This window comes from Schistocerca americana, chromosome 5 (genome assembly GCF_021461395.2).
Source record: "Schistocerca americana isolate TAMUIC-IGC-003095 chromosome 5, iqSchAmer2.1, whole genome shotgun sequence".
NCBI lineage: Eukaryota > Metazoa > Arthropoda > Insecta > Orthoptera > Acrididae > Schistocerca > Schistocerca americana.
The window spans coordinates 9,212,766-9,284,854 of NC_060123.1; positions in this window are offsets into that span (position 1 = coordinate 9,212,766).

Genomic DNA, 72,089 nt, shown 5'->3' on the forward strand with positions numbered 1-72,089 from the left:
TCTAGGACATTTCCTTCTAAATCGAGTAACGTTTCTATGGAAACGACAGGATTTTCTTTTGCGATACGAGTATCTCCTTCTCGATGCACTATTCCTTCTTTATTGCATCCCTAGCTCCCTCACATTGACGAATTAACACAGAAATTGAGTCGCTATGAAATACAATGGGGTTCTATGACTTCTCCTTCTAAAATCGAGTAACGTTTCTATGGAAACGACAGGATTTTCTTTTGGGATACGACAATCTCATTTCCGATCCACTAATCCTTCTTTACTGCAAGCCTCACTCCCACACATTGACGATTTCACACGAAAATTGCGTCGCTATGAAATACCATGTGTTCTAAGACATTTCCTTCTAAATCGAGTAACGTTTGTATGGAAACGACAGATTTTCTTTTGGATACGACAGTCACATTTCCGATCCACTAATCCTTCTTTACTGCATCTCTCACACCCACACATTGACGAATTCACACGGAAATTGCGTCGCTATGAAATACTATGTGTTCTAAGACATTTCCTTCTAAATCTAGTAACGTTTTCATGGAAACGACAGGATTTTCTTTTGGGATACGACAATCACATTTCCGATCCACTAATCCTTCTTTACTGCATCCCTCACTCCCACGCATTGACGAATTAAGACAGCAATTGCGTCGCAATGAAATACTATGGGTTCTATGACTTCTCCTTCTAAATCGAGTATTGTTTCTATGGAAACGACAGGATTTTCTTTTGCGGTACGAGTATCTCCTTCACGATGCACTATTCCTTCTTTATTGCATCCCTAGCTCCCTCACATTGACGAATTAACACAGAAATTGCGTCGCTATGAAATACTATGGGTTCCACGACTTCTCCTTCTAAATCGAGTAACGTTTCTATGGGAACGACAGGATTTTCCTTTGGGATACGACAATCTCATTTCCGATCCACTAATCCTTCTTTACTGCATCCCTCACTCCCACACATTGACGAATTCACACGGAAATTGCGTCGCTATGAAATATAATGTGTTCTAAGACATTTCCTTCTAAATCGAGTAACGTTTCTATGGAAACGACAGGATTTTCTTTTGGGATACGACAATCTCATTTCCCATCCACTAATCCTTCTTTACTGCATCCCTCACTCCCACTCATTGACGAATTCACACGGAAATGGCGTCGCTATGAAATACTATGGGTTCTATGGCTTCTCCTTCTAATTCGAGTAACGTTTCTATGGAAACGACAGGATTTTCTTTTGGGATACGACAATCACAATTCCGATCCACTAATCCTTCTTTACTGCATCCCTCACTCCCACACATTGTCAATTTAACACAGCAATTGCGTCGCAATGAAATACTATGGGTTCTATGGCTTCTCCTTCTAAATCGAGTAACGTTTCTATGGAAACGACAGGATTTTCCTTTGGGATACGACAATCTCATTTCCGATCCACTAATCCTTCTTTACAGCATCCCTCACTCCCACACATTGACGAATTCACACGGAAATCGCATCGCTATGAAATACTATGTGTTCAAAGACATTTCTTTCTACATCGAGTAACGTTTCTATGGAATCGACAGGATATTTCTTTTGGGATACGACAATCTCATTTCCGATCCACTAATCCATCTTTACTGTATCCCTCACTCCCACTCATTGACGAATTCACACGGAAATTGCGTCGCTATGAAATACTATGTCTTCTAAGACATTTCCTCCTAAATCGAGTAACGTTTCTATGGAAACGACAGGATTTTATTTTGCGATACGAGTATCTCCTTCTCGATGCACTATTCCTTCTTTATTGCATTCCTAGCTCCCTCACATTGACGAATTAACACAGATATTGCGTCGATATGAAATACTATGGGTTCTATGACTTCTCCTTCTAAATCGAGTAAAGTTACTATGGAAACGACAGGATTTTCTTTTGGGATACGACAATCTCATTTCCGATACACTAATCCTTCTTTACTGCATCCCACACTCCCACACATTGACGAATTCACACGGAGATTGCATCGTTATGAAATACTATGGGTTCTATGACTTCTCCTTCTAAATCGAGTAACGTTTCCATGGAAACGACAGGATTTTCTTTTGGGATACGACAATCTCATTTCCGATTCACTAATCCTTCTTTACTGCATCCCTCACTCCCACACATTGACGAATTCACACGGAAGTTGCGTCTCTATGAAATGCTATGTGTTCTAAGACGATTCCTTCTAAATCGAGTATCGTTTCTATGGAAACGACAATATTTTCTTTTGCGATACGAGTACCTCCTTCTCGATGCACTATTCCTTCTTTATTGCATCCTAGCTCCCTCACATTGACGAATTAACACAGAAATAGCGTCGCTATGAAATACTATGGGTTCTATGACTTCTCCTTCTAAATCGAGTAACGTTTCTATGGAAACGACAGGATTTTCTTTTGGGATACGACAATCTCATTTCCGATCCACTAATCCTTCTTTACAGCATCCCTCACTCCCACACATTGACGAATTCACACGGAATTTGCGTCGTTATGAAATACTATGGGTTCTATGACTTCTCCTTCTAAATTGAGTATCGTTTCTATGGAAACGACTGGCATTTCTTTGCGGTACGAGTATCTCCTTCTCGATGCACTATTACTTCTTTATTGCATCCCTAGCTCCCTCACATTGACGAATTAACACAGAAATTGCGTCGCTATGAAATACTATGTGTTCTATGACTTCTCCTTCTAAATCGAGTAACGTTTCTATCGAATCGACAGGATTTTCATTTGGGATACGACAATCTCATTTCCGATCTACTAATCCTTCTTTACTGCATCCCTCACTCCCACACATTGACGAATTCACGCGGAAATTGCGTCGCTATGAAATACTGTGTGTTCTAAGACATTTCCTCCTAAATCGAGTAACGTTTCTATGGAGACGACAGGATTTTCTTTTGGGATACGACAATCTCATTTCAGATACACTAATCCTTCTTTACTGTGTCCCTCACTCCCACCCATTGACGAATTCACACGGAAATTGAGTCGCTATGAAATAGTATGGGTTCTATTACTTCTCCTTCTAAATCGAGGAACGTTACTAAGGAAACGACAGGATTTTCTTTTGGGATATGACAAACTCATTTTCGATCCACTAACCCTTCTTTACAGCATCCCTAACTCCCACTACTTGACGAATTCAGACGGAAATTGCGTCGCAATGTAATACTATGGGTTCTATGGCTTCTCCTTCTAAATCGAGTAACGTTTCTATGGAAACGACAGGATTTTCCTTTGGGATACGACAATCTCATTTCCGATCCACTAATCCTTATTTACAGCATCCCTCACTCCCACACATTGACGAATTCACACGGAAATTGCGTCGCTATGAAATACTATGTGTTCTAACGCATTTCCTTGTAAATCGAGTAACGTTTCTATGGAAACGACAAGATTTTCTTTTGGAATACGACAATCTAATTTCCGATTCACTAATCCTTCTTTACTGCATCCCTCACTCCCACAAACTGACGAATTCACACGGAAATTGCGTCACTATGAAATTCTATGTCTTCTAAGACATTTCCTTCTAAATCGAATAACGTTTCTATGGAAACGACAGGATTTTCTTTTGCGATACGAGTTTCTCCTTCTCGATGCACTATTCCTTCTTTATTGCATCCCTAGCTCCCTCACATTGACGAATTAACACAGAAATTGCGTCGCTATGAAAAACTATGGGTTCTATGAGTTATCCTTCTAAATCGAGTAACGTTTCTATGGAAACGACAGGGTTCTCTTTTGGGATAAGACAATCTCATTTCCGATCCACTAATCCTTCTTTACTGCATCCCTCACTCCCACACATTGACGAATTCACACGGAAATTGCGTCGCTATGAAATACTATGTGTTCTAAGACATTTCCTTCCAAATCGAGTAACGTTTCTATGGAAACGACAGGATTTTCTTTTGGGATACGACAATCTCATTTCCGATCCATTAATCCTTCTTTACTGCATCCCTCACTCATACACATTGACGAATTAACACGGAAATTGCGTCGGCAATGAAATACTATGTGTTCTAAGACATTTCCTTCTAAATCGAGTAACGTTTCTATGGAAACGACAGGATTTTCTTTTATGATACGACAATCTCATTTCCGATCCACTAATCCTTCTTTACTGCATCCCTCACTCCCACACATTGACGAATTCACACGGAAATTGCGTCGCTATGAAATACTATGTGTTCTAAGACATTTCCTTCTAAATCGAAATAACGTTTCTATGGAAACGACAGGATTTTCTTTTGGGATACGACAATCTCATTTCCGATCAACTAATCCTTCTTTACTGCATCCCTCACTCCCACACACTGATGAATTCACACGGAAATTGCGTCGCTATGAAATACTATGTGTTCTAAGACATTTCCTTCCAAATCGAGTAACGTTTCTATGGAAACGACAGGATTTTCTTTTGGGATACGACAATCTCATTTCCGATCCATTAATCCTTCTTTACTGCATCTCTCACTCCCACGCATTGACGAATTAAGACAGCAATTGCGTCGCAATGAAATACTATGGGTTCTATGACTTCTCCTTCTAAATCGAGTATTGTTTCTATGGAAACGACAGGATTTTCTTTTGCGGTACGAGTATCTCCTTCACGATGCACTATTCCTTCTTTATTGCATCCCTAGCTCCCTCACATTGACGAATTAACACAGAAATTGCGTCGCTATGAAATACTATGGGTTCTATGACTTCTCCTTCTAAATCGAGTAACGTTTCTATGGGAACGACAGGATTTTCCTTTGGGATACGACAATCTCATTTCCGATTCACTAATCCTTCTTTACTGCATCCCTCACTCCCACACATTGACGAATTCACACGGAAATTGCGTCGCTATGAAATACAATGTGTTCTAAGACATTTCCTTCTAAATCGAGTAACGTTTCTATGGAAACGACAGGATTTTCTTTTGGGATACGACAATCTCATTTCCCATCCACTAATCCTTCTTTACTGCATCCCTCACTCCCACTCATTGACGAATTCACACGGAAATGGCGTCGCTATGAAATACTATGGGTTCTATGGCTTCTCCTTCTAATTCGAGTAACGTTTCTATGGAAACGACAGGATTTTCTTTTGGGATACGACAATCACAATTCCGATCCACTAATCCTTCTTTACTGCATCCCTCACTCCCACACATTGTCAATTTAACACAGCAATTGCGTCGCAATGAAATACTATGGGTTCTATGGCTTCTCCTTCTAAATCGAGTAACGTTTCTATGGAAACGACAGGATTTTCCTTGGGATACGACAATCTCATTTCCGATCCACTAATCCTTCTTTACAGCATCTCTCACACCCACACATTGACGAATTCACACGGAAATTGCGTCGCTATGAAATACTATGTGTTCTAAGACATTTCCTTCTAAATCGAGTAACGTTTCTATGGAAACGACAGTATTTTCTTTTGGGATACGACAATCACATTTCCGATCCACTAATCCTTCTTTATTGCATCCCTCACTCCCACACATTGACGAATTCACACGGAAATTGCGTCGCTATGAAATACTATGGGTTCTATGACATCTCCTTCTAAATCGAGTAACGTTTCTATGTAAACGACAGGATTTTCTTTTGGGATACGACAATCTCAATTCCGATCCACTAAACCTTTTTTACTGCATCCCTCACTCACACACATTGACGAATTCACACGGAAATTGCGTCGCTATGAAATACTATGGGTTCTATGACTTCTCCCTCTAAATCGAGTAACGTTTCTATGGAAACGACAGCATTTTCTTTTGGGATACGACAATCTCATTTCCGATCCACTAATCCTTCTCTACTGCATCCCTCACTCCCACTCATTGACGAATTCACAAGGAAATTGCGTCGCTATCAAATACTCTGTGTTCTAAGACATTTCCTTCTAAATCTAGTAACGTTTCCATGGAAACGACAGGATTTTCTTTTGGGATACGACAATCTCATTTCCAATCCACTAATCCATCTTTACTGCATCCCTCACTCCCACTCATTGACGAATTCACACGGAAATTGCGTCGCTACGAAATACTATGTGTTCTAAGACAATTCCTTCTAAATCGAGTAACGTTTTCATGGAAACGACAGGATTTTCTTTTGGGATACGACAATCACATTTCCGATCCACTAATCCTTCTTTACTTCATCCCTCACTCCCACGCACTGACGAATTAAGACAGCAATTGCGTCGCAATGAAATACTATGGGTTCTATGACTTCTCCTTCTAAATCGAGTATTGTTTCTATGCAAACGACAGGATTTTCTTTTGCGGTACGAGTATCTCCTTCACGATGCACTATTCCTTCTTTATTGCATCCCTAGCTCCCTCACATTGACGAATTAACACAGAAATTGCGTCGCTATGAAATACTATGGGTTCTATGACTTCTCCTTCTAAATCGAGTAACGTTTCTATGGGAACGACAGGATTTTCCTTTGGGATACGACAATCTCATTTCCGATCCACTAATCCTTCTTTACTGCATCCCTCACTCCCACACATTGACGAATTCACACGGAAATTGCGTCGCTATGAAATACAATGTGTTCTAAGACATTTCCTTCTAAATCGAGTAACGTTTCTATGGAAACGACAGGATTTTCTTTTGGGATACGACAATCTCATTTCCCATCCACTAATCCTTCTTTACTGCATCCCTCACTCCCACTCATTGACGAATTCACACGGAAATGGCGTCGCTATGAAATACTATGCGTTCTATGGCTTCTCCTTCTAATTCGAGTAACGTTTCTATGGAAACGACAGGATTTTCTTTTGGGACACGACAATCACAATTCCGATCCACTAATCCTTCTTTACTGCATCCCTCACTCCCACACATTGTCAATTTAACACAGCAATTGCGTCGCAATGAAATACTATGGGTTCTATGGCTTCTCCTTCTAAATCGAGTATCGTTTCTATGGAAACCACTGGCTTTTCTTTTGCGATACGAGTATCTCCTTCTCGATGCACTATTCCCTCTTTAATGCATTTCTAGCTCCCTCACATTGACGAATTAACACAGAAATTGCGTCGCTATGAAATACTATGGGTTTTATGACTTCTCCTTCTAAATCAAGTAACGTTTCTATGGAAACGACAGGATTTTCTCTTGGGAAACGACAGTCTCATTTCCGATCCACTATTCCTACTTTACTGCATCCCTCACTCCCACACATTGACGAATTCACACGGAAATTGCGCCGCTATGAAATACAATGCGTTCTAAAACATTTCCTTCTAAATCGAGTAACTTTTCTATGGAAACGACAGGGTTTTCTTTCGGGATACGACAATCTCATTTCCGATCCACTAATCCTTCTTTACTGCATCCCTCACTCCCACTCATTGACGAATTCACACGGAAATTGCGTCGCTATGAAATACTATGGGTTCTATGACTTCTCCTTCTAAATCGAGTAACGTTTCCATGGAACGACAGGATTTTCTTTTGGGATACGACAATCTCATGTCCAATCCACTAATCCTTCTTTACTGCATCCCTCACTCCCACAAATTGGCGAATTCACACGGAAATTGCGTCGCTATGAAATACTATGTGTTCTAAGACATTTCCTTTTAAATAGAGTAACGTTTCTATGAAAACGACAGGATATTTCTTTTGGGATACGACAATCTCATTTCCGATCCACTAATCCTTCTTTACTGCATCCCTCACTCGCACACATCGACGAATTCACACGGAAGAGTCGTCGCTATGAAATACTATGTGTTCTAAGACGTTTCCTTCTAAATCGAGTATCGTTTCTATGGAAACGACTGGCTTTTCTTTTGCGATACGAGTATCTCCTTCACGATGCACTATTTCTTCTTTATTGCATCCCTAGCTCCCTCACATTGACGAATTAACACAGAAATTGTGTCGCTATGAAATACTATGGGTTCTATGACTTCTCCTTCTAAATCGTGTAACGTTTCTATGGAAACGACAGGATTTTCCTTTGGGATACGACAATCTCATTTCCGATCCACTAATCCTTCTTTACAGCATCCCTCACTCCCACACATTGACGAATTCACACGGAAATTGCGTCGCTATGAAATACTATGTGTTCTAAGACATTTCCTTCTAAATCGAGTAACGTTTCTATGGAAACGTCAGGATTTTCTTTTAAAATACGACAATCTAATTTCCGATCCACTAATCCTTCTTTACTGCAACCCTCACTCCCACACATTGACGAATTAAGACAGCAATTGCGTCGCAATGAAATACTATGGGTTCTATGACTTCTCCTTCTAAATCGAGTATCGTTTCTATGGAAACGACAGGATTTTATTTTGCGGTACGAGAATCTCCTTCACGATGCACTATTCCTTCTTTATTGCATCCCTAGCTGCCTCACATTGACGAATTAACACAGAAATTGTGTCGCTATGAAATACTATGGGTTCTATGACTTCTCCTTCTAAATCGAGTAACGTTTCTATGGAAACGACAGGATTTTCTTTTGGGATACGACAATCTCATTTCCGATCCACTAATCCTTCTCTACTGCATCCCCCACTCCCACTCATTGACGAATTCACAAGGAAATTGCGTCGCTATCACATACTATGTGTTCTAAGACATTTCCTTCTAAATCTAGTAACGTTTCCATGGAAACGACAGGATTTTCCTTTGGGATACGACAATCTCATTTCCAATCCACTAATCCTTCTCTACTGCATCCCTCACTCCCACTCATTGACGAATTCACAAGGAAATTGCGTCGCTATCAAATACTATGTGTTCTATGACATTTCCTTCTAAATCTAGTAACGTTTCCATGGAAACGACAGGATTTTCTTTTGGGATACGACAATCTCATTTCCAATCCACTAATCCATCTTTACTGCATCCCTCACTCCCACTCATTGACGAATTCACACGGAAATTGCGTCGCTACGAAATACTATGTGTTCTAAGACAATTCCTTCTAAATCGAGTAACGTTTTCATGGAAACGACAGGATTTTCTTTTGGGATACGACAATCACATTTCCGATCCACTAATCCTTCTTTACTGCATCCCTCACTCCCACACATTGACGAATTAAGACAGCAATTGCGTCGCAATGAAATACTATGAGTTCTATGACTTCTCCTTCTAAATCGAGTATTGTTTCTATGGAAACGACAGGATTTTCTTTTGCGGTACGAGTATCTCCTTCACGATGCACTATTCCTTCTTTATTGCATCCCTAGCTCCCTCACATTGACGAATTAACACAGAAATTGCGTCGCTATGAAATACTATGGGTTCTATGACTTCTCCTTCTAAATCGAGTAACGTTTCTATGGGAACGACAGGATTTTCCTTTGGGATACGACAATCTCATTTCCGATCCACTAATCCTTCTTTACTGCATCCCTCAATCCCACACATTGACGAATTCACACGGAAATTGCGTCGCTATGAAATACAATGTGTTCTAAGACATTTCCTTCTAAATCGAGTAACGTTTCTATGGAAACGACAGGATTTTCTTTTGGGACACGACAATCTCATTTCCCATCCACTAATCCTTCTTTACTGCATCCCTCACTCCCACTCATTGACGAATTCACACGGAAATGGCGTCGCTATGAAATACTATGGGTTCTATGGCTTCTCCTTCTAATTCGAGTAACGTTTCTATGGAAACGACAGGATTTTCTTTTGGGACACGACAATCACAATTCCGATTAACTAATCCTTCTTTACTGCATCCCTCACTCCCACACATTGTCAATTTAACACAGCAATTGCGTCGCAATGAAATACTATGGGTTCTATGGCTTCTCCTTCTAAATCGAGTATCGTTTCTATGGAAACCACTGGCTTTTCTTTTGCGATACGAGTATCTCCTTCTCGATGCACTATTCCCTCTTTAATGCATTTCTAGCTCCCTCACATTGACGAATTAACACAGAAATTGCGTCGCTATGAAATACTATGGGTTTTATGACTTCTCCTTCTAAATCAAGTAACGTTTCTATGGAAACGACAGGATTTTCTCTTGGGAAACGACAGTCTCATTTCCGATCCACTATTCCTACTTTACTGCATCCCTCACTCCCACACATTGACGAATTCACACGGAAATTGCGCCGCTATGAAATACAATGCATTCTAAAACATTTCCTTCTAAATCGAGTAACTTTTCTATGGAAACGACAGGGTTTTCTTTCGGGATACGACAATCTCATTTCCGATCCACTAATCCTTCTTTACTGCATCCCTCACTCCCACTCATTGACGAATTCACACGGAAATTGCGTCGCTATGAAATACAATGGGTTCTATGACTTCTCCTTCTAAATCGAGTAACGTTTCCATGGAACGACAGGATTTTCTTTTGGGATACGACAATCTCATGTCCAATCCACTAATCCTTCTTTACTGCATCCCTCACTCCCACACATTGGCGAATTCACACGGAAATTGCGTCGCTATGAAATACTATGTGTTCTAAGACATTTCCTTTTAAATAGAGTAACGTTTCTATGGAAACGACAGGATGTTTCTTTTGGGATACGACAATCTCATTTCCGATCCACTAATCCTTCTTTACTGCATCCCTCACTCCCACACATCGACGAATTCACACGGAAGAGTCGTCGCTATGAAATACTATGTGTTCTAAGACGTTTCCTTCTAAATCGAGTATCGTTTCTATGGAAACGACTGGCTTTTCTTTTGCGATACGAGTATCTCCTTTACGATGCACTATTCCTTCTTTATTGCATCCCTAGCTCCCTCACGTTGACGAATTAACACAGAAATTGTGTCGCTATGAAATACTATGGGTTCTATGACTTCTCCTTCTAATTCGTGTAACGTTTCTATGGAAACGACAGGATTTTCCTTTGGGATACGACAATCTCATTTCCGATCCACTAATCCTTCTTTACAGCATCCCTCACTCCCACACATTGACGAATTCACACGGAAATTGCGTCGCTATGAAATACTATGTGTTCTAAGACATTTCCTTCTAAATCGAGTAACGTTTCTATGGAAACGACAGGATTTTCTTTTAAAATACGACAATCTAATTTCCGATCCACTAATCCTTCTTTACTGCAACCCTCACTCCCACACATTGACGAATTAAGACAGCAATTGCGTCGCAATGAAATACTATGGGTTCTATGACTTCTCCTTCTAAATCGAGTATCGTTTCTATGGAAACGACAGGTTTTTCTTTTGCGGTACGAGAATCTCTTTCACGATGCACTATTCCTTCTTTATTGCATCCCTAGCTGCCTCACATTGACGAATTAACACAGAAATTGTGTCGCTATGAAATACTATGGGTTCTATGACTTCTCCTTCTAAATCGAGTAACGTTTCTATGGAAACGACAGGATTTTCTTTTGGGATACGACAATCTCATTTCCGATCCACTAATCCTTCTCTAGTGCATCCCCCACTCCCACTCATTGACGAATTCACAAGGAAATTGCGTCGCTATCACATACTATGTGTTCTAAGACATTTCCTTCTAAATCTAGTAACGTTTCCATGGAAACTACAGGATTTTCTTTTGGGATACGACAATCTCTATTCCAATCCACTAATCCTTCTTTACTGCATCCCTCACTCCCACACATTGACGAATTAAGACAGCAATTGCGTCGCAATGAAATACTATGGGTTCTATGACTTCTCCTTCTAAATCGAGTATTGTTTCTATGGAAACGACAGGATTTTCTTTTGCGGTACGAGTATCTCCTTCACGATGCACTATTCCTTCTTTATTGCATCCCTAGCTCCCTCACATTGACGAATTAACACAGAAATTGCGTCGCTATGAAATACTATGGGTTCTATGTCTTCTCCTTCTAAATCGAGTAACGTTTCTATGGGAACGACAGGATTTTCCTTTGGGATACGACAATCTCATTTCCGATCCACTAATCCTTCTTTACTGCATCCCTCAATCCCACACATTGACGAATTCACACGGAAATTGCGTCGCTATGAAATACAATGTGTTCTAAGACATTTCCTTCTAAATCGAGTAACGTTTCTATGGAAACGACAGGATTTTCTTTTGGGATACGACAATCTCATTTCCGATCCACTAATCCTTCTTTACTGCATCCCTCACTCCCACTCATTGACGAATTCACACGGAAATGGCGTCGCTATGAAATACTATGGGTTCTATGGCTTCTCCTTCTAATTCGAGTAACGTTTCTATGGAAACGACAGGATTTTCTTTTGGCATACGACAATCACAAGTCCGATCCACTAATCCTTCTTTACTGCATCCCTCACTCCCACACATTGACAATTTAACACAGCAATTGCGTCGCAATGAAATACTATGGGTTCTTTGGCTTCTCCTTCTAAATCGAGTATCGTTTCTATGGAAACCACTGGCTTTTCTTTTGCGATACGAGTATCTTCTTCTCGATGCACTATTCCCTCTTTAATGCATTTCTAGCTCCCTCACATTGACGAATTAACACAGAAATTGCGTCGCTATGAAATACTATGGGTTTTATGACTTCTAATTCTAAATCAAGTAACGTTTCTATGGAAACGACAGGATTTTCTCTTGGGAAACGACAGTCTCATTTCCGATCCACTATTCCTACTTTACTGCATCCCTCACTCCCACACATTGACGAATTCACACGGAAATTGCGCCGCTATGAAATACAATGCGTTCTAAAACATTTCCTTCCAAATCGAGTAACTTTTCTATGGAAACGACAGGGTTTTCTTTCGGGATACGACAATCTCATTTCCGATCCACTAATCCTTCTTTACTGCATCCCTCACTCCCACTCATTGACGAATTCACACGGAAATTGCGTCGCTATGAAATACAATGGGTTCTATGACTTCTCCTTCTAAATCGAGTAACGTTTCCATGGAACGACAGGATTTTCTTTTGGGATACGACAATCTCATGTCCAATCCACTAATCCTTCTTTACTGCATCCCTCACTCCCACACATTGGCGAATTCACACGGAAATTGCGTCGCTATGAAATACTATGTGTTCTAAGACATTTCCTTTTAAATAGAGTAACGTTTCTATGGAAACGACAGGATGTTTCTTTTGGGATACGACAATCTCATTTCCGATCCACTAATCCTTCTTTACTGCATCCCTCACTCCCACACATCGACGAATTCACACGGAAGAGTCGTCGCTATGAAATACTATGTGTTCTAAGACGTTTCCTTCTAAATCGAGTATCGTTTCTATGGAAACGACTGGCTTTTCTTTTGCGATACGAGTATCTCCTTTACGATGCACTATTCCTTCTTTATTGCATCCCTAGCTCCCTCACATTGACGAATTAACACAGAAATTGTGTCGCTATGAAATACTATGGGTTCTATGACTTCTCCTTCTAATTCGTGTAACGTTTCTATGGAAACGACAGGATTTTCCTTTGGGATACGACAATCTCATTTCCGATCCACTAATCCTTCTTTACCGCATCCCTCACTCCCACACATTGACGAATTCACACGGAAATTGCGTCGCTATGAAATACTATGTGTTCTAAGACATTTCCTTCTAAATCGAGTAACGTTTCTATGGAAACGACAGGATTTTCTTTTAAAATACGACAATCTAATTTCCGATCCACTAATCCTTCTTTACTGCATCCCTCACTCCCACACATTGACGAATTAAGACAGCAATTGCGTCGCAATGAAATACTATGGGTTCTATGACTTCTCCTTCTAAATCGAGTATCGTTTCTATGGAAACGACAGGATTTTCTTTTGCGGTACGAGAATCTCCTTCACGATGCACTATTCCTTCTTTATTGCATCCCTAGCTGCCTCACATTGACGAATTAACACAGAAATTGTGTCGCTATGAAATACTATGGGTTCTATGACATCTCCTTCTAAATCGAGTAACGTTTCTATGGAAACGACAGGATTTTCTTTTGGGATACGACAATCTCATTTCCGATCCACTAATCCTTCTCTACTGCATCCCCCACTCCCACTCACTGACGAATTCACAAGGAAATTGCGTCGCTATCACATACTATGTGTTCTAAGACATTTCCTTCTAAATCTAGTAACGTTTCCATGGAAACGACAGGATTTTCTTTTGGGATACGACAATCTCATTTCCAATCCACTAATCCTTCTTTACTGCATCCCTCACTCCCACTCATTGACGAATTCACACGGAAATTGCGTCGCTATGAAGTACTATGTGTTCTAAGACATTTCCTTCTAAATCGAGTAACGTTTTCATGGAAACGACAGGATTATCTTTTGGGATACGACAATCACAATTCCGATCCACTAATCCTTCTTTACTGCATCCCTCACTCCCACACATTGACGAATTAAGACAGCAATTCCGTCGCAATGAAATACTATGGGTTCTATGACTTCTCCTTCTAAATCGAGTATCGTTTCTATGGAAACGACAGGATTTTCTTTTGCGGTACGAGTATCTCCTTCACGATGCACTATTCCTTCTTTATTGCATCCCTAGCTCCTTCACATTGACGAATTAACACAGAAATTGCGTCGCTATGAAATACTATGGGTTCTATGACTTCTCCTTCTAAATCGAGTAACGTTTCTATGGAAACGACAGGATTTTCCTTTGGGATACGACAATCTCATTTCCGATCCACTAATCCTTCTTTACTACATCCCTCACTCCCACACATTGACGAATTCACACGGAAATTGCGTCGCAATGAAATACAATGTGTTCTAAGACATTTCCTTCTAAATCGAGTAACGTTTCTATGGAAACGACAGGATTTTCTTTTGGGATACGACAATCTCATTTCCGATCCACTAATCCTTCTTTACTGCATCCCTCACTCCCACTCATTGACGAATTCACACGGAAATGGCGTCGCTATGAAATACTATGGGTTCTATGGTTCCTCCTTCTAAATCGAGTAACGTTTCTATGGGAACGACAGGATTTTCTTTTGGGATACGACAATCACAATTCCGATCCACTAATCCTTCTTTACTGCATCCCTCACTCCCACACATTGACAATTTAACACAGCAATTGCGTCGCAATGAAATACTTTGGGTTCTATGACTTCTCCTTCTAAATCGAGTATCGTTTCTATGGAAACGACTTGCTTTTCATTTGCGATACGAGTATCTCCTCCTCGATGCACTATTCCTTCTTTAATGCATCCCTAGCTCCCTCACATTGACGAATTAACACAGAAATTGCGTCGCTATGAAATACTATGGGTTTTATGACTTCTCCTTCTAAATCAAGTAACGTTTCTATGGAAACGACAGTATTTTCTCTTGGGAAACGACAGTCTCATTTCCGATCCACTATTCCTTCTTTACTGCATCCCTCACTCCCACACATTGACGAATTCACACGGAAATTGCGTCGCTATGAAATACAATGCGATCTAAGACATTTCCTTCTAAATCGAGTAACTTTTCTATGGAAACGACAGGGTTTTCTTTCGGGATACGACAATCTCATTTCCGGTCCACTAATCCTTCTTTATTGCATCCCTCACTCCCAGTCATTGACGAATTCACACGGAAATTGCGTCGCTATGAAATACTATGGGTTCTATGACTTCTCCTTCTAAATCGAGTAACGTTTCCATGGAACGACAGGATTTTCTTTTGGGATACGACAATCTCATGTCCGATCCACTAATCCTTCTTTACTGCATCCCTCACTCCCACACATTGACGAATTCACACGGAAATTGCGTCGCTATGAAATACTATGTGTTCTAAGACATTTCCTTCTAAATCGAGTAACGTTTCTATGGAAACGACAGGATATTTCTTTTGGGATACGACAATCTCATTTCCGATCCACTAATCCTTCTTTACTGTATCCCTCACTCCCACTCATTGACGAATTCGCACGGAAATTGCGTCGCTATGAAATACTATGGGTTCTATGAATTCTAATTCTAAATCGTGTAACGTTTCTATGGAAACGACAGGATTTTCTTTTGCGATACGACAATCTCATTTCCGATCCACTAATCCTTCTTTACTGCATCCCTCACTCCCACACATTGACGAATTCACACGGAAGAGTCGTCGCTATGAAATACTATGTGTTCTAAGGCGTTTCCTTCTAAATCGAGTAACGTTTCTATGGAAACGACAGGATTTTCTCTTGCGATACGAGTATCACCTACTCGATGCGCTATTCCTTCTTTATTGCATTCCTAGCTCCCTCACATTGACGAATTAACACAGAAATTGCGTCGCTATGAAATACTATGGGTTCTATGACTTCTCCTTCTAAATCGTGTAACGTTTCTATGGAAACGACAGGATTTTCCTTTGGGATACGACAATCTCATTTCCGATCCACTAATCCTTCTTTACAGCATCTCTCACTCCCACACATTGACGAATTCACACGGATATTGCGTCGCTATGAAATACTATGTGTTCTAAGACATTTCCTTCTAAATCGAGTAACATTTCTATGGAAACGACAGGATTTTCTTTTGGAATACGACAATCAAATTTCCGATCCACTAATCCTTCTTTATTGCATCCCTCATTCCCACACATTGACGAATTCACACGGAAAATGCGTCGCTATGAAATACTATGTCTTCTAAGACATTTCCTTCTAAATCGAGTAACGTTTCTATGGAAACAACAGGAATTTCTTTTGCGATACGAGTATCTCCTTCTCGAAGCACTATTCCTTCTTTATTGCATCCCTAGCTCCCTCACACTGACGAATTAACACAGAAATTGCGTCACTATGAAATACTATGGGTTCTATGACTTCTCCTTCTTTATCGAGTAACGTTTCTATGGAAACGACAGGATTCTCTTTTGGGATACGACAATCTCATTTCCGACCCACTAATCCTTCTTTACTGCATCCCTCACTCCCACACATTGACGAATTCACACGGAAATTGCGTCGCTATGAAATACTATGTGTTTAAGACATTTCCTTCTAAATCGAGTAACGTTTCTATGGAAACGACAGGATTTTCTTTTGCGATACGAGTATCTCCTTCTCGATGCACTATTCCTTCTTTATTGCATCCCTAGCTCCCTCACATTGATGAATTAACACAGAAATTGAGTCGCTATGAAATACTATGGGTTCTATGACTTCTCCTTCTAAATCGAGTAACGTTTCCATGTAAACGACAGGATTTTTTTTGGGATACGACAATCTCATTTCCGATCCACTAATCCTTCTTTACTGCATTCCTCACCCCCACACATTGACGAATTCACACGGAAATTGCGTCGCTATGAAATATTATGGGTTCTAGGACATTTCCTTCTAAATCGTGTAACGTTTCTATGGAAACGACAGGATTTTCTTTTGGGATACGACTATCTCATTTCCGACCCACTAATCCTTCTTTACTGCATTCCTCACTCCCACACATTGACGAATTCACACGGAAATTGCGTCGCTATGAAAAACTATGTGTTCTAAGACATTTCCTTCTAAATCGAATAACGTTTCTATAGAAACGAACGGATTTTCTTTTGGGATACGACAATCTCATTTCCGATCCACTAATCCTTCTTTACTGCATTCCTCACCCCCACACATTGACGAATTCACACGGAAATTGCGTCGCTATGAAATATTATGTGTTCTAGGACATTTCCTTCTAAATCGTGTAACGTTTCTATGAAACGACAGGATTTTCTTTTGCGATACGAGTATCTCCTTCTCGATGCACTATTCCTTCTTTATTGCATCCCTAGCTCCCTCACATTGATGATTTAACACAGAAATTGAGTCGCTATGAAATACTATGGGTTCTATGACTTCTCCTTCTAAATCGAGTAACGTTTCCATGTAAACGACAGGATTTTTTTTGGGATACGACAATCTCATTTCCGATCCACTAATCCTTCTTTATTGCATCTCTCACTCCCACACATTGACGAATTCACACGGAAATTGCGTCGCTGTGAAATACTATGTGTTCTAAGACATTTCCTTCTAAATCGAGTAACGTTTCTATGGAAACGACAGGATTTTCTTTTGGGATACGACAATCACATTTCCGATCCACTAATCCTTCTTTACTGCATCCCTCACTCCCACGCATTGACGAATTCACACGGAAATATCGTCGCTATGAAATACTATGTCTTCTAAGACATTTCCTTCAAAATCGAGTAACGTTTCTATGGAAACGACAGGATTTTCTTTTGGGACACGACAATCACATTTGCGATCCACTAATCCTTCTTTACTGCATCCCTCACTCCCACACATTGACGAATTCACACGGAAATTGCGTCGCTATGAAATACTATGGGTTCTATGACTTCTCCTTCTAAATCGAGTAAAGTTTCTATGGAAACGACAGGATTTTCTTTTGGGATACGACAATCTCATTTCCGATCCACTAATCCTTCTTTACTGCATCCCTCACTCACACACATTGACGAATTCACACGGAAATTGCGTCGCTTTGAAATACTATGGGTTCTACGACTTCTCCTTCTAAATCGAGTAACGTTTCAATGGAAACGACAGGATTTTCTTTTGGGATACGACAATCTCATTTCCGATCCACTAATCCTTCTCTACTGCATCCCTCACTCCCACTCATTGACGAATTCACAAGGAAATTGCGTCGCTATCAAATACTATGTGTTCTAAGACATTTCGTTCTAAATCGAGTAACGTTTCTATGGAAACGACAGGATTTTCTTTTGGGATACGACAATCTCATTTCCAATCCACTAAACCTTCTTTACTGCATCCCTCACTCCCACTCATTGACGAATTCACACGGAAATTGCGTCGCTATGAAATACTATGTGTTCTAAGACATTCCCTTCAAAATCGAGTAACGTTTTTATGGAAACGACAGGATTTTCTTTTGGGATACGACAATCACATTTCCGATCCACTAATCCTTCTTTACTGCATCCCTCTCTCCCACACATTGACGAATTAAGACAGCAATTGCGTCGCAATGAAATACTATGGGTTCTATGACTGCTCCTTCTAAATCGAGTATCGTTTCTATGGAAACGACTGGATTTTCTTTTGCGGTACGAGTATCTCCTTCTCGATGCACTTCTTTATTGCATCCCTAGCTCCCTCACATTGACGAATTAACACAGAAATAGCGTCGCTATGAAATACTATGGGTTCTATGACTTCTCCTTCTAAATCGGGTAACGTTTCTATGGAAACGACAGGATTTTCCTTTGGGATACGACAATCTCATTTCCGATCCACTAATCCTTCTTTACTGCATCCCTCACTCCCACACATTGACGAATTCACACGGAAATTGCGTCGCTATGAAGTAAGTAACGTTTCTATGGAAACGACAGGATTTTCTTTTGGGATAGGACAATCTCATTTCCGATCCATTAATCCTTCTTTACTGCATCCCTCACTCCCACTCATTGACGAATTCACACGGAAATTGCGTCGCGATGAAATACTATGGGTTCTATGGCTTCTCCTTCTAAATCGAGTAACGTTTCTATGGAAACGACAGGATTTTCTTTTGGGATACGACAATCACAATTCCGATCCACTAATCCTTCTTTACTGCATCCCTCACTCCCACACATTGACGATTTCACACGGAAATTGCGTCGCTATGAAATACCATGTGTTCTAAGACATTTCCTTCTAAATCGAGTAATGTTTCTTTGGACTCGACAGGATTTTCTTTTGGAATACGACAAACACATTTCCGATCCACTAATCCTTCCTTGCTGCATCTCTCACTCCCACACATAGACGAATTCCCACGGAAATTGCGTCGCTATGAAATACTACGTGTTCTAAGACATTTCCTTCTAAATCGAGAAACGTTTCTATGGAAACGACAGGATTTTCTTTTGGGATACGACAATCACATTTCCGATCCACTAATCCTTCTTTACTGCATCCCTCACTCCCACACATTGACGAATTCACACGGAAATATCGTCGCTATGAAATACTATGTCTTCTAAGACATTTCCGTCTAAATAAAGTAACGTTTCTATGGAAACGACAGGATTTTCTTTTGGGATACGACAATCTCATTTCCGATCCACTAATCCTTCTTTACTGTATACCTCACTCCAACTCATTGACGAATTCACACGGAAATTGCGTCGCTATGAAATACTATGGGTTCTATGACTTCTCCTTCTAAATCGAGTAACGTTTCTATGGAAACGACAGGATTTACTTTTGGGATACGACAATCTCATTTCCGATCCACTAATCCTTCTTTACTGCATCCCTCACTCCCACTCATTGACGAATTCACACGGAAATTGCGTCGCTATGAAATACTATGGGTTCTATGGCTTCTCCTTCTAAATCGAGTAACGTTTCCATGGAACGACAGGATTTTCTTTTGGGATACGACAATCTCATGTCCGATCCACTAATCCTTCTTTACTGCATCCCTCACTCCCACACATTGACGAATTCACACGGAAATTGCGTCGCTATGAAATACTGGGTGTTCTAAGACATTTCCTTCTAAATCGAGTAACGTTTCTATGGAAACGACAGGATATTTCTTTTGGGATACGACAATCTCATTTCCGATCCACTAATCCTTCTTTACTGTATCCCTCACCCCCACTCATTGACGAATTCGCACGGAAATTGCGTCGCTATGAAATACTATGGGTTCTATGAATTCTAATTCTAAATCGTGTAACGTTTCTATGGAAACGACAGGATTTTCTTTTGCGATACGACAATCTCATTTCCGATCCACTAATCCTTCTTTACTGCATCCCTCACTCTCACACATTGACGAATTCACACGGAAGAGCCGTCGCTATGAAATACTATGTGTTCTAAGACGTTTCCTTCTAAATCGAGTAACGTTTCTATGGAAACGACAGGATTTTCTCTTGCGATACGAGTATCTCCTACTCGATGCGCTATTCCTTCATTATTGCATTCCTAGCTCCCTCACATTGACGAATTAACACAGAAATTGCGTCGCTATGAAATACTATGTGTTCTATGACTTCTCCTTCTAAATCGTGTAACGTTTCTATGGAAACGACAGGATTTTCCTTTGGGATACGACAATCTCATTTCCGATCCACTAATCCTTCTTTACAGCATCTCTCACTCCCACACATTGACGAATTCACACGGAAATTGCGTCGCTATGAAATACTATGTGTTCTAAGACATTTCCTTCTAAATTGAGTAACGTTTCTATGGAAACGACAGGATTTTCTTTTGGAATACGACAATCAAATTTCCGATCCACTAATCCTTCTTTACTGCATCCCTCACTCCCACACATTGACGAATTCACACGGAAAATGCGTCGCTATGAAATACTATGTCTTCTAAGACATTTCCTTCTAAATCGAGTAACGTTTCTATGGAAACAATAGGAATTTCTTTTGCGATACGAGTATCTCCTTCTCGATGCACTATTCCTTCTTTATTGCATCCCTAGCTCCCTCACATTGACGAATTAACACAGAAATTGCGTCGCTATGAAATACTATGGGTTCTATGACTTCTCCTTCTTTATCGAGTAACGTTTCTATGGAAACGACAGGATTCTCTTTTGGGATACGACAATCTCATTTCCGACCCACTAATCCTTCTTTACTGCATCCCTCACTCCCACACATTGACGAATTCACACGGAAATTGCGTCGCTATGAAATACTATGTGTTTAAGACATTTCCTTCTAAATCGAGTAACGTTTCTATGGAAACGACAGGATTTTCTTTTGGGATACGACAATCTCATTTCCGATCCATTAATCCTTCTTTACTGCATCCCTCACTCCCACACATTGACGAATTCACAAGGATATTGCGTCGCAATGAAATACTATGTGTTCTAAGACATTTCCATCTAAATCGAGTAACGTTTCTATGGAAACGACAGGATTTTCTTTTGGGATACGACAATCTCATTTCCGACCCACTAATCCTTCTTTACTGCATTCCTCACTCCTACACATTGACGAATTCACACGGAAATTGCGTCGCTTTGAAAAACTATGTGTTCTAAGACATTTCCTTCTAAATCGAATAACGTTTCTATAGAAACGAACGGATTTTCTTTTGGGATACGACAGTCTCATTTCCGATCCACTAATCCTTCTTTACTGCATCCCTCACCCCCACACATTGACGAATTCACACGGAAATTGCGTCGCTATGAAATATTATGTGTTCTAGGACATTTCCTTCTAAATCGTGTAACGTTTCTATGGAAACGACAGGATTTTCTTTTGCGATACGAGTATCTCCTTCTCGATGCACTATTCCTTCTTTATTGCATCCCTAGCTCCCTCACATTGACGAATTAACACAGAAATTGAGTCGCTATGAAATACTATGGGTTCTATGACTTCTCCTTCTAAATCGAGTAACGATTCTATGTAAACGACAGGATTTTTTTTGGGATACGACAATCTCATTTCCGATCCACTAATCCTTCTTTACTGTATCTCTCACTCCCACACATTGACGAATTCACACGGAAATTGCGTCGCTGTGAAATACTATGTGTTCTAAGACATTTCCTTCTAAATCGAGTAACGTTTCTATGGATACGACAGGATTTTCTTTTGGGGTACGACAATCACATTTCCGATCCACTAATCCTTCTTTACTGCATCCCTCACTCCCACACATTGACGAATTCACACGGAAATATCGTCGCTATGAAATACTATGTCTTCTAAGACATTTCCTTCTAAATCGAGTAACGTTTCTATGGAAACGACAGGATTTTCTTTTGGGATACGACAATCACATTTCCGATCCACTAATCCTTCTTTACTGCATCCCTCACTCCCACACATTGACGAATTCACACGGAAATTGCGTCGCTATGAAATACTATGGGTTCTATGACTTCTCCTTCTAAATCGAGTAAAGTTTCTATGGAAACGACAGGATTTTCTTTTGGGATACGACAATCTCATTTCCGATCCACTAATCCTTCCTTACTGCATCCCTCACTCACACACATTGACGAATTCACACGGAAATTGCGTCGCTTTGAAATACTATGGGTTCTACGACTTCTCCTTCTAAATCGAGTAACGTTTCTATGGAAACGACAGGATTTTCTTTTGGGATACGACAATCTCATTTCCGATCCACTAATCCTTCTTTACTGCATCCCTCACTCACACACATTGACGAATTCACACGGAAATTGCGTCGCTTTGAAATACTATGGGTTCTACGACTTCTCCTTCTAAATCGAGTAACGTTTCTATGGAAACGACAGGATTTTCTTTTGGGTTACGACAATCTCATTTCCGATCCACTAATCCTTCTCTACTGCATCCCTCACTCCCACTCATTGACGAATTCACAAGGAAATTGCGTCGCTATCAAATACTATGTGTTCTAAGACATTTCGTTCTAAATCGAGTAACGTTTCTATGGAAACGACAGGATTTTCTTTTGGGATACGACAATCACATTTCCGATCCACTAATCCTTCTTTACTGCATCCCTCTCTCCCACACATTGACGAATTAAGACAGCAATTGCGTCGCAATGAAATACTATGGGTTCTATGACTGCTCCTTCTAAATCGAGTATCGTTTCTATGGAAACGACTGGATTTTCTTTTGCGGTGCGAGTATCTCCTTCTCGATGCACTATTCCTTCTTTAATGCATCCCTAGCTCCCTCACATTGACGAATTAACACAGAAATTGCGTCGCTATGAAATACTATGGGTTCTATGACTTCTCCTTCTAAATCGAGTAACGTTTCTATGGAAACGACAGGATTTTCTTTTGGGATACGACAATCTCATTTCCGATTGACTAATCCCTCTTTACTGCATCCCTCACTCCCACACATTGACGATTTCACACGGAAATTGCGTCGCTATGAAATACCATGTGTTCTAAGACATTTCCTTCTAAATCGAGTAACGTTTCTATGGACACGACAGGATTTTCTTTTGGAATACGACAAACACATTTCCGATCCACTAATCCTTCCTTACTGCATCTCTCACTCCCACACATAGACGAATTCTCACGGAAATTGCGTCGCTATGAAATACTATGGGTTCTACGACTTCTCCTTCTAAATCGAGTAACGTTTCTATGGAAACGACAGGATTTTCTTTTGGGATACGACAATCTCATTTCCGATCCACTAATCCTTCTTTACTGCATCCCTCACTCACACACATTGACGAATTCACACGGAAATTGCGTCGCTTTGAAATACTATGGGTTCTACGACTTCTCCTTCTAAATCGAGTAACGTTTCTATGGAAACGACAGGATTTTCTTTTGGGATACGACAATCTCATTTCCGATCCACTAATCCTTCTCTACTGCATCCCTCACTCCCACTCATTGACGAATTCACAAGGAAATTGCGTCGCTATCAAATACTATGTGTTCTAAGACATTTCGTTCTAAATCGAGTAACGTTTCTATGGAAACGACAGGATTTTCTTTTGGGATACGACAATCACATTTCCGATCCACTAATCCTTCTTTACTGCATCCCTCTCTCCCACACATTGACGAATTAAGACAGCAATTGCGTCGCAATGAAATACTATGGGTTCTATGACTGCTCCTTCTAAATCGAGTATCGTTTCTATGGAAACGACTGGATTTTCTTCTGCGGTGCGAACATCTCCTTCTCGATGCACTATTCCTTCTTTAATGCATCCCTAGCTCCCTCACATTGACGAATTAACACAGAAATTGCGTCGCTATGAAATACTATGGGTTCTATGACTTCTCCTGCTAAATCGAGTAACGTTTCTATGGAAACGACAGGATTTTCTTTTGGGATACGACAATCTCATTTCCGATCCACTAATCCTTCTTTACTGCATCCCTCACTCCCACACATTGACGATTTCACACGGAAATTGCGTCGCTATGAAATACCATGTGTTCTAAGACATTTCCTTCTAAATCGAGTAACGTTTCTATGGACACGACAGGATTTTCTTTTGGAATACGACAAACACATTTCCGATCCACTAATCCTACCTTACTGCATCTCTCACTCCCACACATAGACGAATTCACACGGAAATTGCGTCGCTATGAAATACTATGTGTTCTAAGACATTTCCTTCTAAATCGAGTAACGTTTCTATGGAAACGACAGGATTATCTTTTGGGATACGACAATCACATTTCCGATCCACTAATCCTTCTTTACTGCATCCCTCACTCCCACACATTGACGAATTCACACGGAAATATCGTCGCTATGAAATACTATGTCTTCTAAGACATTTCCGTCTAAATCGAGTAACGTTTCTATGGAAACGACAGGATTTTCTTTTGGGATACGACAATCTCATTTCCGATCCACTAATCCTTCTTTACTGTATACCTCACTCCCACTCATTGACGAATTCACACGGAAATTGCGTCGCTATGAAATACTATGGGTTCTATGACTTCTCCTTCTAAATCGAGTAACGTTTCTAAGGAAACGACCGGATTTTCTTTTGGGATACGACAATCTCAATTCCGATTCACTAATCCTTCATTACAGCATCCCTCACTCCCACTCGTTGACGAATTCACACGGAAATTGCATCGCAATGAAATACTATGGGTTCTATGACTTCTCCTTCTAAATCGAGTAACGTTACTATGGAAACGACAGGATCTTCTTTTGGGATACAACAATCTCACTTCTGATCCACTAATCCTTCTTTACTGCATCCCTCACTCCCACTCATTGACGAATTAACACAGCAATTGCTTCGCTATGAAATACTATGTGTTCTAATACATTTCCGTCTAAATCGAGTAACGTTTCTATGGAAACGACAGGATTTTCTATTGGGATATGACAATCTCATTTCCGATCCACTAATCATTCTTTACTGCATCCCTCACTCCCACCCATTGACGAATTGACACGGAAATTGCGTCGCTATGACATACTATGTGATCTAAGACATTTCCTTCTAATTAGAGTAACGTTTCATTGGAAACGACAGGTCTGTCTTTTGGGATACGACAATCACATTTCCGATCCACTAATCCTTCTTTACTGCATCCCTCACTCCCACACATTGACGAATTCACTCGGAAATTGCGTCGCTATGAAATACTATGTGTTCTAAGTCATTTCCATCAAAATCGAGTGACGTTTCTATGGAAACAACAGGATTTTCTTTTGGGATACGACAATCTCATTTCCGATCCACTAATCCTTCTTTACTGCATCCCTCACTTCCACTCACTGACGAATTCACACGGAAATTGCGTCGCTATGAAATACTATGTGTTCTAAGACTTCTCTTTCTAATTCGAGTAACGTTTCTATGGAAACGCCAGGATTTTCTTTTGGGATACGACAATCTCATTTCCGATCCACTAATCCTTCTTTACTGCATCCCTCACTCCCACACATTGACGAATTCACACGGAAATTGCGTCGCTATGAAATACTACGTGTTCTAAGACATTTCCTTCTAATCGAGTAACGTTTCTATGGAAACGACAGGATTTTCATTTGGGATACGACAATCTCATTTCCGATCCACCAATCCTTCTTTACCGCATCCCTCACTCCCACTCAATGACGAATTCACACGGAAATTGCGTCGCTATGAAATACTATGTGTTCTAAGACGTTTCCTTCTAAATCGAGTAACGTTTCTATGGAAACGACAGGATTTTCTTTTGGGATACGACAATCTCATTTCCGATCCACTAATCCTTCTTTACTGCATCCCTCACTCCCACTCCTTGACGAATTCACACGGAAATTGCGTCGCCATGAAATACTATGGGTTCTATGACTTCTCCTTCTAAATCGAGTAACGTTTCTATGGAAACGAAAGGATTTTCTTTTGGGATACGACAATCTAATTTCCGATCCACTAATCCTTCGTTACTGCATCCCTCACTCCCACTCATTGACGAATTCACACGGAAATTACGTAGCTATGAAATACTATGTGATCTAAGACATTTCCTTCTAAATCGAGTAACGTTTCTATGGAAACGACAGATCTTTCTTTTGGGATACGACAATCACATTTCCGATCCACTAATCCTTCTTTACTGCATCCCTCACTCCCACACATTGACGAATTCACACGGAAATTGCGTCGCTATGATATGCTATGTGTTCTAAGACATTTCCTTCTAAATCGAGTAACGTTTCTATGGAAACGACGGGATTTCTTTTGGGATACGACAATCTCATTTCCGATATACTAATCCTTCTTTACTGCATCCCTCACTTCCGCTCACTGACGAATTCACACGGAAATTGCGTCGCTATGAAATACTATGTGTTCTAAGACTTCTCCTTCTACTTCGAGTAACGTTTCTATGGAAACGCCAGGATTTTCTTTTGGGATACGACAATCTCATTTCCGATCCACTAATCCCTCTTTACTGCATCCCTCACTCCCACACATTGACGAATTCACACGGAAATTGCGTCGCTATGAAATACTATGTGTTCTAAGACATTTCCTTCTAATCGAGTAACGTTTCTATGGAAACGACAGGATTTTCATTTGGGATACGACAATCTCATTTCCGATCCACTAATCCTTCTTTACTGCATCCCTCACTCCCACTCCTTGACGAATTCACACGGAAATTGCGTCGCTATGAAATACTATGGGTTCTATGACTTCTCCTTCTAAATCGAGTAATGTTTCTATGGAAACGACAGGATTTTCTTTTGGGATACGACAATCTAATTTCCGATCCACTAATCCTTCTTTACTGCATCCCTCACTCCCACACATTGACGAATTAACACTGCAATTGCTTCGCTATGAAATACTATGTGTTCTTAGACATTTCCGTCTAAATCGAGTAACGTTTCTATGGAAACGACAGGATTTTCTATTGGGATATGACAATCTCATTTCCGATCCACTAATCCTTCTTTACTGCATCCCTCACTCCCACTCATTGACGAATTGACACGGAAATTGCGTCGCTATGACATACTATGTGATCTAAGACATTTCCTTCTAATTAGAGTAACGTTACATTGGAAACGACAGGTCTGTCTTTTGGGATACGACAATCACATTTCCGATCCACTAATCCTTCTTTACTGCATCCCTCACTCCCACACATTGACGAATTCACTCGGAAATTGCGTCGCTATGAAATACTATGTGATCTAAGTCATTTCCATCAAAATCGAGTGACGTTTCTATGGAAACAACAGGATTTTCTTTTGGGATACGACAATCTCATTTCCGATCCACTAATCCTTCTTTACTGCATCCCTCACTTCCACTCACTGACGAATTCACACGGAAATTGCGTCGCTATGAAATACTATGTGTTCTAAGACTTTTCTTTCTAATTCGAGTAAAGTTTCTATGGAAACGCCAGGATTTTCTTTTGGGATACGACAATCTCATTTCCGATCCACTAATCCTTCTTTACTGCATCCCTCACTCCCACACATTGACGAATTCACACGGAAATTGCGTCGCTATGAAATACTACGTGTTCTAAGACATTTCCTTCTAATCGAGTAACGTTTCTATGGAAACGACAGGATTTTCATTTGGGATACGACAATCTCATTTCCGATCCACTAATCCTTCTTTACCGCATCCCTCACTCCCACTCAATGATGAATTCACACGGAAATTGCGTCGCTATGAAATACTATGTGTTCTAAGACATTTCCTTCTAAATCGAGTAACGTTTCTATGGAAACGACAGGATTTTCTTTTGGGATACGACAATCTCATTTCCGATCCACTAATCCTTCTTTACTGCATCCCTCACTCCCACTCCTTGACGAATTCACACGGAAATTGCGTCGCCATGAAATACTATGGGTTCTATGACTTCTCCTTCTAAATCGAATAACGTTTCTATGGAAACGAAAGGATTTTCTTTTGGGATACGACAATCTAATTTCCGATCCACTAATCCTTCTTTACTGCATCCCTCACTCCCACTCATTGACGAATTCACACGGAAATTACGTAGCTATGAAATACTATGTGATCTAAGACATTTCCTTCTAAATCGAGTAACGTTTCTATGGAAACGACAGATCTTTCTTTTGGGATACGACAATCACATTTCCGATCCACTAATCCTTCTTTACTGCATCCCTCACTCCCACACATTGACGAATTCACACGGAAATTGCGTCGCTATGATATGCTATGTGTTCTAAGACATTTCCTTCTAAATCGAGTAACGTTTCTATGGAAACGACGGGATTTCTTTTGGGATACGACAATCTCATTTCCGATATACTAATCCTTCTTTACTGCATCCCTCACTTCCGCTCACTGACGAATTCACACGGAAATATCGTCGCTATGAAATACTATGTGTTCTAAGACTTCTCCTTCTACTTCGAGTAACGTTTCTATGGAAACGCCAGGATTTTCTTTTGGGATACGACAATCTCATTTCCGATCCACTAATCCCTCTTTACTGCATCCCTCACACCCACACATTGACGAATTCACACGGAAATTGCGTCGCTATGAAATACTATGGGTTCTATGACTTCTCCTTCTAAATCGAGTAATGTTTCTATGGAAACGACAGGATTTTCTTTTGGGATACGACAATCTCATTTCCGATCCACTAATCCTTCTTTACTGCTTCCCTCACTTCCACTCACTTACGAATTCACACGGAAATTGCGTCGCTATGAAATACTATGTGTTCTAAGACTTCTCCTTCTAATTCGAGTAACGTTTCTATGGAAACGCCAGGATTTTCTTTTGGGATACGACAATCTCATTTCCGATCCACTAATCCTTCTTTACTGCATCCCTCACTCCCACACACTGATGAATTCACACGGAAATTGCGTCGCTATGAAATACTATGTGTTCTAAGACATTTCCTTCAAATCGAGTAACGTTTCTGTGGAAACGACAGGATTTTCATTTGGGATACGACAATCTAATTTCCGATCCACTAATCCTTCTTTACTGCATCCCTCACTCCCACTCAATGACGAATTCACACGGAAATTGCGTCGCTATGAAATACTATGTGTCCTAAGACTTCTCCTTCTAATTCGAGTAACGTTTCTATGGAAACGCCAGGATTTTCTTTTGGGATACGACAATCTCATTTCCGATCCACTAATCCTTCTTTACTGCATCCCTCACTCCCACACATTGACGAATTCACACGGAAATTGCGTCGCTATGAAATACTATGTGTTCTAAGAAGTTTCCTTCTATTCGAGTAACGTTTCTATGGAAACGACAGGATTTTCTTTTGGGATACGACAATCTCATTTCCGATCCACTAATCCTTCTTCACTGCATCCCTCACTCCCACTCCTTGACGAATTCACACGGAAATTGCGTCGCTATGAAATACTATGGGTTCTATGACTTCTCCTTCTAAATCGAGTAACGTTTCTATGGATACGACAGGATTTTCTTTTGGGATACGACAATCTAATTTCCGATCCACTAATCCTTCTTTACTGCATCCCTCACTCCCACACATTGACGAATTCACACGTAAGTTGCGTCGCTATGAAATACTATGTGTTCTAAGACATTTCCTTCTATATCGAGTAACGTTTCTATGGAAACGACAGGATTTTCTTTTGGGATACGACAATCTCATTTCCGGTCCACTGATCCTTCTGTACTGCATCCCTCACTCCCACTCATTGACGAATTCACACGGAAATTGCGCCGCTATGAAACACTATGTGTTCTAAGACATTTCCTTCTAAATCGAATAACGGTTCTATGGAAACGACATGATTTTTTTTGGGATACGACAATCTCATTTCCGATACACTAATCCTTCTTTACTGTATCCCTCACTCCCACTCATTGGCGAATTCACACGGAAATTGCGCCGCTGTGAAATACTATGTATTCTAAGACATTTCCTTCTAAATCGAGTAACGTTTCTATGGAAACGACAGGATTTTCTTTTGGGATACGACAATCTCATTTCCGATCCACTAATCCTTCCTTACTGCATCCCTCACTCCCACTCATTGACGAATTCACACGGAAATTGCGTCGCTATGAAATACTATGTGTTCTAAGACATTTCCCTCTAAATCGAGTAACGTTTCTATGGAAACGAAAGGATTTTCTTTTGGGATACGACAATCTCATTTCTGATCCACTAATCCTTCTTTACTGCATCCCTCACTCCCACTCATTGACGAATTAACACAGCAATTGCGTCGCTATGGGGTACTATGTGTTCTAAGACATTTGCTTCTAAATCGAGTAACGTTTCTATGGAAACGACAGGATTTTTCTTTTGGGATACGACAATCTCATTTCCGATCCACTAATCCTTCTTTACAGCATTCCTCACCCCCACACATTGACGAATTCACACGGAAATTGCGTCGCTATGAAATACAATGTGTTCTATGACTTCTCCTTCTAATTCGAGTAACGTTTCTATGGAAACGACAGGATTTTCTTTTGGGATACGACAATCTCATTTCCGATCCACTAATCCTTCTTTACTGCATCCCTCACTTCCACTCACTGACGAATACACACGGAAATTGCGTCGCTATGATATACTATGTGTTCTAAGACTTCTCCTTCTAATTCGAGTAACGTTTCTATGGAAACGCCAGGATTTTCTTTTGGGATACGACAATCTCATTTCCGATCCACTAATCCTTCTTTACTGCATCCCTCACTCCCACACATTGACGAATTCACACGGAAATTGCGTCGCTATGAAATACTATGTGTTCTAAGACATTTCCTTCTAATCGAGTAACGTTTCTATGGAAACGACAGGATTTTCATTTGGGATAGGACAATCTCATTTCCGATCCACTAATCCTTCTTTACTGCATCCCTCACTCCCACTCAATGACGAATTCACACGGAAATTGCGTCGCTATGAAATACTATGTGTTCTAAGACTTCTCCTTCTAATTCGAGTAACGTTTCTATGGAAACGCCAGGATTTTCTTTTGGGATACGACAATCTCATTTCCGATCCACTAATCCTTCTTTACTGCATCCCTCACTCCCACACATTGACGAATTCACACGGAAATTGCGTCGCCATGAAATACTATGTGTTCTAAGACATTTCCTTCTAATCGAGTAATGTTTCTATGGAAACGACAGGATTTTCTTTTGGGATACGACAATCTCATTTCCGATCCACTAATCCTTCTTTACTGCATCCCTCACTCGCACTCCTTGACGAATTCACACGGAAATTGCGTCGCTATGAAATACTATGGGTCCTATGACTTCTCCTTCTAAATCGAGTAACGTTTCTATGGAAACGACAGGATTTTCTTTTGGGATACTACAATCTAATTTCCGATCCACTAATCCTTCTTTACTGCATCCCTCACTCCCACACATTGACGAATTCACACGGAAGTTGCGTCGCTATGAAATACTATGTGTTCTAAGACATTTCCTTCCAAATCGAGTAACGTTTCTATGGAAACGACAGGATTTTCTTTTGGGATACGACAATCTCATTTCCGGTCGACTAATTCTTCTGTACTGCATCCCTCACTCCCACTCATTGACGAATTCACACGGAAATTGCGCCGCTATGAAACACTATGTGTTCTAAGACATTTCCTTCTAAATCGAATAACGGTTCTATGGAAACGACAGGATTTTTTTTGGGATACGACAATCTCATTTCCGATCCACTAATAGTTCTTTACTGTATCCCTCACTCCCACTCATTGACGAATTCACACGGAAATTGCGCCGCTATGAAATACTATGTGTTCTAAGACATTTCCTTCAAAATCGAGTAACGTTTCTATGGAAACGACAGGATTTTCTTTTGGGATACGACAATCTCATTTCCGATCCACTAATCCTTCTTTACTGCATCCCTCACTCCCACTCATTGACGAATTCACACGGAAATCGCGTCGCTATGAAATACTATGTGTTCTAAGACATTTCCTTCTAAATCGAGTAACGTTTCTATGGAAACGAAAGGATTTTCTTTTGGGATACGACAATCTCATTTCTGATCCACTAATCCTTCTTTACTGCATCCCTCACTCCCACTCATTGCCGAATTACCACAGCAATTGCGTCGCTATGGAGTACTATGTGTTCTAAGACATTTCCTTCTAAATCGAGTAACGTTTCTATGGAAACGACAGGATTTTCTTTTGGGTTACGACAATCTCATTTCCGATCCACTAATCCTTCTTTACTGCATTCCTCACTCCCACACATTGACGAATTCACACGGAAATTGCGTCGCTATGAAATAAAATGTGTTCTATGACTTCTCCTTCTCAATCGAGTATCGTTTCTATGGAAACGACAGGATTTTCTTTTGGGATACGACAATCTCATTTCCGATCCACTAATCCTTCTTTACTGCATCCCTCACTCCCACTCATTGACGATTTCACACGGAAATTGAGTCGCTATGATTTACTATGTGTTGTAAGACATTTCCTTCTAAATAGAGTAACGTTTCTATGGAAACGACAGAATTTTCTTTTGGGATACGACAATCACAGTTCCGATCCACTAATCCTTCTTTACTGCATCCCTCACTCCCACACATTGACGAATTCACACGGAAATTGCGTCGCTATGAAATACTATGTGTTCTAAGACATTTCCTTCTAAATCGAGTAACGTTTCTATGGAAACGACTGGATTTTCTTTTGGGGTACGACAATCTCATTTCCGATCCACTAATCCTTCTTTACTGCATCCCTCACTCCCACTCATTGACGAATTCACACGGAAATTCAGTCGCTATGAAATACTATGTGTTCTAAGACATTTCCTTCTAAATCGAGTAACGTTTCTATGGAAACGGCAGGATTTTCTTTTGGGATACGACAATCTCATTTCAGATCCACTAATCCTTCTTTACCGCATCCCTCACTCCCACTCATTGACGAATTCACACGGAAATTGCGTCGCTATGAAATACTCTGTGTTCTACAACTTGTCCTTCTAAATCGAGTAACGTTTCTATGGAAACGACAGGATTTTCTTTTGGGATACGACAATCTCATTTCCGATCCACTAATCCTTCTTTACTGCATCCCTCACTCCCACACATTGACGAATTCACACGGAAGTTGCGTCGCTATGAAATACTAGGTGTTCTAAGACATTGCCTTCTAAATCGAGTAACGTTCCTATGGAAACTACAGGATTTTCTTTTGAAATACGACAATCTCATTTCCGGTGCACCAATCCTTCTTTACTGCATCCCTCACTCCCACTCACTGAAGAATTCACACGGAAATTGCGTCGCTATGAAATACTATGTGTTCTAAGACATTTCCATCTAAATCGAGTAACGTTCTGTAGAAACGACAGGATTTTCTTTTGGGATACGACAATCTCATTTCCGATCCACTAATCCTTCTTTACTGCATCCCTCACTCCCACTCATTGACGAATTCACACGGAAATTGGGTCGCTATAAAATACTACGGGTTCAATGACTTCTCCTTCTAAATCGAGTAACGTTTCTATGGAAACGACAGGTCTTTCTTTTGGGATACGACAATCACATTTCCGATCCACTAATCCTTCTTTACTGCATCCCTCACTCCCACTCATTGACGAATTCACACGGAAATTGCGCCGCTATGAAATACTATGTGTTCTAAGACATTTCCTACTATATCGAGTAACGTTTCTATGGAAACGACAGGATTTTCTTTTGGGAAACGACAATGTCATTTCCGATCCACTAATCCTCCTTTACAGCATCCCTCACTCCCACTCATTGACGAAGTCACACGGAAATTGCGTCGCTATGAAATACTATGTGTTCTAAGACATTTCCATCTAAATCGAGTAACGTTTTTATGGAAACGACAGGATTTTCTTTTGGGATATGACAATCTCATTTCCGATCCACTAATCCTTCTTTACTGCATCCCTCACTCCCACTAATTGACGAATTAACACAGCAATTGCGTCGCTATGGAGTACTATGTGTTCTAAGACATTTCCTTCTAATTCGAGTAACGTTTCTATGGAAACGCCAGGATTTTCGTTTGGGATACGACAATCTCATTTCCGATCCACTAATTATTCTTTACTGCATCCCTCACTGCCACACATTGACGAATTCACACGGAAATTGCGTCGCTATGAAATACTATGTGATCTAAGACATTTCCTTCTAATCGAGTAACGTTTCTATGGAAACGACAGGATTTTCTTTTGGCATACGACAATCTCATTTCCGATCCACTACTCCTTCTTTACTGCATCCCTCACTCCCACTCCTTGACGAATTGACACGGAAATTGCGTCGCTATGAAATACTATGGGTTCTATGACTTCTCCTTCTAAATCGAGTAACGTTTCTATGGAAACGACAGGATTTTCTTTTGGGATACGACAATCTAATTTCCGATCCACTAATCCTTCTTTACTGCATCCCTCACTCCCACACATTGACGAATTCACACGGAAGTTGCGTCGCTATGAAATACTATGTGTTCTAAGACATTTCCTTCTAAATCGAGTAACGTTGCTATGGAAACGACAGGATTTTCTTTTGGGATACGACAATCTCATTTCCGATCCACTAATCCTTCTTTACTGCATCCCTCACTCCCACTCATTGACGAATTCACACGGAAATTGCGCCGCTATGAAACACTATGTGTTCTAAGACATTTCCTTCTAAATCGAATAACGGTTCTATGGAAACGACAGGATTTTTTTTGGGATACGACAATCTCATTTCCGATCCACTAATCCTTCTTTACTGTATCCCTCACTCCCACTCATTGACGAATTCACACGGAAATTGCGCCGCTATGAAATACTATGTGTTCTAAGACATTTCCATCTAAATCGAGTAACGTCTGTATGGAAACGACAGGATTTTCTTTTGGGATATGACAATCTCATTTCCGATCCACTAATCCTTCTTTACTGCATCCCTCACTCCCACTCATTGACGAATTAACACAGCAATTGCGTCGCTATGGAGTACTATGTGTTCTAAGACATTTCCTTCTAAATCGAGTAACGTTTCTATGAAAACGACAGGATTTTCTTTTGGGATACGACAATCTCATTTCCGATCCACTAATCCTTCTTTACTGCATCCCTCACTTCCACTCACTGACGAATTCACACGGAAATTGCGTCGCTATGAAATACTATGTGTTCTAAGACTTCTCCTTCTAATTCGAGTAACGTTTCTATGGAAACGCCAGGATTTTCGTTTGGGATACGACAATCTCATGTCCGATCCACTAATTATTCTTTACTGCATCCCTCACTGCCACACATTGACGAATTCACACGGAAATTGCGTCGCTATGAAATACTATGTGATCTAAGACATTTCCTTCTAATCGAGTAACGTTTCTATGGAAACGACAGGATTTTCTTTTGGCATACGACAATCTCATTTCCGATCCACTACTCCTTCTGTACTGCATCCCTCACTCCCACTCCTTGACGAATTGACACGGAAATTGCGTCGCTATGAAATACTATGGGTTCTATGACTTCTCCTTCTAAATCGAGTAACGTTTCTATGGAAACGACAGGATTTTCTTTTGGGATACGACAATCTAATTTCCGATCCACTAATCCTTCTTTACTGCATCCCTCACTCCCACACATTGACGAATTCACACGGAAGTTGCGTCGCTATGAAATACTATGTGTTCTAAGACATTTCCTTCTAAATCGAGTAACGTTGCTATGGAAACGACAGGATTTTCTTTTGGGATACGACAATCTCATTTCCGATCCACTAATCCTTCTGTACTGCATCCCTCACTCCCACTCATTGACGAATTCACACGGAAATTGCGCCGCTATGAAACACTATGTGTTCTAAGACATTTCCTTCTAAATCGAATAACGGTTCTATGGAAACGACAGGATTTTTTTTGGGATACGACAATCTCATTTCCGATCCACTAATCCTTCTTTACTGTATCCCTCACTCCCACTCATTGACGAATTCACACGGAAATTGCGCCGCTATGTAATACTATGTGTTCTAAGACAGTTCCTTCTAAATCGAGTAACGTTTCTATGGAAACGACAGGATTTTCTTTTGGGATACGACAATCTCATTTCCGATCCACTAATCCTTCTTTACTGCATCCCTCACTCCCACTCATTGACGAATTAACACGGAAATTGGGTCGCTATAAAATACTACGGGTTCAATGACTTCTCCTTCTAAATCGAGTAACGTTTCTATGGAAACGACAGGTCTTTCTTTTGGGATACGACAATCACATTTCCGATCCACTAATCCTTCTTTACTGCATCCCTCACTCCCACTCATTGACGAATTCACACGGAAATTGCGCCGCTATGAAATACTATGTGTTCTAAGACATTTCCTACTATATCGAGTAACGTTTCTATGGAAACGACAGGATTTTCTTTTGGGAAACGACAATCTCATTTCCGATCCACTAATCCTCCTTTACAGCATCCCTCACTCCCACTCATTGACGAAGTCACACGGAAATTGCGTCGCTATGAAATACTATGTGTTCTAAGACATTTCCATCTAAATCGAGTAACGTTTTTATGGAAACGACAGGATTTTCTTTTGGGATATGACAATCTCATTTCCGATCCACTAATCCTTCTTTACTGCATCCCTCACTCCCACTCATTGACGAATTAACACAGCAATTGCGTCGCTATGGAGTACTATGTGTTCTAAGACATTTCCTTCTAAATCGAGTAACGTTTCTATGAAAACGACAGGATTTTCTTTTGGGATACGACAATCTCATTTCCGATCCACTAATCCTTCTTTACTGCATCCCTCACTTCCACTCACTGACGAATTCACACGGAAATTGCGTCGCTATGAAATACTATGTGTTCTAAGACTTCTCCTTCTAATTCGAGTAACGTTTCTATGGAAACGCCAGGATTTTCGTTTGGGATACGACAATCTCATTTCCGATCCACTAATTATTCTTTACTGCATCCCTCACTGCCACACATTGACGAATTCACACGGAAATTGCGTCGCTATGAAATACTATGTGATCTAAGACATTTCCTTCTAATCGAGTAACGTTTCTATGGAAACGACAGGATTTTCTTTTGGCATACGACAATCTCATTTCCGATCCACTACTCCTTCTTTACTGCATCCCTCACTCCCACTCCTTGACGAATTGACACGGAAATTGCGTCGCTATGAAATACTATGGGTTCTATGACTTCTCCTTCTAAATCGAGTAACGTTTCTATGGAAACGACAGGATTTTCTTTTGGGATACGACAATCTAATTTCCGATCCACTAGTCCTCCTTTACTGCATCCCTCACTCCCACACATTGACGAATTCACACGGAAGTTGCGTCGCTATGAAATACTATGTGTTCTAAGACATTTCCTTCTAAATCGAGTAACGTTGCTATGGAAACGACAGGATTTTCTTTTGGGATACGACAATCTCATTTCCGATCCACTAATCCTTCTTTACTGCATCCCTCACTCCCACTCATTGACGAATTCACACGGAAATTGCGCCGCTATGAAACACTATGTGTTCTAAGACATTTCCTTCTAAATCGAATAACGGTTCTATGGAAACGACAGGATTTTTTTTGGGATACGACAATCTCATTTCCGATCCACTAATCCTTCTTTACTGTATCCCTCACTCCCACTCATTGACGAATTCACACGGAAATTGCGCCGCTATGAAATACTATGTGTTCTAAGACATTTCCATCTGAATCGAGTAACGTTTTTATGGAAACGACAGGATTTTCTTTTGGGATATGACAATCTCATTTCCGATCCACTAATCCTTCTTTACTGCATCCCTCACTCCCACTCAATGACGAATTAACACAGCAATTGCGTCGCTATGGAGTACTATGTGTTCTAAGACATTTCCTTCTAAATCGAGTAACGTTTCTATGAAAACGACAGGATTTTCTTTTGGGATACGACAATCTCATTTCCGATCCACTAATCCTTCTTTACTGCATCCCTCACTTCCACTCACTGACGAATTCACACGGAAATTGCGTCGCTATGAAATACTATGTGTTCTAAGACTTCTCCTTCTAATTCGAGTAACGTTTCTATGGAAACGCCAGGATTTTCGTTTGGGATACGACAATCTCATTTCCGATCCACTAATTATTCTTTACTGCATCCCTCACTGCCACACATTGACGAATTCACACGGAAATTGCGTCGCTATGAAATACTATGTGATCTAAGACATTTCCTTCTAATCGAGTAACGTTTCTATGGAAACGACAGGATTTTCTTTTGGCATACGACAATCTCATTTCCGATCCACTACTCCTTCTGTACTGCATCCCTCACTCCCACTCCTTGACGAATTGACACGGAAATTGCGTCGCTATGAAATACTATGGGTTCTATGACTTCTCCTTCTAAATCGAGTAACGTTTCTATGGAAACGACAGGATTTTCTTTTGGGATACGACAATCTAATTTCCGATCCACTAATCCTTCTTTACTGCATCCCTCACTCCCACACATTGACGAATTCACACGGAAGTTGCGTCGCTATGAAATACTATGTGTTCTAAGACATTTCCTTCTAAATCGAGTAACGTTGCTATGGAAACGACAGGATTTTCTTTTGGGATACGACAATCTCATTTCCGATCCACTAATCCTTCTGTACTGCATCCCTCACTCCCACTCATTGACGAATTCACACGGAAATTGCGCCGCTATGAAACACTATGTGTTCTAAGACATTTCCTTCTAAATCGAATAACGGTTCTATGGAAACGACAGGATTTTTTTTGGGATACGACAATCTCATTTCCGATCCACTAATCCTTCTTTACTGTATCCCTCACTCCCACTCATTGACGAATTCACACGGAAATTGCGCCGCTATGTAATACTATGTGTTCTAAGACAGTTCCTTCTAAATCGAGTAACGTTTCTATGGAAACGACAGGATTTTCTTTTGGGATACGACAATCTCATTTCCGATCCACTAATCCTTCTTTACTGCATCCCTCACTCCCACTCATTGACGAATTAACACAGCAATTGCTTCGCTATGAAATACTATGTGTTCTAAGACATTTCCGGTTAAATCGAGTAACGTTTCTATGGAAACGACAGGATTTTCTTTCTAAGATGGGACAATCACATTTCCGATCCACTAATCCTCCTTTACTGCATCCCTCACTCCCACACATTGACGAATTCACACGGAAATTGCGTCGCTATGAAATACTATGTGTTCTAAGACATTTCCTTCAAATCGAGTAACGTTTCTATGGAAACGACAGGATTTTCATTTGGGATACGACAATCTCATTTCCGATCCACTAATCCTTCTTTACTGCATCCCTCACTCCCACTCAATGACGAATTCACACGGAAATTGCGTCGCTATGAAATACTATGAGTTCTATGACTTCTCCTTCTAATTCGAGTAACGTTTCTATGGAAACGCCAGGATTTTCTTTTGGGATACGACAATCTCATTTCCGATCCACTAATCCTTCTTTACTGCATCCCTCACTCCCACACATTGACGAATTCACACGGAAATTGCGTCGCTATGAAATACTATGTGTTCTAAGACATTTCCTTCTAATCGAGTAACGTTTCTATGGAAACAACAGGATTTTCTTTTGGGATACGACAATCTCATTTCCGATCAACTAATCCTTCTTTACTGCATCCCTCACTCCCACTCCTTGACGAATTCACACGGAAATTGCGGCGCTATGAAATACTATGGGTTCTATGACTTCTCCTTCTAAATCGAGTAACGTTTCTATGGGTACGACAGGATTTTCTTTTGGGATACGACAATCTAATTTCCGATCCACTAATCCTTCTTTACTGCATCCCTCACTCCCACACACTGACGAATTCACACGTAAGTTGCGTCGCTATGAAATACTATGTGTTCTAAGACATTTCCTTCTAAATCGAGTAACGTTTCTATGGAAACGACAGGATTTTCTTTTGGGATACGACAATCTCATTTCCGATCCACTAATCCTTCTTTACTGCATCCCACTCCCACTCATTGACGAATTCACACGGAAATTGCGTCGCTATGAAATACTATGTGTTCTATGACTTCTCCTTCTAATTCGAGTAACGTTTCTATGGAAACGACAGGATTTTCTTTTGGGATACGACAATCTCATTTCCGATCCACTAATCCTTCTTTACTGCATCCCTCACTTCCACTCACTGACGAATTCACACGGAAATTGCGTCGCTATGAAATACTATGTGTTCTAAGACTTCTCCTTCTAATTCGAGTAACGTTTCTATGGAAACGCCAGGATTTTCTTTTGGGATACGACAATCTCATTTCCGATCCACTAATCCTTCTTTACTGCATCCCTCACTCCCACACATTGAATAATTCACACGGAAATTGCGTCGCTATGAAATACTATGTGTTCTAAGACATTTCCTTCTAATCGAGTAACCTTTCTATGGAAACGACAGGATTTTCATTTGGGATACGACAATCTCATTTCCGATCCACTAATCCTTCTTTACTGCATCCCTCACTCCCACTCAATGACGAATTCACACGGAAATTGCGTCGCTATGAAATACTATGTGTTCTAAGACTTCTCCTTCTAATTCGAGTAACGTTTCTATGGAAACGACAGGATTTTCTTTTGGGATACGACAATCTCATTTCCGATCCACTAATCCTTCTTTACTGCATCCCTCACTCCCACACATTGACGAATTCACACGGAAATTGCGTCGCCATGAAAAACTATGTGTTCTAAGACTTTTCCTTCTAATCGAGTAACGTTTCTATGGAAACGACGGGATTTTCTTTTGGGATACGACAATCTCATTTCCGATCCACTAATCCTTCTTTACTGCATCCCTCACTCGCACTTCTTGACGAATTCACACGGAAATTGCGTCGCTATGAAATACTATGGGTTCTATGACTTCTCCTTCTAAATCGAGTAACGTTTCTATGGAAACGACAGGATTTTCTTTTGGGATACGACAATCTAATTTCCGATCCACTAATCCTTCTTTACTGCATCCCTCACTCCCACACATTGACGAATTCACACGGAAGTTGCGTCGCTATGAAATACTATGTGTTCTAAGACATTTCCTTCCAAATCGAGTAACGTTTCTATGGAAACGACAGGATTTTCTTTTGGGATACGACAATCTCATTTCCGGTCGACTAGTTCTTCTGTACTGCATCCCTCACTCCCACTCATTGACGAATTCACACGGAAATTGCGCCGCTATGAAACACTATGTGTTCTAAGACATTTCCTTCTAAATCGAATAACAGTTATATGGAAACGACAGGATTTTTTTTGGGATACGACAATCTCATTTCCGATCCACTAATCCTTCTTTACTGTATCCCTCACACCCACTCATTGACGAATTCACACGGAAATTGCGCCGCTATGAAATACTATGTGTTCTAAGACATTTCCTTCAAAATCGAGTAACGTTTCTATGGAAACGACAGGATTTTCTTTTGGGATACGACAATCTCATTTCCGATCCACTAATCCTTCTTTACTGCATTCCTCACTCCCACACATTGACGAATTCACACGGAAATTGCGTCGCTATGAAATACAATGTGTTCTATGACTTCTCCTTCTCAATCGAGTATCGTATCTATGGAAACGACAGGATTTTCTTTTGGGATACGACAATCTCATTTCCGATCCACTAATCCTTCTTTACTGCATCCCTCACTCCAACTCATTGACGAATTCACACGGAAATTGAGTCGCTATGATATACTATGTGTTCTAAGACATTTCCTTCTAAATAGAGTAACGTTTCTATGGAATCGACAGAATTTTCTTTTGGGATACGACAATCACATTTCCGATCCACTAATCCTTCTTTACTGCATCCCTCACTCCCACACATTGACGAATTCACACGGAAATTGCGACGCTATGAAATACTATGTGTTCTAAGACATTTCCTTCTAAATCGAGTAACGTTTCTATGGAACCGACTGGATTTTCTTTTGGGGTACGACAATCTCATTTCCGATCCACTAATCCTTCTTTACTGCATCCCTCACTCCCACTCATTGACGAATTCACACGGAAATTGCGTCGCTATGAAATACTATGTGTTCTAAGACATTTCCTTCTAAATCGAGTAACGTTTCTATGGAAACGACAGGATTTTCTTTTGGGATACGACAATCTCATTTCCGATCCACTAATCCTTCTTTAACGCATCCCTCACTCCCAATCATTGACGAATTCACACGGAAATTGCGTCGCTATGAAATACTCTGTGTTCTACAACTTCTCCTTCTAAATCGAGTAACGTTTCTATGGAAACGACAGGATTTTCTTTTGGGATACGACAATCTCATTTCCGATGCACTAATCCTTCTTTACTGCATCACTCACTCCCACACATTGACGAATTCACACGGAAGTTGCAACGCTATGAAATACTAGGTGTTCTAAGACATTGCCTTCTAAATCGAGTAACGTTTCTATGGAAACGACAGGATGTTCTTTTGCGGTACGAGTATCTCTTTCTCGATGCACTATTCCTTTTTTACTGCATCCCTATGTCCCTCACATTGACGAATTAACACAGAAATTGAGTCGCTTTGAAATACTTTGGGTTCTATGACTTCTCCATCTAAATCGAGTAACGTTTCTATGTAAACGACAGGATTTTCTTTTGGGATACGACAATCTCATTTCCGATCCACTAATCCTTCTTTACTGCATCCCTCACTCCCACACATTGACGAATTCACACGGAAATTGCGTCGCTATGAAATACTATGTGTTCTAAGATATTTCCTTCTAAATCGAGTAACGTTCCTATGGAAACTACAGGATTTTCTTTTGGGATACGACAATCACATTTCCGATCTACTAATCCTTCTTTACTGCATCCCTCACTCCCACACATAGACGAACTCACACGGAAATTTCGTCGCTATGAAATACTATGTGTTCCAAGACATTTCCTTCTAAATCGAGTAACGTTTCTATGGAAACGACAGGATTTTCTTTTGAAATACGACAATCTCATTTCCGGTGCACCAATCCTTCTTTACTGCATCCCTCACTCCCACTCACTGACGAATTCACACGGAAATTCCGTCGCTATGAAATACTATGTGTTCTAAGACATTTCCATCTAAATCGAGTAACGTTTCGGTAGAAACGACAGGATTTTCTTTTGGGATACGACAATCTCATTTCCGATCCACTAATCCTTCTTTACTGCATCCCTCATTCCCACTAATTGACGAATTCACACGGAAATTAGGTCGCTATAAAATACTATGGGTTCTATGACTTCTCCTTCTAAATCGAGTAACGTTTCTATGGAAACGACAGGTCTTTCTTTTGGGATACGACAATCACATTTCCGATCCACTAATCCTTCTTTACTGCATCCCTCACTCCCACTCATTGACGAATTCACACGGAAATTGCGTCGCTATGAAATACTATGTGTTCTAAGACATTTCCTTCTAATCGAGTAACGTTTCTATGGAAACGACAGGATTTTCTTTTGGCATACGACAATCTCATTTCCGATCCACCACTCCTTCTTTACTGCATCCCTCACTCCCAATCCTTGACGAATTGACACGGAAATTGCGTCGCTATGAAATACTATGGGTTCTATGACTTCTCCTTCTAAATCGAGTAACGTTTCTATGGAAACGACAGGATTTTCTTTTGGGATACGACAATCTAATTTCCGATCCACTAATCCTTCTTTACTGCATCCCTCATTCCCACACATTGACGAATTCACACGGAAGTTGCGTCGCTATGAAATACTATGTGTTCTAAGACGTTTCCTTCTAAATCGAGTAACGTTGCTATGGAAACGACAGGATTTTCTTTTGGGATACGACAATCTCATTTCCGATCCACTAATCCTTCTGTACTGCATCCCTCACTCCCACTCATTGACGAATTCACACGGAAATTGCGCCGCTATGAAACACTATGTGTTCTAAGACATTTCCTTCTAAATCAAATAACGGTTCTATGGAAACGACAGGATTTTCTTTGGGATACGACAATCTCATTTCCGATCCACTAATCCTTCTTTACTGTATCCCTCACTCCCACTCATTGACGATTTCACACGGAAATTGCGCCGCTATGAAATACTATGTGTTCTAAGACATTTCCTTCTAAATCGAGTAACGTTTCTGTGGAAACGACAGGATTTTCTTTTGGGATACGACAATCTCATTTCCGATCCACTAATCCTTCTTTACTGCATCCCTCACTCCCCCTCATTGACGAATTCACACGGAAATTGCGTCGCTATGAAATACTATGTGTTCTAAGACATTTCCTTCTAAATCGAGTAACGTTTCTATGGAAACGAAAGGATTTTCTTTTGGGATACGACAGTCTCATTTCTGATCCACTAATCCTTCTTTACTGCATCCCTCACTCCCAGTCATTGACGAATTAACACAGCAATTGCGTCGCTATGGAGTACTATGTGTTCTAAGACATTTCCTTCTAAATCGCGTAACGTTTCTATGGAAACGACAGGATTTTCTTTTGGGATACGACAATCACATTTCCGATCCACTAATCCTTCTTAACTGCATTCCTCACTCCCACACATTGACGAATTCACACGGAAATTGCGTCGCTATGAAACACAATGTGTTCTATGACTTCTCCTTCTCAATTGAGTAACGTTTCTATGGAAACGACTGGATTTTCTTTTGGGATACGACAATCTCATTTCCGATCCACTAATCCTTCTTTACTGCATTCCTCACTCCCACTCATTGACGAATTCACACGGAAATTGCGTCGCTATGAAATACTATGTGTTCTAAGACATTTACTTCTAAATCGAGCTACGTTTCTATGGAAACGACAGGATTTTCTTTTGGGATACGACAATCTCATTTCCGATACACTAATCCTTCTTTACCGCATCCCTCACTCCCACTCATTGACGAATTCACACGGAAATTGTGTCGCTATGAAATACTATGTGTTCTACGACTTCTCCTTCTAAATCGAGTAACGTTTCTATGGAAACGACAGGATTTTCTTTTGGGATACGACAATCTCATTTCCGATCCACTAATCCTTCTTTACTGCATCCCTCACTCCCACACATAGACGAATTCACACGGAAGTTGCGTCACTATGAAATACTACGTGTTCTAAGACTTTTCCTTCTAAATCGAGTAACGTTTCTATGGAAACGACAGGATTTTCTTTTGCGGTACGAGTATCTCCTTCTCGATGCACTATTCCTTTTTTATTGCATCCCTATGTCCCTCACATTGACGAATTAACACAGAAATTGAGTCGCTTTGAAATACTATATGTTCTATGACTTCTCCATCTAAATCGAGTAACGTTTCTATGTAAACGACAGGATTTTCTTTTGGGATACGACAATCTTATTTCTGATCCACTAATCCTTCTTTACTGCATCCCTCACTCCCACACATTGGCGAATTCACACGGGAATTGCGTCGCTATGAAATACTATGTGTTCTAAGACATTTCCTTCTAAATCGAGTAACGTTCCTATGGAAACGGCAGGATTTTCTTTTGGGATACGACAATCACATTTCCGATCCACTAATCCTTCTTTACTGCATCCCTCACTCCCACACATAGACGAACTCACACGGAAATTTCGTCGCTATGAAATACTATGTGTTCCAAAACATTTCCTTCTAAATCGAGTAACGTTTCTATGGAAACGACAGGATTTTCTTTTGAAATACGACAATCTCATTTCCGGTGCACTAATCCTTCTTTACTGCATCCCTCACTCCCACTCACTGACGAATTCACACGGAAATTGCGCGCCATGAAATACTATGTGTTCTAAGACATTTCCATCTAAATCGAGTACCGTTTCTATAGAAACGACAGGATTTTCTTTTGGGATACGACAATCTCATTTCCGATCCACTAATCCTTCTTTACTGCATCCCTCACTCCCACTCATTGACGAATTCACACGGAAATTGCGTCGCTATAAAATACTATGGGTTCTATGACTTCTCCTTCTAAATCGAGTAACGTTTCTGTGGAAACGACAGGATTTTCTTTTGGGATACGACAATCTCATTTCCGATCCACTAATGCTTCTTTACTGCATCCCTCACTCCCACACATTGACGAATTCACACGGAAATTGCGTCGCTATGAAATACTATGTGTTCTAAGACATTTCCTTCTAAATCGAGTAACGATTCTATGGAAACGACAGGATTTTCTTTTGGGATACGAGTGTCTCCTTCTCGATGCACTAATCCTTCTTTATTGCATCCCTAGCTCACTCACATTGACGAATTAACACAGAAATTGAGTCGCTATGAAATACAATGGGTTATATGACTTCTCCTTCTAAATCGAGTAACGTTTCTATGGAAACGTCAGGATTTTCTATTGGGATACGACAATCTCATTTCCGATCCACTAATCCTTCGTTACTGCATCCCTCAGTCCCACTCATTGACGAATTCACACGGAAATTGCGTCGCTATGAAATACTATGTGTTCTAAGACTTCTCCTTCTAAATCGAGTAACGTTGCTATGGAAGCGACAGGATTTTCTTTTGGGATACGGCAATCTCATTTCCGATCCACTAATCCTTCTTTATTTCATCCCTCACTTCTACTCATTGACGAATTCACACGGAAATTGCGTCGCTATGAAATACTATGTGTTCTAAGACTTTTCCTTCTAAATCGAGTAACGTTTCTATGGAAACGACAGGATTTTCTTTTGGAATACGACAATCTCATTTCCGATCCACTAATCCTTCTTTACTGCATCCCTCACTCCCACTCATTGACGAATTCACACGGAAATTGCGTCGCTATGAAATACTATGTGTTCTAAGACATTTCCTTCTAAATCGAGTGACGTTTCTATGGAAACGAAAGGATTTTCTTTTGCGTTACGACAATCTCATTTCCGATCCACTAATCCTTCTTTACTGCATCCCTCACTCCCACTCATTGACGAATTCACACGGAAATTGCGTCGCTATGAAATACTATGTGTTCTAAGACATTTCCTTCCAAATCGAGTAACGTTTCTATGGAAACGACAGGATTTGCTTTTGGGTTACGACAATCTCATTTCCGATCCACTAATCCTTCTTCACTGCATCCCTCACTCCCACACATTGACGAATTCACACGGAAATTGCGTCGCTATGAAATACTATGTGTTCTAAGACATTTCCTTCTAAATGGAGTAACGTTTCTATGGAAACGACAGGATTTTCTTTTGGTATACGACAATCTCATTTCCGATCCACTAATCCTTCTTTACTTCATCCCTCACCCCCACACATTGACGAATTCACACGGAAATTACGTCGCTATGAAATACTATGTGTTCTAAGACATATCCTTCCAAATCGAGTAACGTTTCTATGGAAACGACAGGATTTTCTTTTGCGATTCGAGGATCTCCTTCTCGATGCACTATTCCTTCTTAATTACATCCCTAGCTCCCTTACATTAACGAATTAACACAGAAATTGAGTCGCTATGAAAAACTATGGGTTCTATGACTTCTCCTTCTAAATCGAGTAACGTTTCTATGGAAACGAAAGGATTTTCTTTTAAGATACGACAATCTCATTTCTGATCCACTAATCCTTCTTTACTGCATCCCTCACTCCCACACATTGACGAATTCACACGGAAATTGCGTCGCTATGAAATTCTATGTGTTCTAAGACATTTCCTTCTAAATCGAGTAACGTTTCTATGGAAACGACAGGATTTTCTTTTGGGATACGACAATCACATTTCCGATCCACTAATCCTTCCTTACTGCATCCCTCACTCCCCCACATTGACGAATTCACATGGAAATTGCGTCCCTATGAAATACTATGTGTTCTAAGACATTTCCTTCTAAATCGAGTAACTTTTCTATGGAAACGACAGGATTTTCTTTTGGGATACGACAACCTCAATTCCGATCCACTAATCTTTCTTTACTGCATCCCGCACTCCCACTCATTGACGAATTCACACAGAAGTTGCGTCGCTATGAAATGCTATGGGTTCTATTACTTCCCCTACTACATCGAGTAACGTTTCTATGGAAATGACAGGATTTTCTTTTGGGATACGACAATCTCATTTCCGATCCACTAATCCTTCTTTACTGCATCCCTCACTCCCACTCATTGACGAATTAACACGGAAATTGCGTCGCTATGAAATACTATACGTTCTAAGACATTTCCTTCTAAATCGAGTAACGTTTCTATGGAAGCGACAGGATTTTCTTTTGGGATACGACAATCTCATTTCCGATCCACTAATCCTTCTTTACTGCATCCCTCACTCCCACTCATTGACGAATTCACACGGAAATTGCGTCGCTATGAAATACTATGTGTTCTAAGGCATTTCCTTCTAAATCGAGTAACGTTTCTATTTAAAGGACAGGATTTTCTTTTGGGATACGACAATCTCATTTCCGATCCACTAATCCTTCTTTACTGCATACCTCACTCCCACTCATTGACGAATTCACACGGAAATTGCGTCGCTGTGAAATGCTATGGGTTCTATGACTTCTCCTTCTAAATCGAGTAACGTTTCTATGGAAACGACAGGATATTCTTTTGTGATACGACAATCTCATTTCCGATCCACTAATCCATCTTTACTGCATCCCTCACTCCCACACATTGACGAATTCACATGGAAATTGCGTCGTTATGATATACCATGTGTTCTAAGACATTTCCTTCTAAATCGAGTAACGTTCCTATGGAAACGACAGGATTTTCTTTTGGGATACGAGTATCTCCTTCTCGATGCACTATTCCTTCTTTATTGCATCCCTAGCTCTATCACATTGACGAATTATCACAGAAATTGAGTCGCTATGAAATACTATGGGTTCTATGACTTCTCCTTCTAAATCGGGTAACTTTTCTATGGAATCGACACGATTTTCTTTTGGGATACGACAATCTCATTTCCGATCCACTACTCCTTCTTTACTGCATCCCTCACTCGCACTCATTGACGAATTCACACGGAAATTGCGTCGCTCTGAAATACTATGTGTTCTAAGACATTTCCTTCTAAATCGAGTAACGTTTCTGTGGAAACGACAGGATTTTCTTTTGGGATACGACAATCACATTTCCGATCCACTAATCCTTCTTTACTGCATCCCTCACTCCCACACATTGACGAATTCACACGGAAATTGCGTCGCTATGAAATACTATGTGTTCTAAGACATTTCCGTCTAAATCGAGTAACGTTTCTATGGAAACGTTAGGATTTTCTTTTGGGATACCACAACCTCATTTCCGATTCACTTATCTTTCTTTACTGCATCCCTCACTCCCACTCATTGACGAATTCACACAGAAATTGCGTCGCTATGTAATACTATATGTTCTATTACTTCCCCTACTACATCGAGTAACGTTTCTATGGAAATGACAGGATTTTCTTTTGGGATACGACAATCTCATTTCCGATCCACTAATCCATCTTTACTGCATCCCTCACTCCCACTCATTGACGAATTCACACGGAAATTGCGACGCTATGATATACTATTTGTTCTAAGACGTTTCCTTCTAAATCGAGTAACGTTTCTATGGAAACGACAGGATTTTCTTTTGGGATACGACAATCACATTTCCGATCCACTAATCCTTCTATACTGCATCCCTCACTCCCACACATTTGACGAATTCACACGGAAATTGGGTCGCTATTAAATACTATAGGTTCTATGACTTCTCCTTCTAAATCGAGTAACGTTTCTATGGAAACGACAGGATTTTCTTTTGGGATACGACAATCTCATTTCCGATCCACTAATCCTTCTTTACTGCATCCCTCACTCCCACTCATTGACGAATTCACACGGAAATTGCGTCGTTATGAAATACCATGTGTTCTAAGACATTTCCTTCTAAATCGAGTAACGTTCCTATGGATACGACAGGATTTTCTTTTGGGATACGAGTATCTCCTTCTCGATGCACTATTCCTTCTTTATTGCATCCCTAGCTCCCTCACATTGACGAATTAACACAGAAATTGAGTCGCTATGAAATACTATGGGTAATCTGACTTCTCCTTCTAAATCGGGTAACTTTTCTATGGAAACGACAGGATTTTCTTTTGGGATACGACAATCTCATTTCCGATCCACTAATCCTTCTTTGCTGCATCCCTCACTCCCAGTCATTGACGAATTCACACGGAAATTGCGTCGCTATGAAATACTATGTGTTCTAAGACATTTCCTTCTATATCGAGTAACGTTTCTATGGAAAGGACAGGATTTTCTTTTGCGATACGAGTATCGCCCTCCCGATGCACTATTCCTTCTTTATTGCATCCCTAGCTCCCTCACATTGACGAATTAACACAGAAATTGAGTCGCTATGAAATACTATGTGTTCTAAGACATTTCCATCTAAATCGAGTAACGTTTCTATGGAAACGACAGGATTTTCTTTTGGGATACGACAATCTCATTTCCGATCCACTAATCCATCTTTACTGCATCCCTCACTCCCACACATTGACGATTTCACACGGAAATTGCGTCGCTATGACATACTATGTGTTTTAAGACATTTCCTTCTAAATCGAGTAACGTTTCTTTGGAAACGACAGGATTTTCTTTTGGGATACGACAATCTCATTTCCGAACCACTAATCCTTCCTTACTGCACCCTTCACTCCCACACATTGACGAATTCACACGGAAATTGCGTCGCTATGAAATACTATGGGTTCTATGACGTCTCCTTCTAAATCGAGTAACGTTTCTATGGAAACGACAGGATTTTCTTTTGGGATACGACAATCCCATTTCCGATCCACTAATCCTTCTTTACTGCATCCCTCACTCCTACTCATTGACGAATTCACACGGAAATTGCGTCGCTATGAAATACTATGGGTTCTATGACTTCTCGTTCTAAATCGAGTAACGTTTCTATGGAAACGACAGGATTTTCTTTTTGGATACGACAATCTCATTTCCGATCCACTAACCCTTCTTTACTGCAGCCCTCACTCCCACACATTGACGAATTCACACGGAAATTGCGTCGCTATGAAATACTATGTGTTCTAAGACATTTCCGTCTAAATCGAGTAACGTTTCTATGGAAACGTTAGGATTTTCTTTTGGGATACGACAACCTCATTTCCGATTCACTTATCTTTCTTTACTGCATCCCTCACTCCCACTCATTGACGAATTCACACAGAAATTGCGTCGCTATGTAATACTATATGTTCTATTACTTCCCCTACTACATCGAGTAACGTTTCTATGGAAATGACAGGATTTTCTTTTGGGATACGACAATCTCATTTCCGATCCACTAATCCATCTTTACTGCATCCCTCACTCCCACTCATTGACGAATTCACACGGAAATTGGGTCGCTATTAAATACTATAGGTTCTATGACTTCTCCTTCTAAATCGAGTAACGTTTCTATGGAAACGACAGGATTTTCTTTTGGGATACGACAATCTCATTTCCGATCCACTAATCCTTCTTTACTGCATCCCTCACTCCCACTCATTGACGAATTCACACGGAAATTGCGTCGTTATGAAATACCATGTGTTCTAAGACATTTCCTTCTAAATCGAGTAACGTTCCTATGGATACGACAGGATTTTCTTTTGGGATACGAGTATCTCCTTCTCGATGCACTATTCCTTCTTTATTGCATCCCTAGCTCCCTCACATTGACGAATTAACACAGAAATTGAGTCGCTATGAAATACTATGGGTAATCTGACTTCTCCTTCTAAATCGGGTAACTTTTCTATGGAAACGACAGGATTTTCTTTTGGGATACGACAATCTCATTTCCGATCAACTAATCCTTCTTTGCTGCATCCCTCACTCCCAGTCATTGACGAATTCACACGGAAATTGCGTCGCTATGAAATACTATGTGTTCTAAGACATTTCCTTCTATATCGAGTAACGTTTCTATGGAAAGGACAGGATTTTCTTTTGCGATACGAGTATCGCCCTCCCGATGCACTATTCCTTCTTTATTGCATCCCTAGCTCCCTCACATTGACGAATTAACACAGAAATTGAGTCGCTATGAAATACTATGTGTTCTAAGACATTTCCATCTAAATCGAGTAACGTTTCTATGGAAACGACAGGATTTTCTTTTGGGATACGACAATCTCATTTCCGATCCACTAATCCATCTTTACTGCATCCCTCACTCCCACACATTGACGATTTCACACGGAAATTGCGTCGCTATGACATACTATGTGTTCTAAGACATTTCCTTCTAAATCGAGTAACGTTCCTATGGAAACGGCAGGATTTTCTTTTGGGATACGACAATCACATTTCCGATCCACTAATCCTTCTTTACTGCATCCCTCACTCCCACACATAGACGAACTCACACGGAAATTTCGTCGCTATGAAATACTATGTGTTCCAAAACATTTCCTTCTAAATCGAGTAACGTTTCTATGGAAACGACAGGATTTTCTTTTGAAATACGACAATCTCATTTCCGGTGCACTAATCCTTCTTTACTGCATCCCTCACTCCCACTCACTGACGAATTCACACGGAAATTGCGCGCCATGAAATACTATGTGTTCTAAGACATTTCCATCTAAATCGAGTACCGTTTCTATAGAAACGACAGGATTTTCTTTTGGGATACGACAATCTCATTTCCGATCCACTAATCCTTCTTTACTGCATCCCTCACTCCCACTCATTGACGAATTCACACGGAAATTGCGTCGCTATAAAATACTATGGGTTCTATGACTTCTCCTTCTAAATCGAGCAACGTTCCTATGGAAACGACAGGATTGTCTTTTGGGATACGACAATCTCATTTCCGATCCACTAATCCCTCTTTACTGCATCCCTCACACCCACACATTGACGAATTCACACGGAAATTGCGTCGCTATGAAATACTATGTGTTCTAAGACATTTCCTTCTACATCGAGTAACGTTTCTATGGAAACGACAGGATTTTCTTTTGGGATACGACAATCCCATTTCCGATCCACTACTCGTTCTTTACTGCATCCCTCACTCCCACTCATTGACGAATTCATACGGAAATTGCGTCGCTATGAAATACTATGGGTTCTATGACTTCTCCTTCTAAATCAAGTAACGTTTCTGTGGAAACGACAGGATTTTCTTTTGGGATACGACAATCTCATTTCCGATCCACTAATGCTTCTTTACTGCATCCCTCACTCCCACACATTGACGAATTCACACGGAAATTGCGTCGCTATGAAATACTATGTGTTCTAAGACATTTCCTTCTAAATCGAGTAACGATTCTATGGAAACGACAGGATTTTCTTTTGGGATACGAGTGTCTCCTTCTCGATGCACTAATCCTTCTTTATTGCATCCCTAGCTCACTCACATTGACGAATTAACACAGAAATTGAGTCGCTATGAAATACTATGGGTTATATGACTTCTCCTTCTAAATCGAGTAACGTTTCTATGGAAACGTCAGGATTTTCTATTGGGATACGACAATCTCATTTCCGATCCACTAATCCTTCGTTACTGCATCCCTCAGTCCCACTCATTGACGAATTCACACGGAAATTGCGTCGCTATGAAATACTATGTGTTCTAAGACTTCTCCTTCTAAATCGAGTAACGTTGCTATGGAAGCGACAGGATTTTCTTTTGGGATACGACAATCTCATTTCCGATCCACTAATCCTTCTTTATTTCATCCCTCACTTCTACTCATTGACGAATTCACACGGAAATTGCGTCGCTATGAAATACTATGTGTTCTAAGACTTTTCCTTCTAAATCGAGTAACGTTTCTATGGAAACGACAGGATTTTCTTTTGGAATACGACAATCTCATTTCCGATCCACTAATCCTTCTTTACTGCATCCCTCACTCCCACTCATTGACGAATTCACACGGAAATTGCGTCGCTATGAAATACTATGTGTTCTAAGACATTTCCTTCTAAATCGAGTGACGTTTCTATGGAAACGAAAGGATTTTCTTTTGCGTTACGACAATCTCATTTCCGATCCACTAATCCTTCTTTACTGCATCCCTCACTCCCACTCATTGACGAATTCACACGGAAATTGCGTCGCTATGAAATACTATGTGTTCTAAGACATTTCCTTCCAAATCGAGTAACGTTTCTATGGAAACGACAGGATTTGCTTTTGGGTTACGACAATCTCATTTCCGATCCACTAATCCTTCTTCACTGCATCCCTCACTCCCACACATTGACGAATTCACACGGAAATTGCGTCGCTATGAAATACTATGTGTTCTAAGACATTTCCTTCTAAATGGAGTAACGTTTCTATGGAAACGACAGGATTTTCTTTTGGTATACGACAATCTCATTTCCGATCCACTAATCCTTCTTTACTTCATCCCTCACCCCCACACATTGACGAATTCACACGGAAATTACGTCGCTATGAAATACTATGTGTTCTAAGACATATCCTTCCAAATCGAGTAACGTTTCTATGGAAACGACAGGATTTTCTTTTGCGATTCGAGGATCTCCTTCTCGATGCACTATTCCTTCTTAATTACATCCCTAGCTCCCTTACATTAACGAATTAACACAGAAATTGAGTCGCTATGAAAAACTATGGGTTCTATGACTTCTCCTTCTAAATCGAGTAACGTTTCTATGGAAACGAAAGGATTTTCTTTTAAGATACGACAATCTCATTTCTGATCCACTAATCCTTCTTTACTGCATCCCTCACTCCCACACATTGACGAATTCACACGGAAATTGCGTCGCTATGAAATTCTATGTGTTCTAAGACATTTCCTTCTAAATCGAGTAACGTTTCTATGGAAACGACAGGATTTTCTTTTGGGATACGACAATCACATTTCCGATCCACTAATCCTTCCTTACTGCATCCCTCACTCCCCCACATTGACGAATTCACATGGAAATTGCGTCCCTATGAAATACTATGTGTTCTAGGACACTTCCTTCTAAATCGAGTAACGTTTCTATGGAAACGACAGGATTTTCTTTTGGGATACGACAATCACATTTCCGATCCACTAATCCTCCTTTACTGCATCCCTCACTCCCACACATTGAAGAATTCACACGGAAATTGCGTCGCTATGAAATACTATGTGTTCTAAGACATTTCCTTCTAAATCGAGTAACTTTTCTATGGAAACGACAGGATTTTCTTTTGGGATACGACAACCTCAATTCCGATCCACTAATCTTTCTTTACTGCATCCCGCACTCCCACTCATTGACGAATTCACACAGAAGTTGCGTCGCTATGAAATGCTATGGGTTCTATTACTTCCCCTACTACATCGAGTAACGTTTCTATGGAAATGACAGGATTTTCTTTTGGGATACGACAATCTCATTTCCGATCCACTAATCCTTCTTTACTGCATCCCTCACTCCCACTCATTGACGAATTAACACGGAAATTGCGTCGCTATGAAATACTATACGTTCTAAGACATTTCCTTCTAAATCGAGTAACGTTTCTATGGAAGCGACAGGATTTTCTTTTGGGATACGACAATCTCATTTCCGATCCACTAATCCTTCTTTACTGCATCCCTCACTCCCACTCATTGACGAATTCACACGGAAATTGCGTCGCTATGAAATACTATGTGTTCTAAGGCATTTCCTTCTAAATCGAGTAACGTTTCCATTTAAAGGACAGGATTTTCTTTTGGGATACGACAATCTCATTTCCGATCCACTAATCCTTCTTTACTGCATACCTCACTCCCACTCATTGACGAATTCACACGGAAATTGCGTCGCTGTGAAATGCTATGGGTTCTATGACTTCTCCTTCTAAATCGAGTAACGTTTCTATGGAAACGACAGGATATTCTTTTGTGATACGACAATCTCATTTCCGATCCACTAATCCATCTTTACTGCATCCCTCACTCCCACACATTGACGAATTCACATGGAAATTGCGTCGTTATGATATACCATGTGTTCTAAGACATTTCCTTCTAAATCGAGCAACGTTCCTATGGAAACGACAGGATTTTCTTTTGGGATACGAGTATCTCCTTCTCGATGCACTATTCCTTCTTTAATGCATCCCTAGCTCTATCACATTGACGAATTATCACAGAAATTGAGTCGCTATGAAATACTATGGGTTCTATGACTTCTCCTTCTAAATCGGGTAACTTTTCTATGGAATCGACACGATTTTCTTTTGGGATACGACAATCTCATTTCCGATCCACTACTCCTTCTTTACTGCATCCCTCACTCGCACTCATTGACGAATTCACACGGAAATTGCGTCGCTCTGAAATACTATGTGTTCTAAGACATTTCCTTCTAAATCGAGTAACGTTTCTATGGAAACGACAGGATTTTCTTTTGGGATACGACAATCACATTTCCGATCCACTAATCCTTCTTTACTGCATCCCTCACTCCCACACATTGACGAATTCACACGGAAATTGCGTCGCTATGAAATACTATGTGTTCTAAGACATTTCCGTCTAAATCGAGTAACGTTTCTATGGAAACGTTAGGATTTTCTTTTGGGATACCACAACCTCATTTCCGATTCACTTATCTTTCTTTACTGCATCCCTCACTCCCACTCATTGACGAATTCACACAGAAATTGCGTCGCTATGTAATACTATATGTTCTATTACTTCCCCTACTACATCGAGTAACGTTTCTATGGAAATGACAGGATTTTCTTTTGGGATACGACAATCTCATTTCCGATCCACTAATCCATCTTTACTGCATCCCTCACTCCCACTCACTGACGAATTCACACGGAAATTGCGACGCTATGATATACTATGTGTTCTAAGACATTTCCTTCTAAATCGAGTAACGTTTCTATGGAAACGACAGGATTTTCTTTTGGGATACGACAATCACATTTCCGATCCACTAATCCTTCTATACTGCATCCCTCACTCCCACACATTTGACGAATTCACACGGAAATTGGGTCGCTATTAAATACTATAGGTTCTATGACTTCTCCTTCTAAATCGAGTAACGTTTCTATGGAAACGACAGGATTTTCTTTTGGGATACGACAATCTCATTTCCGATCCACTAATCCTTCTTTACTGCATCCCTCACTCCCACTCATTGACGAATTCACACGGAAATTGCGTCGTTATGAAATACCATGTGTTCTAAGACATTTCCTTCTAAATCGAGTAACGTTCCTATGGATACGACAGGATTTTCTTTTGGGATACGAGTATCTCCTTCTCGATGCACTATTCCTTCTTTATTGCATCCCTAGCTCCCTCACATTGACGAATTAACACAGAAATTGAGTCGCTATGAAATACTATGGGTAATCTGACTTCTCCTTCTAAATCGGGTAACTTTTCTATGGAAACGACAGGATTTTCTTTTGGGATACGACAATCTCATTTCCGATCCACTAATCCTTCTTTGCTGCATCCCTCACTCCCAGTCATTGACGAATTCACACGGAAATTGCGTCGCTATGAAATACTATGTGTTCTAAGACATTTCCTTCTATATCGAGTAACGTTTCTATGGAAAGGACAGGATTTTCTTTTGCGATACGAGTATCGCCCTCCCGATGCACTATTCCTTCTTTATTGCATCCCTAGCTCCCTCACATTGACGAATTAACACAGAAATTGAGTCGCTATGAAATACTATGTGTTCTAAGACATTTCCATCTAAATCGAGTAACGTTTCTATGGAAACGACAGGATTTTCTTTTGGGATACGACAATCTCATTTCCGATCCACTAAGCCATCTTTACTGCATCCCTCACTCCCACACATTGACGATTTCACACGGAAATTGCGTCGCTATGACATACTATGTGTTCTAAGACATTTCCTTCTAAATCGAGTAACGTTTCTTTGGAAACGACAGGATTTTCTTTTGGGATACGACAATCTCATTTCCGAACCACTAATCCTTCCTTACTGCACCCTTCACTCCCACACATTGACGAATTCACACGGAAATTGCGTCGCTATGAAATACTATGGGTTCTATGACGTCTCCTTCTAAATCGAGTAACGTTTCTATGGAAACGACAGGATTTTCTTTTGGGATACGACAATCCCATTTCCGATCCACTAATCCTTCTTTACTGCATCCCTCACTCCTACTCATTGACGAATTCACACGGAAATTGCGTCGCTATGAAATACTATGGGTTCTATGACTTCTCGTTCTAAATCGAGTAACGTTTCTATGGAAACGACAGGATTTTCTTTTAGGATACGACAATCTCATTTCCGATCCACTAACCCTTCTTTACTGCATCCCTCACTCCCACACATTGACGAATTCACACGGAAATTGCGTCGCTATGAAATACTATGTGTTCTAAGACATTTCCGTCTAAATCGAGTAACGTTTCTATGGAAACGTTAGGATTTTCTTTTGGGATATGACAACCTCATTTCCGATTCACTTATCTTTCTTTACTGCATCCCTCACTCCCACTCATTGACGAATTCACACAGAAATTGCGTCGCTATGTAATACTATATGTTCTATTACTTCCCCTACTACATCGAGTAACGTTTCTATGGAAATGACAGGATTTTCTTTTGGGATACGACAATCTCATTTCCGATCCACTAATCCATCTTTACTGCATCCCTCACTCCCACTCATTGACGAATTCACACGGAAATTGCGACGCTATGATATACTATGTGTTCTAAGACATTTCCTTCTAAATCGAGTAACGTTTCTATGGAAACGACAGGATTTTCTTTTGGGATACGACAATCACATTTCCGATCCACTAATCCTTCTATACTGCATCCCTCACTCCCACACATTTGACGAATTCACACGGAAATTGGGTCGCTATTAAATACTATAGGTTCTATGACTTCTCCTTCTAAATCGAGTAACGTTTCTATGGAAACGACAGGATTTTCTTTTGGGATACGACAATCTCATTTCCGATCCACTAATCCTTCTTTACTGCATCCCTCACTCCCACTCATTGACGAATTCACACGGAAATTGCGTCGTTCTGAAATACCATGTGTTCTAAGACATTTCCTTCTAAATCGAGTAACGTTCCTATGGATACGACAGGATTTTCTTTTGGGATACGAGTATCTCCTTCTCGATGCACTATTCCTTCTTTATTGCATCCCTAGCTCCCTCACATTGACGAATTAACACAGAAATTGAGTCGCTATGAAATACTATGGGTAATCTGACTTCTCCTTCTAAATCGGGTAACTTTTCTATGGAAACGACAGGATTTTCTTTTGGGATACGACAATCTCATTTCCGATCCACTAATCCTTCTTTGCTGCATCCCTCACTCCCAGTCATTGACGAATTCACACGGAAATTGCGTCGCTATGAAATACTATGTGTTCTAAGACATTTCCTTCTATATCGAGTAACGTTTCTATGGAAAGGACAGGATTTTCTTTTGCGATACGAGTATCGCCCTCCCGATGCACTATTCCTTCTTTATTGCATCCCTAGCTCCCTCACATTGACGAATTAACACAGAAATTGAGTCGCTATGAAATACTATGTGTTCTAAGACATTTCCATCTAAATCGAGTAACGTTTCTATGGAAACGACAGGATTTTCTTTTGGGATACGACAATCTCATTTCCGATCCACTAATCCATCTTTACTGCATCCCTCACTCCCACACATTGACGATTTCACACGGAAATTGCGTCGCTATGACATACTATGTGTTCTAAGACATTTCCTTCTAAATCGAGTAACGTTTCTTTGGAAACGACAGGATTTTCTTTTGGGATACGACAATCTCATTTCCGAACCACTAATCCTTCCTTACTGCACCCTTCACTCCCACACATTGACGAATTCACACGGAAATTGCGTCGCTATGAAATACTATGGGTTCTATGACGTCTCCTTCTAAATCGAGTAACGTTTCTATGGAAACGACAGGATTTTCTTTTGGGATACGACAATCCCATTTCCGATCCACTAATCCTTCTTTACTGCATCCCTCACTTCTACTCATTGACGAATTCACACGGAAATTGCGTCGCTATGAAATACTATGGGTTCTATGACTTCTCGTTCTAAATCGAGTAACGTTTCTATGGAAACGACAGGATTTTCTTTTTGGATACGACAATCTCATTTCCGATCCACTAATCCATCTTTACTGCATCCCTCACTCCCACTCATTGACGAATTCACACGGAAATTGCGTCGCTATGATATACTATGTGTTCTAAGACATTTCCTTCTAAATCGAGTAACGTTTCTATGGAAACGACAGGATTTTCTTTTGGGATACGACAATCACATTTCCGATCCACTAATCCTTCTATACTGCATCCCTCACTCCCACACATTTGACGAATTCACACGGAAATTGGGTCGCTATTAAATACTATAGGTTCTATGACTTCTCCTTCTAAATCGAGTAACGTTTCTATGGAAACGACAGGATTTTCTTTTGGGATACGACAATCTCATTTCCGATCCACTAATCCTTCTTTACTGCATCCCTCACTCCCACTCATTGACGAATTCTCACGGAAATTGCGTCGTTATGAAATACCATGTGTTCTAAGACATTTCCTTCTAAATCGAGTAACGTTCCTATGGATACGACAGGATTTTCTTTTGGGATACGAGTATCTCCTTCTCGATGCACTATTCCTTCTTTATTGCATCCCTAGCTCCCTCACATTGACGAATTAACACAGAAATTGAGTCGCTATGAAATACTATGGGTTCTATGACTTCTCCTTCTAAATCGGGTAACTTTTCTATGGAAACGACAGGATTTTCTTTTGGGATACGACAATCTCATTTCCGATCCACTAATCCCTCTTTACTGCATCCCTCACTCCCAAACATTGACGAATTCGCACGGAAATTACGTTGCTATGAAATACTATGTGTTCTAAGACATTTCCTTCTAAATCGAGTAACGTTTCTATGGAAACGACAGGATTTTCTTTTGGGATACGACAATCTCATTTCCGATCCACTAATCCTTCTTTGCTGCATCCCTCACTCCCAGTCATTGACGAATTCACACGGAAATTGCGACGCTATGAAATACTATGTGTTCTAAGACATTTCCTTCTATATCGAGTAACGTTTCTATGGAAAGGACAGGATTTTCTTTTGCGATACGAGTATCGCCCTCTCGATGCACTATTCCTTCTTTATTGCATCCCTAGCTCCCTCACATTGACGAATTAACACAGAAATTGAGTCGCTATGAAATACTATGTGTTCTAAGACATTTCCATCTAAATCGAGTAACGTTTCTATGGAAACAACAGGATTTTCTTTTGGGATACGACAATCACATTAGCGATCTACTAATCCTTCTTTACTGCATCCCTCACTCCCACACATTGACGAATTCTCACGAAAATTGCGTCGCTATGAAATACTATGTGCTCTAAGACATTTCCTTCTAAATCGAGTAACGTTTCTATGGAAACGACAGGATTTTCTTTAGGGATACGACAATCACATTTCCGATCCACTAATCCTTCTTTACTGCATCCCTCACTCCCACACATTGACGATTTCACACGGAAATTGCGTCGCTATGACATACTATGTGTTCTAAGACATTTCCTTCTAAATCGAGTAACGTTTCTTTGGAAACGTCAGGATTTTCTTTTGGGATACGACAATCTCATTTCCGAACCACTAATCCTTCTTTACTGCACCCTTCACTCCCACACATTGACGAATTCACACAGAAATTGCGTCGCTATGAAATACTATGGGTTCTATGACGTCTCCTTCTAAATCGAGTAACGTTTCTATGGAAACGACAGGATTTTCTTTTGGGATACGACAATCCCATTTCCGATCCACTAATCCTTCTTTACTGCATCCCTCACTCCTACTCATTGACGAATTCACACGGAAATTGCGTCGCTATGAAATACTATGGGTTCTATGACTTCTCGTTCTAAATCGAGTAACGTTTCTATGGAAACGACAGGATTTTCTTTTTGGATACGACAATCTCATTTCCGATCCACTAATCCTTCTTTACTGCATCCCTCACTCCCACACATTGACGAATTCACACGGAAATTGCGTCGCTATGAAATACTATGTGTTCTAAGACATTTCCTTCTAAATCGAGTAACGTTTCTATGGAAACGACAGATTTTCTTTTGGGATACGACAATCTCATTTCTGATCCACTAATCCTTCCTTACTGCATCCCTCACTCCCATACATTGACGAATTAACACAACAATTGCGTCGCTATGAAATACTATGGGTTCTATGACGTCTCCTTCTAAATCGAGTAACGTTTTTATATAAACGACAGGATTTTCTTTTGGGATACGACAATCTCATTTCCGATCCACTAATCCTCCTTTACTGCATCCCTCACTCCCACACATTGACGAATTCACACAGAAATTGCGTCGCTATGAAATACTATGTGTTCTAAGACATTTCCTTCTAAATCGAGTAACGTTTCTATGGTAACGACAGGATTTTCTTTTGCGATACGAGTATCTCCTTCTCGATGCACTATTCCTTCTTTATTGCATCCCTAGCTCCCTCAAATTGGCGAATTAACACAGAAATTGAGTCGCTATGAAATACTATGTGTTCTAAGACATTTCCTTCTAATTCGAGTAACGTTTCTATGGAAACGACAGGATTTTCTTTTGGGATACGACAATCAGATTTCCGATCCACTAATCCTTCTTTACTGCATCCCTCACTCCCACACATTGACGAATTCACACGGAAATTGCGTCGCTATGACATACTATGTGTTCTAAGACATTTCCTTCTAAATCGAGTAACGTTTCTATGGTAACGACAAGATATTCTTTTGCGATACGAGTATCTCCTTCTCGATGCACTATTCCTTCTTTATTGCATCCCTAGCTCCCTCACATTGACGAATTAACACAGAAATTGAGTCGCTATGAAATACTATGTGTTCTAAGACATTTCCTTCTAAATCGAGTAACGTTTCTATGGAAACGACAGGATTTTCTTTTGGGATACGACAATCACATTTCCGATCTACTAATCCTTCTTTACTGCATCCCTCTCTCCCACACATTGACGAATTCACACGGAAATTGCGTCGCTATGAAATACTATGTGCTCTAAGACATTTCCTTCTAAATCGACTAACGTTTCTATGGAAACGACAGGATTTTCTTTTGGGATACGACAATCACATTTCCGATCCACTAATCCTTCTTTACTGCATCCCTCACTCCCACACATTGACGAATTCACACGGAAATTGCGTCGCTATGACATACTATGTGTTCTAAGACATTTCCTTCTAAATCGAGTAACGGTTCTTTGGAAACGACAGGATTTTCTTTTGGGATACGACAATCTCATTTCCGATCCACTAATCCTTCCTTACTGCATCCCTAACTACCACTCATTGACGAATTCACAAGGAAATTGCGTCGCTATGAAATACTATAGGTTCTATGACTTCTCCTTCTAAATCTTGCAACGTTTCTATGGAAACGACTGGATTTTCTTTTGGGATACGACAATCTCATTTCCGATCCACTAATCCTCCTTTACTGCATCCCTCACTCCCACACATTGACAAATTCACACGGAAATTGCGTCGCTATGAATTACTATGTGTTCTAAGACATTTCCTTCTAAATTGAGTAACGTTTCTATGGTAACGACAGGATTATCTTTTGCGCTACGAGTTTCTCCTTCTCGATGCATTATTCCTTCTTTATTGCATCCCTAGCTCCCTCACATTGGCGAATTAACACAGAAATTTGAGTCGCTATGAAATACTATGTGTTCTAAGACATTTCCTTCTAAATCGAGTAACGTTTCTATGGAAACGACAGGATTTTCTTTTGGGATCCGAGAATCACATTTCCGATCCACTAATCCTTCTTTACTGCATCCCTAACTCCCACACTTTGACGAATTCACACGGAAATTGCGTCGCTATGACATACTATGTGTTCTAAGACATTTCCTTCTAAATCGAGTAACGTTTCTTTGGAAACGACAGGATTTTCTTTGGGATACGACAATCTCATTTCCGATCCACTAATCCTTCCTTACTGCATCCGTCACTCCCACACATTGACGAATTCACACGGAAATTGCGTCGCTATGAAATACTATGGGTTCTATGACTTCTCCTTCTAAATCGAGTAACGTTTCTATGGAAACGACAGGATTTTCTTTTGGGATACGACAACCTCATTTCCGATCCACTAATCCTTCTTAACTGCATCCCTCAATACCACCCATTGACGAATTCGCAAGGAAATTGCGTCGCTATGAAATACTATGGGTTCTATGACTTCTCCTTCCAAATCGAGCAACGTTTCTATGGAAACGACAGGATTTTCTTTTGGGATACGACAATCTCATTTCCGATCCACTAATCCTTCTTTACTGCATCCCTCACTCCTACTCATTGACGAATTCACACGGAAATTGCGTCGCTATGAAATACTATGGGTTCTATGACTTCTCCGTCTAAATCGAGTAACGTTTCTATGGAAACGACAGGATTTCCTTTTGGGATACGACAATCACATTTCCGATCCACTAATCCTTCTTTACCGCATCCCTCACTCCCACTCGTTGACGAATTCACACGGAAATTGCGTCGCTATGAAATACTATGGGTTCTATGACATCTCCTTCTAAATCGAGTAACGATTCTGTGGAAACGACAGGATTTTCTTTTGGGATACGACAATCTCATTTCCCATCCACTAATCCTTCATTACTGCATCCCTCACTCCCACATATTACCGAATTAACACAGCAATTGCGTCGCAATGAAATGCTATGGGTTCTATGACTTCTCCTTCTAAATCGAGTAACGTTTCTATGGAAACGACAGGATTTTCTTTTGGGATACGACAATCTCATTTCCGATCCACTAATCCTTCTTTACTGCATCCCTCACTCCCACACATTGACGAATTCACATGGAAATTGCGTCGCTATGAAATACAATGTGTTCTAAGACATTTCCTTCTAAATCGAGTAACGTTTCTATGGAAACGACAGGATTTTCTTTTGGGATACGACAATCTCATTTCCGATCCACTAATCCTTCTTTACTGCATCCCTCACTCCCACTCTTTGACGAATTCACACGGAAATTGCGTCGCTATGAAATACTATGTGTTCTAAGACTTCTCCTTCTAAATCGAGTAACGTATCTATGGAAACGACAGGATTTTCTTTTGGGATACGACAATCTCATTTCCGATCCACTAACCCCTCTTTACTGCATCCCTTACTCCCACTGTTTGGCGAATTCACACGGAAATTGCGTCGCTATGAAATACTATGTGTTCTAAGACTTCTCCTTCTAAATCGAGTAACGTATCTATGGAAACGACAGGATTTTCTTTTGGGATACGTCAATCTCTTTTCCGATAAATTAATCCTTCTTTCCTGCATCCCTCACTCCCACTCATCGACGAAATCACACGGAAATTGCGTCGCTATGAAATACTATGGGTTCTATGACTTCTCCTTCTAAATCGAGTAACGTTTCTACTGAAACGACAGGACTTTCTTTTGGGATACGACAATCTCATTTCCGATCCACTAATCCTTCTTTACTGCATCCCTCACTCCCGCACATTGACGAATTCACACGGAAATTGTGTCGCTGTGAAATACTATGTGTTCTAAGACTTCTCCTTCTAAATCGAGTAACGTATCTATGGAAACGACAGGATTTTCTTTTGGGATACGACAATCTCATTTCCGATCCACCAATCCTTCTTTACTGCATCCCTCACTCCCACTCATTGACGAATTCACACGGAAATTGCGTCGCTATGAAATACTATGGGATCTATGACTTCTCCTTCTAAATCGAGTAACGTTTCTATGGAAACGACAGGATTTTCTTTTGGGATACGACAATCTAATTTCCGATCCACTAACCCCTCTTTACTGCATCCCTTACTCCCACTCTTTGACGAATTCACACGGAAATTGCGTCGCTATGAAATACTATGTGTTCTAAGACACTTCCTTCTAAATCGAGTAACGTTTCTATGGAAACGACAGGATTTTCTTTTGGGATACGACAATCTCTTTTCCGATCCACTAATCCTTCTTTCCTGCATCCCTCACTCCCACTCATCGACGAATTCACACGGAAATTGCGTCGCTATGAAATACTATGGGTTCTATGACATCTCCTTCTGAATCGAGTAACGTTTCTACGGAAACGACAGGATTTTCTTTTGTTATACCACAATCTCATTTCCGATCCACTAATCCTTCTTTACTGCATCGCTCACTCCCACACATTGACGAATTCACACGGAAATTGTGTCGCTATGAAATACTATGTGTTCTAAGACTTCTCCTTCTAAATCGAGTAACGTATCTATGGAAACGACAGGATTTTCTTTTGCGATACTAGTTTCGCCCTCTCGATGCACTATTCCTTCTTTATTGCATCCCTAGCTCCCTCACATTGGCGAATTAACACAGAAATTCTGTCGCCATGAAATACTATGGGTTCTCTGACTTTTCCTTCTAAATCGAGTAACGTTTCTATGGAAACGACAGGATTTTCTTTTGGGATACGAAAATCTCATTTCCGATCCACTAATCCTTCTTTACCGCATGCCTCACTCCCACTCATTGACGAATTCACACGGAAATTGCGTCGCTATGAAATACTATGTGTTCTAAGACATTTCCTTCTAAATCGAGTGACGTTTCTATGGAAACGACAGGATTTTCTTTTGGGATACGACAATCTCATTTCCGATCCACTAATCCTTTAATGCATCTCTAACTCCCACACATTGACGAATTAACACAGCAATTGCGTCGCAATGAAATACTATGGGTTCTATGACTTCTCCTTCTAAATCGAGTAACGTTTTTATGGAAACGACATGATTTTCTTTTGGGATACGACAATCGCATTTCCGATCCACTAACCCTCCTTTACTGCATCCCTCACTCCCACACATTGACGAATTAACACAACAATTGCGTCGCAATGAAATACTATGGGTTCTATGACTTCTCCTTCTAAATCGAGTAACGATTTTATGGAAACGACAGGATTTTCTTTTGGGATACGACAATCTCATTTCCGATCCACTAATCCTCCTTTACTGCATCCCTCACTCCAACACATTGACGAATTCACGCGGAAATTGCGTCGCTATAAAATACTATGTGTTCTAAGACATTTCCTTCTAAATCGAGTAACGTTTCTATGGTAACGACAGGATTTTCTTTTGCGATACGAGTATCTCCTTCTCGATGCACTATTCCTTCTTTATTGCATCCCTAGCTCCCTCACATTGGCGAATGAACACAGAAAATGAGTCGCTATGAAATACTATGTGTTCTAGGACATTTCCTTCTAAATCGAGTAACGTTTCTATGGAAACGACAGGATTTCCTTTTGGGATACGACAATCTCATTTCCGATCCACTGATCCTTCCTTACTGCATCCGTCACTCCCACACATTGACGAATTCACACGGAAATTGCGTCGCTATGAAATACTATGGGTTCTATGGCTTCTCCTTCTAAATCGAGTATCGTTTCTATGGAAACGACAGGATTTTCTTTTGGGATACGACAATCTCATTTCCGATCCACTAATCCTTCTTAACTGCATCCCTCACTACCACTCATTGACGAATTCTCAAGGAAATTGCGTCGCTATGAAATACTATGGGTTCTATGACTTCTCCTTCTAAATCGTGCAACGTTTATATGGAAACGACTGTATTTTCTTTTGGGATACGACAATCTCATTTCCGATCCACTAATCTTTCTTTACTGCATCCCTCACTAATACTCATTGACGAATTCACACGGGAATTGCGTCGCTATGAAATACTATGCGTTCTATGACTTCTCCTTCTAAATCGAGTAACCTTTCTATGGAAACGACAGGATTTTCTTTTTGGATACGACAATCTCATTTCCGATCCACTAATCCTCCTTTACTGCATCCCTCACTCCCACACATTGACGAATTCACACGGAAATTGCGTCGCTGTGAAATACTATGTGTTCTAAGACATTTCCTTCTAAATCGAGTAAAATTTCTATGGAAACGACAGGATTTTCTTTTGGGATACGACAATCTCATTTCGGATCCACTAATCCTTCTTTACTGCATCCTTTACTCCCACACATTGACGAATTAACACAACAATTGCGTCGCAATGAAGTACTATGGGTTCTATGACTTCTCCTTCTAAATCGAGTAACGTTTTTATGGAAACGACAGGATTTTCTTTTAGGATACGACAATCTCATTTCCGATCCACTAATCCTCCTTTACTGCATCCCTCACTCCCACACATTGACGAATTCACACGGAAATTGCGTCGCTATGAAATAATATGTGTTCTAAGACATTTCCTTCTAAATCGAGTAACGTTTCTTTTTAAACGACAGGATTTTCTTTTGGGACACGACAAACTCATTTCCGATCCACTAATCCTTCCTTACTGCATCCGTCACTACCACTCATTGACGAATTCACAAGGAAATTGCGTCGCTATGCAATACTATTGGTTCTATGACTTCTCCTTCTAAATCGAGCAACGTTTCTATGGAAACGACAGGATTTTATTTTGGGATACGACAATCTCATTTCCGATCCACTAATCCTTCTTTACTGCATCCCTCACTCCTACTCATTGACGAATTCACACGGAAATTGCGTCGCTATGAAATACTATGGGTTCTATGTCTTCTCCTTCTAAATCGAATAACGTTTCTGTGGAAACGACAGGATTTCCTTTTGGGATACGACAATCACATTTCCGATCCACTAATCCCTCTTTACTGCATCCCTCACTCCCACTCATTGACGAATTCACACGGAAATTGCGACGCTATGAAGTACTATGGGTTCTATGACTTGTCCTTCTACATCGAGTAACAATTCTATGGAAACGACAGGATTTTCTTTTGGGATACGACAATCTCATTTCCGATCCACTAATCCTTCATTACTGCATCCCTCACTCCTACACATTGACAAATTAACACAGCAATTGCGTCGAAATGAAATGCTATGGGTTCTATGACTTCTCCTTCTAAATCGAGTAACGTTTCTATGGAAACGACAGGTTTTTCTTTTGGGATACGACAATCTCATTTCCGATCCACTAATCCTTCTTTACTGCATCCCTCACTCCCATACATTGAAGAATTCACACGGAAATTGCGTCGCTATGAAATTCTATGTGTTCTAAGTCATTTCCTTCTAAATCGAGTAACGTTTCTATGGAAACGACAGGATTTTCTTTTGGGATACGAGTATCTCCTTCTCGATGCACTATTCCTTCTTTATTGCATCCCTACCTTCCTCACATTGACGAATTAACACAGAAATTGAGTCACTATGAAATAATATGGGTTCTATGACTTCTCCTTCTAAATCGAGTAACGTTTCTATGGAGACGACAGGATTTTCTTTTGTGATACGACAATCTCATTTCCGATCCACTAATCCTTCTTTACTGCATCCCTCACTCCCACACATTGACGAATTAACACGGAAATTGCGTCGCTAAGAAATACTATGTGTTCTAAGACATTTGCTTCTAAATCGAGTAACGTTTCTATGGTAACGACAGGATTTCCTGTTGGGATACGACAATCTCGTTTCTGATCCACTAATCCTCCTTTACTGCAACCCTCACTCCCACTTATTGACGAATTCACACGGAAATTGTGTCGCTATGATATACGATGTGTTCTAAGACTTCTCCTTCTAAATCGTGTAACGTTTCTATGGAAACGACGGAATTTTCTTTTGGACTACGACAATCTCATTTCCGATTGACTAATCCTTTTTTACTGCATCCCTCACTCCCACTCTTTGACGAATTCGCACGGAAATTGCGTCGCTATGAAATACTATGGGTTCTATGACTTCTCCTTCTAAATCGAGTAACGTTTCCACTGGAAACGACAGGATTTTCTTTTGGGATACGACAATCTCATTTCCGATCCACTAATCCTTCTTTACTGCATCACTCACTCCCACACATTGACGAATTCACACGGAAATTGCGTCGCTATTAAATACTATGTGTTCTAAGACATTTCCTTCTAAATCGAGTAACGTTTCTATGGAAACGACAGGATTTTCTTTTGGGATACGACAATCTCATTTCCGATCCACTAATCCAACTTTACTGCATCCCTCACTCCCTCTCATTGTCGAATTCACACGGAAATTGCGTCGCTATGAAATACTATGTGTTCTAAGACTTCTCCTTCTGAATCGAGTAACGTTTCTATGGAAACGACAGGATTTTCTTTTGGGGTACGACAATCTCATTTCCGATCCACTAATCCTTCTATACTGCATCCCTCACTCCCACACATTGACGAATTCACACGGAAATTGCGTCGCTATGAAATACTATGTGTTCTAAGACATTTCCTTCTAAATCGAGTAACGTTTCTATGGAAACGACAGGATTTTCTTTCGGGATACGACAATCTCATTTCCGATCCACTAATCCATCATTACTGCATCCCTCACTCCCACTCTTTGACGAATTCACACGGAAATTGCGTCGCTATGAAATACTATGTGTTCTAAGACATTTCCTTCTAAATCGAGTAACGTTTCTATGGAAACGACAGGATTTTCTTTTGGGATACGACAATCTCATTTCCGATCCACTAATCCTTCTTTACTGCAACTCTCACTCCCACTCATTGACGAATTCACACGGAAATTGCGTCGCTATGAAATACTATGGGTTCTATGACTTCTCCTTCTAAATCGAGTAACGTTTCTATGGAAACGACAGGATTTCTTTTGGGATACGACAATCTCATTTCCGATCCACTAATCCTTCTTTACTGCATCCCTAGCTCCCTCACATTGACGAATTAACACAGAAATTGAGACGCTATGAAATACTATGTGTTCTAAGACATCTCCTTCTAAATCGAGTAACGTATCTGTGGAAACGACAGGATTTCCTTTTGGGATACGACAATCACATTTCC